This window comes from Nycticebus coucang, chromosome 11, assembly GCF_027406575.1.
Source record: "Nycticebus coucang isolate mNycCou1 chromosome 11, mNycCou1.pri, whole genome shotgun sequence".
Taxonomy (NCBI): Eukaryota; Metazoa; Chordata; class Mammalia; order Primates; family Lorisidae; genus Nycticebus; species Nycticebus coucang.
The window spans coordinates 9,078,891-9,150,979 of NC_069790.1; the positions used below are offsets into that span (position 1 = coordinate 9,078,891).

The following is a 72,089-nucleotide window of genomic DNA, read 5'->3' on the forward strand; positions in this document are numbered from 1 at the left end:
AAAGTTCTATAAAAGGCAACTCATTTATAATAGTTGGGTCCTGGGGCTGAGAGAGGGATGGATTGCAAATGGTGGCAGAGAACTTCTGGGCATGATGGAAATGGTTCGAAGCTTGATTGTGACCGGAATTTCACAGAAATACACACCTGCCCAAACTGAGGCAATTGTGTACTTTATCTAAAACTAGTGCTTATTAAAGAATCCATAAATATACACTTAAAAAGTTAGAGTCTTCTTCACAGCAGAAATCGACAAGTGGAGAGTAGCTTAAATGTGATGAAATTTAATGTCTTTCAGCTAAAAGTCAGTGACAAAGTGATCCAAAGCTGATGTGGTGGCTCCATACTCTCTTCAGGCTCTGAGTTCTTCATTTCTGTCACCACTTTGACTTATGGCAATCTCTGCAACCCTAGTCACTGTGTCCATGTTCCAGGCTGGTGGCAGAGAAGAGTGAATAGTAAAAATGCTTTCCTCACACAAAGTGCACTCTTGATAATCAGCTTTCTCAAACTGAATGCAACACTTTTGTTTATACCTTACTGGTTTTCCAATTACTACCTGCAAAATAGACTGGTGATCTGGTAGAAATCACAGCTGAAAATGGGAATTTGCTTTTAAAAGAAGGCGAAGTAAATACATGAAGTAAAATAACAGCCTCTGGCCACAGTTAAACTGTGTGGTTAAGAGTTGACTGCTCTTTCACAAATGATGCTGGGAAAGTTGGGTGTCCTCATGTGAAACAATGAAGCTGGACCCTTAGCTCACACCACATACCAAAGTCAGCTAAAAATGGATATGAGGCATAAATGAAAGACCCAAAACTATAAAACTCTTAGAAAAAAAATAAGAGAAAACCTTCACAACATTAGATTTGGCAATGATTTCTCAGATTTTTATACAATACCAAAAGCACAGGCAACAACAACAACAAAATAGATAAATTGACTTTACTAAAATTAAAATTTTATGCATCAGTGGACACTGTCAATAGGGTGAAAGGGCAACCCATACAATGACAGGTGAATCATGGAATTCACATCCAGAACATATAAAGAATTCTTGCAACTTAGCCCAAACCAAACAACCTGTACAAAAATGAGCAAAGGACTTGAATAAACATATGTCCTAAGAAGATACACAAATGTTCTATTAGCACATAAAAAGATGCTCAATGTCACTGATCATTAGGGAAATGCAAATAAAAACCATAACAAAATGCTTCTTCACACACATTAGGAAGGCTATGATCAAAAAGTTAACCAACAGAAAATACGCTTTTGCAGTGTTGCACTTCCCCAAAACATTAGCAATAGAATTGTCATGCTATCCAGAAATTCCACTTCTGGTTACATCCTAAAGAATTAAAGCAGGGTTTGGAAGAGATATTTGCATATTCATGTTCGGTGTAATTGAATAAGGTAGCAGCATTATTCACAATAGCCTAAAGGCAGGAAAAACCCAACTAAGGGTCCATGGACAGATGTGTGAGGAATATATAAACAAACGAGTACAAGGGCACAGTAAATATCCACCCTATTTGACACGTGCTTCACCATGGATGAGCCTTGAGGGCATCATGCTAAGCAGGATCAACCAGTCACAGGGGAATATGCCCTGTACAATTCAACTCACATGAGGCACCTCAGCTGGAAGTAGAGTCCATAGAGACACAATGAGTGGTGGTTTCCAGAACTAGGAGAAAATAATGAGGGTGTTAATGTTTGTTAGAGACGGAATTTTAACTTGGGAAGACAGAAAAGTTCTGGGGGAAAAAAAAAGTTCTGGAGATGGATGGAGGGAATTGGTGCCTAACTTTTCTACTTTGACCACAACTATAATTTAAAATTAATTTATTGGCCCTGAGAATAGTTACTCAAAAGCTGAGTCTGTCAGGAACCCACTACGGCAGTGTTTTTCAACCTTTTTGATCTTACGGCACACTTGAACCTATAGTTAAACTTCCACGGCACACTTAAATGAAGTTGACCAAAAAAAAAAAAAAAAGAGTAAAAAAAGGAAATAAAGAAAAGACACCTACTGTGCTTTGAGCTTCTTTTGAGATGAATGTAATTAATGTTCTTTAAAAACTTTTGTGTCACACCTAAGATCCTTTCACAGCACACCAGGGACACACTGGTTGAAAATCACTGCTCTAGAGGTAATTTCTACACTGGGTATTTAAGGGAAAGCTCTCTGGACATGTTTTTCCTCTCCCCCACAGTAATCATCAACACAATAAAAGACTTCTGTGATTAAACATGAGGACTTTTCCACACACCAAACAGCAGGTACCAGCTGGGTTTCCTAGCTCAGTTCTAGCACTGTCTACCTGGAGATAGTGTCAGCTCCCACAGGCTGTGGGCTCAGTCCCCAACTGCTCCCCTTTAAATGCCAATGGCTTGTCTGGGCCTCCAGGACTTCTGACCAGCCAGCTTCACACTAGGGTTCCCATGACCCCCTCTTGGGGTTTGATTAAATTGCTGGAGCTGCTCACAGAACTCAAGAAAACATGTTTATTAGTTTATTTTAAAGGATATTACAGAGGATCTAGATGTTGATATGTGTAGGGTGAAGTGTGGGGGAGGGGCACAGAGTTCAGACCTGGTGCTCCCGGAACACAGTCCTCTAGGACAACTGTGAGGCAGTGTGATTAGCTTCTAGGCTCTGGGGTGGCACCCTCTCTGGAATGAGAGTCTTGGTGACCAACAATCAAAAAGGAAAGAAAATGTTGTAGTCTTGCTTTGAGGCAGGTGAAGAAGGGAAGGACAAGGTCAGAGGGATTGTGTTTCTTAAGGCCTAACACAATGTTCATGGTAGAGAAAGACTATAACAAGGGGCTGGAGCTGTGGACAAAAATCATTAACTATCTATCATCTATCTATCTATCTATCATAACACATTGGTGGGGGAGTCCACTGAGAACCTAGAAAGGCTTCTGACTCTCTGTCTTGGACAAGTTGAGAAGCAGAGGTACACATACCTCAGGTTTGTGCCTAGATCACATCATCCCCATATCTCATCACCAGCCCTGCAGCAAGGAGAAAGGCAAAAAGAGGCTCTGGAATTTACAACAACTTTCATGAGGTCTGGTCCAGAAACCCATACTCCATGGTTGTGCGCTTTCACTTGTGAAAAGAGGGTCCACGTCAGTCCTCCAAGCCCCTCCTGCCCCAGTGTTCTGCATACACAAGGCAGCACCCTGAACTTGGATCCAGTGAGACTCAAGTCTGCGGCTCCCTCAGCGGGAGAGAGACCCGTACTTAGCACCCTGGGAGAACATGGTTACTCATCTATAAAGGAGCATATTTTATTGCCTGGAGATGACCACAATGATAGCTTCTCTCCCACGTGTTTGTCTGAGGCATGAATGTGATCTTCCTCCTGTTACACAATAGGGCTATGTCACCTCCCTTAATCCTGCTTGGGACTGTGACGTGTCTTTAAGCGAAGGAGTGTGGATGAAGTGAGGCAACCCCAGTTTTGAAGGCAGGGCAGCATGCTAGTGGAGCTGCTTTCTTGATCATTAGAGCACTCCTATTTGGAGCACTGAGGGCCCTGCCAGGGGTCTTAGCTACCCAGAGGCCACCAACATATGAAGACACCAAGCTCCTGGAGAGCACAGGTGTAGGTGCTGTGGTGACCATCCTGGTCTTTGACTCCTCCCAGGGCAGGTACTGCACATGATGAATGTAGGACCTTTCGGGGGACTCTAGTCCCCAGCCACTGAGTCTGTCCGAACTCTCAAGTCTCACCACCAAGCCCCCTCCCATCGTGGAGCATGACAAGCCACGTTGCCGAGCTGTGTCTGTGTTTGTAACTCACAAATCCACAAGTGACCAGATGGTGGCTGTCCACGTGCTTGTCAGGTAGCACTAGTGACTAGCACGTGCACAGCCATAGAGGACAAGGAGTACATCTTACAGCACGGACACCTGTTAAGTTGTGCTTTCCCAGACATATCCTTTGCCTACAGATCTTTTTTCATTTTTTAAAATAATGAATTAATTTTTATTTTTATTTTATTTTTTTTGAGACAGAGTCTCAGTTGTCCCTGGTACAGTGCTTGGCTTCATAGCTCCCAGCAACCTCAGACTCTTGGGCTCAAGCAATTCACTTGCCTCAGCCTCCTGAGTAGCTGGGACTACAGGTGCCTACCACAATGCCTGGCTATTTTTTAGAGCCAGGGGTCTTGCTCTGGCTCAGGCTGGTCTTGAACTCAGGAGTTCAGATGATCCACCTGCCTCGGCCTCCCAGAGTGCTAGGATTATAGGTGTGGGTCACCTTGCCCAGCCCAGATTTCCTTTTTCATACAGTACTTATTACTCCAGAAAATTGTTAATTCTTGCAACTCATTTTAGAAAATTTTCCCTCATCCTACATAATAGAAGAGATTCAGAAGTGTAGAGGAGAAATCTTAATTTTACATGTATATCTGTCTACGTGATACAAACCAAATTAATGCTTTGGGTATTTGAAACAACTCAATTCACCTGTCACTGTTGATCTATAAGTCCAGCACAGGTAAAATTAAGAATGATTACTGAAGAATGTTTGACTTGTACCTTGTATTTATATCTGTCACTTATATTTAAGTAATATATTGTTCAGTGTACTTAGGAATTATAAACAGTGTGCCTTAGTTTCCACAGCTGTGAAACAGGATTTAATACAATTTCTAATTTATAGACATCTCATGAGGATTGAATTCAAGCTATATCTAAGCTCTTGACACCAGGTCTGGTCAATAATGGTCACTGAATACTTACCATTTATTATTAGAATATAGAAATCCTTTACAGTGAATACATTGTTATTAGGATCTACTTTTTGGGAAAATAGCATTGGATGGACTACTAAAATCAATATTGCCCTGGCTGTCAGTTTTCATAAATGAGAAAACAGAGTAGAGAGTAGAAAATAAAAAAGAATAGAGAAGAAGGAATAGAAAAAACAAAGCTATGAAATTAGAATTAAAATAATCTTTGATCATCCTTTTAGCTGGAATATGGAGTATAATGAATTTAACAAGCAAAAGTGCTCCCAACTTAGGAGAGTGAAATATGTGGGGATGTTTTAAAATTCTTTTTATAATTACTGTCTATGTAAATAAAGAATGCTATCAAGAGGTTAACTATAGCTTCTAGGAAAGTCGTTTTCTCTTTAATATAAACCAAATCATCTATGTTTTTGCTTATCCCAAGTAAGACTCTGAATAAAAAGGAAGTTTATATTTTCCTTCCAAGAGGTTATAAACTTCCTTAAGATAAATACAGCAACCAACTGTGTCATCTAATTGCAGGATGTTGTAGGCATGGTAACAGACCTGAGAGACTCTGCTTGAACGCAAGTTTCCTTGTGACATGTAGCGTGGGAAACCCCACGTTTTGGCAATTGTTCACTAAACTTCAATTTGCGGCTCAATAAAGTGTCATTAAAGATCATTGTAATTACAAGTGAGGAGTGGCACATTCAGGAGCACATCTGTTCTTAATTATCTTTGACTCACTCCATAATTCAGAGGGCGCCAAATAGTCCCAGAAGAACTTTAAGCATTTACCACCTCGGACACCTTTATATTCTTGTACAACTTAAATAGACAATCAATACCCATAGTATGGGTGCCATCCATAAAAATGCCTTCTCTTCTAGGTAAAGTTATCAGATAGAGCAAATAAAAATACAGAATTCCCACTTAAATTTGAGTTCCAGGTCAGATCAAGAACAAATGATTCTTAGTATGTGTATGTCTCATGAAATATTTAGGGCATACTTTCTCTATTGTTTTTTAAATTATTGATCTGAAATTCAAATATAAATATCCTGTGTTCTATCCTGCAACCATACCTTATGAAAGGGAACAAAGACTAGGCAAAACCCAGGTCAGAGATTTAAGCCAGGTGCAAAGGTTCTACGTGCGTATCCAGGAGAAAATGGAGAATAATTGTGTAGCCTGTAGGACTACCAGACGCCACCGGGAACTGGACAGTTCATGTGTACAAACCAAGAGCTTATTTTCTGTGTGTGTGCGTGTGTGTGTGCATTTGCCTGTCCATGTGGTCTGGGGGTATATAAGGCAGTGTAAGAGGCGCAGCAGACCCAGGCAGGGAACGGAGCACCTCTTGGTCGGGCACTGTCTGGATCTCCATATCATCCTGCAAATGGAACCAGAGTAGTTCTGGAAGTGGGTCTTGTGAGGTCAACCACAGGATGTGTTGAGAGCAATGGAATCCACAATATGGCATCACAAGGGCATAAGCCAGGCGTCCTCAAACTGCGGCCCACGGGCCACATGAAGCCGTGTGAATTGTATTTGTTCCCGTTTTGTTTTTTACTCCAGGATAAGATATGTGCAGTGTGCATAGGAATTTGTTCATAGTTTTTTTGTTTAAATTATAGTCCAGCCCTCCAACGGTCTGAGGGACAGTGAATTGGCCCCCTGTTTAAAACGTTTGAGGACGCCTGCCATAAGCTGTCCACCATAGCAATTCACATAAATATACATGTTTTGAAGATATTATGGACAAGATTGGACTCAAGATTTTGCTGACCTGAGATCCAGGTAACTAAGGTCACCAAGCCTTTTGTATCAATAATCTCATGATTCAGTCTTTGCTTTGGGTACCTTGTGAAAGTGTGTAATGGCTAATTTGTGTATTCAGAGTGGTGCAGTGTCTAATGCATGGGGTCTGGGACCCTGCTGCTGAGCTGAGCTCCCGCTTTGGATGTTCAAGCTGGACAAACTTGTCTTCTCTATCGTCCATTTGGTGGCTGTGACAAGTGTTAAATATTTAACACTTAGTTCTTAGAACAAGGTCTGGTGCTTGGAAAGAGAGTTCTGTGGATGGGCTGTCCCTTTGGCAGGACCCTGGCTGCTCCCAGTCTGGGTGAAGGGGCTAGGCCAGGACATCACTGTGTTTTCCCTCTGATCTGAACTCTCCATGTCCTATAGGGTTGTGTGGGCCACTGGTTCCAGATATGTCCAACAATTTTGAATAAATAGTGTTTAATCTTCACCCACACAAAGTCTCCTTGAGTAGACATGTTCTCCACCCAGGGTTGACCCATTATTTGCCTGCCAAATTTTATTTTGGGAAATGTTCTGGGGTAAGTCTGCTGACAGCCTTTTAAGATGGCCCAGAAGAAACTGGTATAGGCAAGGCATGGATCGCAGGATCCACACAGGAATCTGGATTCATCTCTTGTAATAGACACTCTTGAAATGTGTGTGTGTGAAAGGGTTCAAAGCGACTGGTTCCATCTATCACTGCTCTGTGAGGAACATGTTGAGAGAATTGATGAAAGAATGAACTTGCAGATGTTTAAGCCTTATCCAAGTCAGACCTTTGCAAAAGAAGCTTTGCCATAGAAGTTTATCAACAGGGGCAGGGATTTCTAACCAGCTGCTCATACCTGTCCAGGTCCTGATTAGGGAAAACAGCTCTCTTTATAGAAAAGGTTAGGTGTTAATCAATACCTTATAAATCGCAACATGTTTCTCTTGGAGGAGTGACAGATGGCACCAGTCACTTTGAACCGTTTCACACACACAAATTTATAGCCCATACAAAGCATATGTTTCAAATCCTTAGACCCATCTAAGCGGTTTCAACAGAAGCTGTATTAACTAGACAAACCACAAAATCAGACTTTATTATGGCTTACCAAAAGAAAAATAAAAATACCTCTTAAAAACAAATTTGTTACACATGGCTATTTTTAGATCAATCCCACCAATCCAGTATTGAAACCATCAGTTCAAAACATTTTTTTTACAACGATAATATATGTGTTTGGGATGTTTGATCCCTGGGGAAGAGGGTAGGGTCAGAGGAAAGGGAAAAGTGTTACAGAGGTCCTTTAATCTGTACCCTTAATTGTTGTCAGAATTGCATCCGGTATGTTGATATGATGGAAGGAAAATGACACTTTAGCTCTATGATTTTCTTTCCTAAACCCATATCCCAAGTCTCAAGATGAGAAAAATGAGACAAATGCCAAAAGAGAAATATTCCAAACACCTGACTGGCTCTTCTCAAAATTTTAAATGTCATCAAAAACAAGGAAAAGTCTGAGGAATTTTCACAGTCAAGAGAAGCCCAAGGAGACATACCCACCAAGCGGAATGTGGGAACCTAGACACGATCTTGGGGCAGGAAAAGTACAATGGTTTAAAACTGAGGAAAAGTGAATAAAGCTATGGACTTCAATTAGCAGTAATGTTATGGGTTTGTTAATAGTGACCAACAGACCTTGCTAATGTAAATGTTAATAATCAAAAAACCTAGGTTTGAGTAAATAGAAACTTTCTGTACTATCTTCACAATTTTTCTGTATATCAAAAGTTATTCTAAAAATTAACACAAAAAAGGCAAGCTGGAAATAGGAAGAAAATATTTGCAATTCTTATGCTTGAAAAAAATTATCTTATCTAGGGCAGCACCTGTGGCTCAAAGGAGTAAGGCGCCGGCCCCATATACCGGAGGTGGGGGGTTCAAACCTGGCCCTGGCCAAAAACTGCAAAAAAAAAAAAATTTTCGTATCTAGAACATAATAAAGAACCAATAAGTTTCAATAGCAAAAAGCAAAAGAGTGATTTGGTAAGTAAACATGCAAATGCATGAATAAGCATTTCGTAAAAAGGATTAAGGAATGTAAAGACACTAAAAGATGTTTAAACTCAGTAGTTGTTATGGAAATGCAAATTAAGACCGCAGTGACATATCACTATATACCTATTCAAACAACTAAAAAAAATCACAAGAATGGAAAAGCAAGCATCCCATGTACTCAGTACTAACCTGAAAATAATAGACCAACAACTACAGGCCCACACCAGAGAAAAACACAATTAAATTCAAGAAGTGGAGGGGGGCAGAAGGCTCAGTTAAGTTCCCACCTGTCAGGTACAATGGAACATTTCCTGGGTAAAAGACCCAAGTACAATTCAGACTTTGAACTTCATCTTACAAATGCAAATCATGTAACCTAATCATATGTACCCTCATAATTAACCTGAAATAAAAAATATGTATATCCACAATAACAAATGTTAGCAAAGATGTCAAGAAACTAAATGGCTGATTCCTTGGTAATAATGTAAAATAGAATAGCCACTTTGTTCAGCATTTTCTTATAGGACTACACATGCACTTTATAAACAGACCCAGCAAGTATGATAATTAGCACAGACAAATAAAAACTATGTCCACGTAAAAAGCCAAAAATGATTATTGATTTTTGATTTTTATTGATTAATGATTATTGCTGCTTTATTTGTAATAGCCAAAACTAGACCAACAGAAATGGTCTTCAACAGGTGAATGGTTAAACCAACCACAGTATACACATACTATTCAAAATGACTCAGCTATAAAAAGGAATGAACTATTGATATGTGCAATCATTTTTATAGTTCTCAGCAACATTATGCTAATGGAAAAAATCCAATCTCGAAAGGCCACATAGCATGTGATTCTCTTTATATATCATTCTCAAAATGCCATGTTAATAGCAATGGGAGATGGGCGGTGCCTGTGGCTCAAAGGTGTAGGGTGCCGGCCCCATATGCCGAAGGTGGTGAGTTCAAACCCAGACCCGGGCAAAAAAAAAGAAAAAAAAATTGCAATGGGAGATGGGTGGTTGCCGGGTTTGGGAAAGTTGTGGAGAGGAAGTGACAGAACTCTAAAAGTGCATTAGGAGCCGGGCTTTGTTGCACTGGAATGGCTCTACCTCAATGGTGAAGGTGGTCACATACATGTGCACTTTTGCTACAGTGACACAGAATTACACACATGAGGTACTAATGTTCCATTCCTGGTTTCAGTATTGTACTATAATTACCCTGGAGGAAACTTAGTGAAGGGTATATGGGATCTCTCTGTACTATCTTTTCAAATTTCTGTGAATTTATTATTATTGAAAAATGAAAATTTCTTTTATAAAGAGGCAATGAAAACAACACAATTCTAAAGACTATGATTCACAAGGAACATAATGTTATTAAAATCTATTCACCTGGAAAAAGAGCAATAAATTAGAAATTACAGATTATATGATAAAATAAAAGAGATGCATACATGGTACTAATAGATTTTAACATACTTCTCTCGGGCCTAAAAACATAGCATGAATAAACATGATTTCATAAAATGAGTATATAGAAGCTCTAAATCATAGGTATTTATCAGAATGAAATAATATAATCTATTATCAGATAACAGATGATTTTTTTTTTTTAGTTCAAATGGAACATTATTTTAAATTTGACACTCAACTTTTTTTTTTTTTTTTGGTAAAGGAAAAGAAGAAATAATATAGTCAGTACACAGGAAACAAAATATGTATGGCAGATACTGTGGGCTCCCTCACCCATACTCCTGGCCTACCCTGGAGGTCACCAGGGGGCAGATGTTCTCAGGCTGGTGTGTCTCTGAGTATTGACATCCCTCTGCATGAAGCAGAGGATAAGGGAGCTCCTTATGGCAGGGCTCAGGGCAGGATCAAATGCCTCAGGCGGAAACTTCAACCAGTGAAGAATGAAAAGTGGCGAATGACAGTCCCAGCTTCTTCAACCCTACGGCATGTGGAGATAAGGGGGCCCTTCTTAGATGTGTTTTCTGGAGTCTCTCAGAGGGTGCCCAATGAAGTTGAGCCCCTCTTGCTTGGAGTATAACACAGTCATTATCCCTGTACCACCTTCCCAGCCCCGCACTGTCCCTCCTGGGATCACCTCACAAACGTATGTCTTGCACTCATATTCCTTGGCTCAGTGTTTGCTTCTGGGGAAACCCAAACTAAGACAACTAGCAATGTACAACTACAGACACACATATACACACACACAAACATGTACCAACAAGGTACACAGAGGTCCCTTCACCTGTATATTAAAAATTTTCTCTGTAAAAGCTCTTGGGTTGAAGAGAAAACAAAATGAATAGGATGAAACTGCAACATTTCTAGAAAATAAGTGTATTAAAAATAAGACAAATCTTATTCTGTATGATATAGATAAAGCAGTACTTGGATAAAAATTCACTGCAATAAATTCATGTGTTAAAAAATTAAAATATGTGGGTTAAACTTTCAATTTAAAAATATAAGAAAAAATAATAAAATAAAATTTGAAAAGCAAAAGAAAGTAACCACAAAACAATAAAAATAATAAATGTGGAGGTTTGAACCTAGATGAACTTTCTTTCTTTTTTTCTTTTGAGATAGAGTCTCACTATGGCCCCCTCAGTAGAGTACCGCGGCATCACAGTTCACAGCAACCTCAAGTTGTGGGACTTAAGCGATTCTCTGCCTCAGCCTCCCAAGTAGCTGGGACTAAAGGTGCCCACCACAATGCCCGGCTATTTTTTGTTGCAGTTGTCGTTGTTGTTTACCTGGCCTGGGCGAGTTAAAACCCTCCAACCTCAATGTATGTGACTGGTGTCGTAACTATTGTGCTACAGGAGCTGAGTCCTAGATGAATTTTTGTAAAACAAAGAAAAGAAATTCATAAGCTTTGAAATGATGAGGGGATTAAATTTTGAGTCTATATTATGTAAGTTTATGAAAACAGAAGTGATGACTTCAAGGATATAGGGAGGAAAGGTAGAAAATGATCCTGAGACTCTGTGTGTGTGCGTGCGTGTGTGTGTGTGTGTGTGTGTGTGTGTGTGTGTGTGTGTAGAGAGAGAGAGACAGAGCTATTCAAGCCACAGGAAACAAAGAATAAAATAACCCACTTGAAAGGACTCCCATATGCTCAAAATTGCATAATTTGAGCAATAAAAAGAATAATGACGGCTATGTTAACCAGTGTGATGAAAATGTGTCAAACAGTCTATAAAACCAGTGTATGGTGCCCCATGATCGCATGTACACAGCTATGATTTAATAATAAAAAAAGAGAATAATGACTACAAATTACTAAAACATATTGAAGATATAAAAATACATGAGTGCTTGTTAAAAGTTGGAATCACTTGATGTTTAAGTATTAGATGCTTTCTATTTTTTCTCATTATTATTATGTTTTATAAAGAAGGAAACTGAGGCCCACACCACTAACAAATGGAGGAACAGGGATTCAAAAGCACTCTGACTGCAAGGCCTCCGATCTTAGTGTCCTTTTCCTTCCTTTCTTTTTTATTTTTATTTCTTTGCTTTGTTGTTGTTGTTGTTGAGACAGAGTCACACCCTATGCCCTGAGCAGAGTTCAACAGCTTCACAGCTCACTGCAACCTCAGACTCAGGCTGTGGGCCTCCTGCTACCTCAGTCTCCGGAAGCTGCTGGGATCAGGTGCTTGCTGAGGTGCTGGGCCGGGGTTTTTATTTTTTTAGGAGTCAGGGTCTTACTCTTGCTCAGGCAAGTCTTGAACTCCTGAGCTCAAGCAATTCTCCCTCTTCAACCTCCCACAGTGCTGGGATTACAGGCATGAGCCACTGTGCCCAGCGTTCCTTTTTTAAATTCACTAAAATCTATGGTTCAACGAGCTTACAGAAAGCACAATACAAAAATCAGAAAAGGGGTACTGACCACATCGCCACTGCGCTGACACTGTGATGACCATAGGTTACATAGGAAACACATTATTTTATTGAAATCAAATTTCATGAATACAGTAATTATAAAAATTACATAAACAGTTAGAGAAAGTCATAAATACATTTACATACCTTAGTATTTTTTTTTTAAGGACGGTGAGCTTTATTTAATTTACTAAGAATTCATTCCCTGGATTTTTGACCATCTCAGTCCAGTATTTGCTGGATTATGCGCCTTCTTCTCCTACAAAGCTGGAGTCAATCTTACCAGTCTAGAGTGTCGAATTGGGGAAGCAATAACTGGCCCACACAGACGCAGCCGGAGCTCCAGCAGCCCTGGAGTAAAGATTTGTTGTCATGGAATTTGTTAAGATGGAGTTCTGCAAATCACAGAGAATTAGTGACTATGTTTTTAAAATATATTATTTAATGCGTATGGGGGAGGGAAGTAATTGGAAAAAAGTTAGACTTTTTAAAATAGTTAAAATTCTTTAAACAGTAATCTATTCCCAGAAAGTGTAAAGTCCAGTGTCCTTCTAGTCAATAAAATTGAATGACTTCCTCATTAACTATAATTTAAGTTTATATGTCTAATTAGTCTTGAATTTTGCGAGATCCACATGTATTCAGATCTGAGCAGAGCACTGAGTACCTTATAAGACAAAGCCATAGTTACAACACACAGTATTTAAATAAGGCGGTTTTCTTGCTGTGGAATATAAAAGGAAGATTTCCTGCTTTTATAACTATGGCTTTGGGAGTTTTTTCCAGTGGACAAAAATCCAAGAAATTAATAGGAAAAGTGAAGAGTTTTTAATTTTCTGTTTTAGTAAGAAACATCTCTCATTTGCCTCCTCATTAGTCATATTTTTTCTATAAAAAAGTTTCAGCTTTTTTTCCCTCCTTTCCAAACCTCTTGTTTTCAGGCCTAGAATTCTTCCTTGTCACCAAACCATATAGCTGCTGCTTAGCTAACCTGTGTCAATCTACTTCCCAAAAGAAAAGGCAACTGAGGAGGTAGAAAGTCAGTTTGTTCATAGATTATACAATTCATTCACAGATTATATTTTATTTACAAGGAATAAGTAAATAATAAAAAAAAAAAAGGAAAAGACTAGGAACTTCTGAGATTCAAAAGTAACCAAAGCAATCAAAGTTTTGAAACATATTCTCCCCCCAAAATTAATATGGGCTAATTGCTGTGACGGTTATACTTGTAATGAATCATTTTGTAAAACGACACGGCATGAAATGGACAGGAAAATAGAGGTTTGGTAAGTCATCTAAGACCATTTGGAGATTAGTAAATCATACGATAAATTACTTGTTTGTAAATCAAATTGATAAATTTATTTATCAACTTATCCATAAAGTAGTGATGTATAACAATGATACCCAGGTGCTTCTGAATAAACCACATGGCAATATTGAGGCATTTCAGGAAGAAGGAGATGGCACAGTCACATAAAAAGCAGGAGGCATGAATCCAGCAATTCACTGTGACTGATAATTAATTTTGGCTGTAGTATTCACAGCCCAGGGCCTCCCATCTGACAACAACTCAGTGAGGCAGCTCAGGGTACAAGGTTGGATGGGCATCTTCTTCGAGTGCTAAACTAACTCCACAGTGCTGGGGTTGGAAAGGCACTTGACGAGGCTGTGTCCTTAGTTGTCTTCTGCAAGCGTCACCCATCAGCTGGGCCTTTGGCAGGCTGGTGAGCAGAGCAGCAGGAACCAGACTGTATGAGACTTAAAATCCCAGGGCCCACACCACCTGTATTCTCACCTGCGTGAGTGTGCTAGGCAGCTGCTTTGAACATGAGGAACTTACTGTCTCACCGTTCTGCAGGCTGGAAGTCTGGGGTGAAGGTGCTTTCAGAGCCATACTCCCTCTGAAGGGGTTGGAAAAGGTCTCTTTTCCAGCTGTGAGTGGCCTGCCAGCCCTGCCTAAGATTCTGAATGATTTGGTCTTAGGTGGACCTGAGTATTTCTCCAGATGATTCTATTCTCAGTTAGGCTTGAAGACCACTGGCTTAGTCCACTCAGGATATAACTGGTGTTGGTTGCCAGAAACTGGAGAGGAAAAAACAAAATCTCTTTTTACCCTTCTGAGTTCTAAGCTGGAACGTGTGTGACAAAAGACAGATTGACAAGAGGAAAGCAGAATTTTATTAATGTGTATATGGCATGTATGCATGGGAGGAAACTTGGGGAAAGAAACTCTATGGGAGGTAGCTTAGAAGTCTACCTTAGATAACATCTTCAATATTTTTTGACAAGTGAAGAAAAAGTCCCTTGAATCTCTAGGGGTGGCAAATTAAGGGAAGACAAATACCATATATGAGAAACTCACGGTACATAAAGACTAGTTACCCTGTTTCCCCGAAAATAAGACATCTTCCAAAAATAAGACCTACTTACAGGAAAGACAAGACATCCCCTGAAAATAAGATCTAGTGCATCTTTGGGAGCACACCTTAAAATAAGACACTGTCTTATTTTTGGGGAAACAGGGTAGTAAGTTTGTGATGTGGCTTACTCTGGTGTCTCCAGTCTGACAAGGGTCTAACAGGGGTGTCCAACCTGCAGCCAACAGCTGCATGATGATTTTGTAAGGATTTTTTGCTAGTCTGTGGTGTCAGATATCACAGAAAGAATGCACAAACCTTTTTTTATTTGTTTTGTTTTGTTGCTAATCAGCTTTTGTTAGTGTTTGTGTATTTAAGGTACAGCCTCAGATAACTCTTATTCTTCCCATGTGTGGCAGAGGAAAAAAAGGTTGGTTACCCCTGGTCTAGAGTCATCTCAAGTCATCAATCTTTGTCCTTCCTAGTACAGAAGGGAGAAGGGACTTCTTTGTAAATTTATTTCCTACTTTTTGGCAAATACCTTTTTATACCTGCTTCTTCTCAACAACCTTCAGCTCAAAATGATCCTTACACCAAAATGGTGTATTTGGGGGCTGACATATTCTACCTTTCATTGGTTTACCTTGCCCTGAGGTAAGACGAGAAAGGGAATATCTGAATGAAACTGAGCTACCAAGGCTTGAAAAATGGGCTCCTTGCTGCATGTCATATTCTTAGCTTTGAAATAGAAAAAAGGATAAAAGATCCTAATTTTCCTAAAAAGCACATGGAGTTTTCGCATGGCAAGTGTGTTTACATTTTAAGGTACAAAAAAACATTTATCTCTACTTTGGCGGAATCTGCAGTGGATCTTGTCCCCGGGGTTAATACTGAACCTTTCTCCTGGGCTGTAGATTCCTTCTCTCTCAAATTCCATTCACTTCAAGTATCATCCTAAAGCTTGGGAGTCCCCAAACCACTCTCAGTTCTGATCATCTGGATACAAATTTGGGGTTCTCATGAAGCGCTTAAGGTCAATAATTCACTAGAATAACTCATGCAACTCAAGAAAATACTATACTTCCTATTACTATTTTATTATAAAGGCATACAATCTAGACCAGTAAGAAGAAGATGCTCGTAGCATGACATCTGGGATGGTCCCCAATGAGAATCTTCCACATCCTTAGGATGCGTCACCCTCCAAGGACACTAATGTGTATAACCTGCCAGGAAAGCTCGCCCTACCTTTGGTGTCCAGAGTCTTTACTGAGTTTTATTCCTGGGCATGATTGATTGATTGAATCATTGGCCATGTGCTTGAACTTGATCTCCAGCTTCCATTACTTCCTCAGAGTTGGGGCTGGTATCATGGGGCTCTAAGCCCCAACTCTCCAATCACATTGTTGGACTTTGTGTCACAACCAGGCCCCCCTATTAAACATACCTAGGGGCCCCCACTATGAGTCATTTGATTAGTATAAATTCAGGTTTGGCCCAGGAATACAGTGTGAATAACAAAGATATTCAGGAAATTCCAAGGGCTTGAAGGATTCCCCCCAGGAATCATATATAAAGATCAGCCAAATTCATTATTGAACAACAGATATACGCTAATAACATGACTTATTACTGTTGATGTTGACCTGTGTCACCTGAGGTAGTGTTTTTCAGGACCCTGCTTTAGCTTTCCTCCTCCCTCCCTCCATTCTTGTGATACTTTCTTTAGCTGTTCCTCCCTCCCTCCCTTCCTTCCTTTCTTTCAGAAACAACAGAGTTTATTCACTTGGGAGTTCACAAAGAAAGTGGTTTTAAAATTACCCTTTTTCTCCTCCATTCCATACTGTACTCTTTGGAAATGTCACTCTGAGCATCTCACACTTGTGGAGTGGTGAGTAATCTTTTAACAGTTTGCAGAGTATCTACATAAATTATTTGTTTCTTCTTCATGAGAGATTTTTCTTTTCTCCTACGTTTATTTATTCCATCATCTATTTATATTAGTATGAATTAATGGATATTTACTTTATACTTTCAGTTCTAATCCAATACTAATTTATTTATTTTGTGGTCAAATTCCTTCAGTTTTGGCCATTGGGGGCTCTTTTAGTTGAGTTGTGTCCCTGCTAACATGGTGTGCGTTTTGGTGGGAGGAGGAGTGAGAACTCCCTTATCTAGAAATACAAGATGGTTCAGGCTGACCTTGCGTGTTTCTTGCGAATGGAGAAATCAGCTGTTTTTCCAAGGAGACTTGGTGCCTGCCATTAGATAAGAGTATTAGAAAATAAGATGTGGATACTGAATATGCATGTTGGTACTGGAGTGTTCCTGTTTCTGGTTCTATTAGCTGGTGGAGTAAGGGAACATATGTGTATATACTAATCCTTGTATATAAATATATATGTCTAAATATTTGTATATGTGACCATCTGTATTTATATTAAGCTAAACATAAATTTACACTGATGTCTCTAACTCTAATCCTTTAACCCATTCCAATCACCTCCCCTTGCTAGTTTGCACACGCCCACTCCAACAGAGAGAAGCCTGGCTCTCTCATCATGTGTCATTTATTTACTTAATTGTTCAATTCCAATATACAAGTACAGAAGTATCAAAATTACTAAGCAGTTCCCCCATGGGATAAAAGCTGATAGCTAAAGTGCAGTTCTTAGGTGCCATTTCCTTTGCTGCTAGCCTTATAGACACCACTCATTTCCAAAGTTACTTAGGTCAGCACCTTTTCCTCACCTCCTTCAGGGAGGTAGTTTCATACATTTGTAGTGAAGTGAGATTGCTTTTTCACAATATGTATTCCGTTACGAAATCCACTGATCTTCAAATAATTTTTTTTTTTTAATTTTTTCACAGTCAGTTGAATAGGCTAGGAGCTAAAATACAATGTGACAAGCAGCGTTCTCTTTGTTTGGCATGGCTGCTCTTAGGTGAGCTTGTCTGAATAAGATGTCCTGGTCCATAAGAGCCTTTGTCATCTCTTCCTCTGATTACTTGGTCAGTGTTGGGAAACACTAGTCCCAGTAGTGCCTAGGTAGTGTCACAGGTTAGTGGGTCAGTGACTGGAGGCACCCCACATGTCTATGAGAAAAGAAAAACACCTTTCTCACAAATGCAATCACTACCACCTGTGGCAACAAAGGTCTTTGCTTCCTTAGTCTATCTCGGGAGTAAACTTTTTGGATCATGAGGGCTCCATCTTCTGCACGCACTTTGGGAATACCATGTATATCCATGTATTCTAACCTGAAAAGTTACCTATGAACTTTTGAAAAGGCTTATTGGTTCAAGTAGCCTCTGAAATAAACAAATTTGCCACATTAAAAAAATAATTTTAGAGAGCTCTCATCCTAACTGATGTTCTTACTGGTACCTATGATAAAATCATATTGAAAACAGAACATAGGGAGTATAAGGCGCCAGGATTAGAGGCTCCTCTATCACTAATATTTCCTTATTATTTCCTAATAAGTAGAAATTAGATTTAGGAGAGTTAAAATCCAAATCCACCATAAATTCTCCTTCTTTTTCCTCTTATATATTCATTTTACTTCAAATTTCCTGAATGTGACCCTCCAGAAGATCTTTTGAATCTCTGGTCCCCTAATTTAACATATCCCACCTCCAAATGTAGACCTATTTCTTTAGTAAGTTTCTTTAGGTTAGTAGAGGAAGTTTTGTAAAAATTAGCCTGAATTATGACTCCTGTTTTGGGGATGCCCATTCATTCTTGAGCCATTTTCTCCTGTGAACCACCCTTGCTTTCCTGTTGGTCTCATTTGGTTTCTATTTTTCAGGGGCACATGGCTTATTAGGCTTGTGTGTGCAGGTGGACACATCAGCAGGCCTAAGATTGACAGCCCCACAAAATATGGCTGGACAGAAATGTGATTTGCATTCCATTTGCAATTAGCCTCCCTGCCATTGCCAGCTCTCAGGGTAGCTAAGTCTTTCTTCCTGCCTGCTTCTCTCTCTCTCTCTCTCTGAAGTTATATATCTTTTCAGATGCCTATTTGCCTCTGGTGTATCTTTTATATCAAGATTTTTATTAAGCTCTTTGCCCATAGTTTGCATTGCTTGTTCTCTTTTTTGTAAGTTTTAAGGATTCTTTGTACACTAGTTCTCCCTTATCCAGATGAGATAATATTCTAAGACCCCTGATAGATGCCTGAAACTACAGATAGTAACAAACCCTATACATGCTATTTTTTCCCTATGCATATGTACCTATGATAAAATTTAATTTATCAATTAGGCACAGCAAAACATTAACAAGTATAAAAAATAATCAAATAGAGCAATTATAACAATATACTATAATAAATCTTATGTGAATGTGGTATCTCTCTCTCCATTAAAATAGTTTATTGTACTGTATTCATTCTTCTTCTTGTGATGACATGAGATGACACAATGCCTAAAAGATGAGATGAGGTAAGGTGAATAGTAAGCACTGTGATGTAGCATTGGGCTACTATTTACCTTCTGGAGGATTGTCTGCTTTGGGTGATTCTGGATCATTGAGCCATGACAACATGAAGGGTTCATATCAACCATTGCTGTCATTGGAGCTGAAGATGTCAATGACTAACAGGTGGGTAATATAGGTGGTATGGATACAGTGGATAAAGAAAGGATTCATGTCTCAAGCAGGATGGGGCAGGGTGGCATGCAATTTCAGCATGTTGCTCAGACTTATGTGCAATTAAAAACTTATAAATTATTTATTTAATATTTATTTATATAATATTTACTTATAAATTATTTATTTAATACTTTTGGACTATAGTTGATCATGGGTAACTGAAACCATGGAAAGCAAAACTACAAGAGGGAATGACTACTGTATATTTTTGATAAAGTCTTTTATCAGACACATTTTACAAAATTTTCTTTTAGTATATCTTCACTCTTTTAACAAGGATGTTTGCAGAAAAAAAGCTTTTAATTTTAATAGGTCCAACTTACTATTTATTTCATGGATTATGCTTTTCATGGTTTATTCTAAAAACCACCTCCAAACCTAAAGTCATTTGGATTGTGTTATCTTCTATAGGTTTTAGAATTTTTGTATTTTATATTGAGGTCAATTATAAATTTTGAGGGGTTTGGAGGGTTAAAAATGTAAGATCTGTGCATAGGTTTGTTTTTTCATAATTTAGGATGTAGATATTCAATTTATCTATCATTTTCTGATAGAAAGATGTTGAAACCTCCAATTATAATAATGATTTCTCTGTTTTTATAATTTTATCAGTTTTTGTCTCATATGTTTTGTCAGGTTTATGTGTATACACATTAAATATTGTTATGTCTTCCTGGAGAACTGTGGAGAGCTGACACCACAGCATCCATTTTGTAGGTCAAGCGCCATTTCCTATACTAACAGACTTAAGTTTCTATTTCCCTGCAAATGCTAGGCCTCTTCTTGTAAATCATGTGAGCGAAACTTGGAAACTTGCCATTGGGAATTTTCCACTGCAGCCGGGTTGCTTGGATACCTGATGACGCAAACTTCCTCTTTCACCTACCCTTATATACCCTGAGAGAACATTGTAATAAATGAGACTTGATCAGACTCCTGTCTTGTCTCCATTCTTCATGCCTCTTGCCCCTGCCCATTCTCACCCCCTCCTCCAGGTATCCCTGTTGACTGACCCGTGGGCAAGGTCACGTGGTGCCCGCATAGGGACCTGGATATGAGGGAAAATGGTGAAGAAGCTACTGGAGCTGGAAACACGGGGACCTGACCGCGTAGTAGCCTGCTGTGTTGGAACGAGGATCTCGGTGAGTAGTAGTAATCGTGGGACAAGAAGTCAGTCAGCATGAGTTATTTGTGGAACAGTTAAGAGATGCACTCAAGACACGAGGAGTAAAGGTCAAAATTAAACAGCTATTTCAATTTTTTGACTTCTTAAAAGAAGTCTGTCCTTGGTTTCCTCAAGAAGGAACCATAGACGAGAAAAGATGGAAAAGAGTAGGTGATGCTTTAAATGATTTTTATCAGACATTTGGACCTGAAAAAATACCAGTCACTGCTTTCTCCTATTGGAATCTCATTAATGATATTATTAGTTGTCACAGTGTTTGTCCCACGGTTGCGGATGTCATAAAAAAGGGAGAAGAACTGTGACATCACCACAAAGAAAAGGATATTAAATCCCAAGATCTGTCCCAGGATCTCGGGGCTGCTGGGAGCACTCCTCCTAGCTGTCAGCTTAATGAGCAAGAAGATCTTATCTCACTAGAGAGTGATAAGGAACCAAACGGAGAGGAACAAAAGGCTCCTGCTGTCCAGCCGAAAGTTAAGCCCGAGAACAAACCGAAAGTAACACAGCCTAAGGTCAAAGTCCCAGAGCCAAAATGAAGGCTCTACCCAGACTTGAAAGTGTTCAAAATAGACCCTGATGATAAGCTTTCAGATGAGGAATGGAATGAGTTAAGGGAGGAGATGGCCAAGTATCATAATCCAGATTGGCCCCCACTTGGAAAACGGCCTCCCCCATATAGCGCAGTGCCCTCTGCGCCGCCTGTGGCAATGGCCGCTATAGACCCAAAAAGGGATCTAGAGAACAAAATTGCACATTTACAAGAACAAATAAAACTCGAGAGGGAACATCAGGAGCTAATCAGTGAATTAGAAAAGCTTGAAACAGGCAAATTGGACTACAAGGAGCAGAGGCCTCGAGAACACGAATCCGCTGGCCCCATATCCCAATCTCCCATTAGGGGTATAGTCATGAGGAGGCCCCCTGTTAACCAGGAGAGAACAGAGACATTCCCGGTCATGGAGACCATGGACAATCAGGGTCAAGCATGGAGACATCACAGTGGATTTGATTTTCAGGTGGTTAAGGAATTAAAAACGGCAGTGGCCCAATATGGACCCACCGCTCCCTATACACTAGCTATACTAGAATCAGAAGCAGAGAAATGGCTCACCCCTGGTGACTGGTATACCCTAGCCAGGGCTGCCTTATCTGGGGGAAATTACCTATTATGAACATCTGAATATGCTGAATTTTGCAAAGACACTGCTAAAAGAAATGCTCAGGTGGGAAATGGCTGGACTTATGATATGCTTCTTGGCGAGGAGCATTTTGCTAGTACAGATGCTCAAATGCAATATGATCTGGGTCTGTATGCGCAAATCCAAGCCACGGGAACCAGGGCTTGGAGAAAACTCCCAGTGAAAGGGGATTTTAGCTCTTCCCTCACCACAGTAAAGCAGGGCCCTGATGAGCTGTTTTCAGAGTTTGTCCACAGACTTTTGACAGGTGCAGGCAGGATTTTTGGTAACGCAGAAGCTGGTATGGACTTTGTCAAACAATTGGCTTATGAAAATGCCAATGCGGCATGCCAGGCAGCTATCCGACCTTACAAAAAAAAAAAAAAAAAAAACAGATCTATCGGGATATATTCGCCTTTGCTCTGACATTGGCACTGCATACCAGCAAGGCTTGGCGATGGCCGCGGCTTTACAGGGCTATACTGTTAAAGATTTCCTAGCTCAAAAAGCTAAGGGTCGGTGTTTTAATTGTGGAGAACCAGGGCATTTTGCCAAAGACTGTAAAAAAGAGAGGTCCCTTAATCCAAAGAGGCCCCAGCCTCCAGGCCTATGCTCCAAATGTAATAGGGGCCGTCTTTGGGCCAATGAGTGTAAATCTAAAACAGACAATCAAAGAAATCCCCTCCCCTCTCGGCAGGGAAATGGAGAGAGGGGCCAGCCCCAGGCCCCAAAACCCAAACAAGTTTATGGGGCAGTCAGCTTTGTTCCAGCCAGCAGCAATCCGTTTCAGACCTCTGCAGAGCCACCCCAGGAAGTGCAGGATTGGACCTCTGTTTCACCTCCCACACAGTACTAACCCCTGAAATGGGAGTGCAAATTTTACCCACAGGTGTGTTTGGTCCTCTACCCCCAAACACCTTTGGGCTAATTATTGGATGCAGCAGTAGTGCCACCCAAGGACTCCAAATTTTCCCAGGTGTAATTGACAATGATTATGAGGGGGAAATTAAATTAATGACTGCTTCCCCCCGAAATATCTCCACCATACCACATGGCCAAAGAATAGCCCAGTTATTACTATTACCCTTCTTGTCAACTAATAATAAGATTAAAATAAAGCACCGAGGCGTGGGAGGCTTTGGTTCCTCCAATGTTTACTGGGCTCAGCCTATCTCACCCCCAAAACCAATGCTCACTCTAAGCCTGGATGGCAAGGAATTTCATGGCCTCATGGACATTGGGGCTGATGTCACTATAATTAACAAAGAACTATGCCCCAGCCAGTGGCCCCTTTCCCCAACCTTAAATCATTTAACAGGAATCAGTCAAAGCCAAAACCCTGAGAAAAGCACCAAGATACTTACTTGGAAAGATAAAGATGGCAGTCAGGGAACCATACAGCCTTTTGTCATACCTGGCCTCCCTGTCAACCTTTGGGGACGAGATCTCTTGTCCAATATGGGACTCATAATGTGTAGCCCTAATGATGCAGTGACAGCGCAAATGCTTGCCCAGGGTTTTCGACCAGGAAAAGGATTAGGAAAAGATGAATCAGGCATTCCAAGCCCTTTACAAATTACCGGAAAAACAGACAAAAAAGGACTAGGAAATTTATCTTAAGGGCTATTGACATTCCTGCATGCCATGTAGATGGGATCACTTGGAAAAGTGACGAGCCTGTATGGGTTGATCAATGGCCCCTCTCAAAAGAAAAATTAGAGGACGCTCAGCAGTTAGTGCAGGAACAACTAGAAGCTGGGCATATAGAGGAAAGCAACTCCCCATGGAACACTCCAATCTTTGTCATAAAAAAGAAATCAGGGCGATGGAGACTATTACAAGATTTGAGAGCTATAAACTCCACCATGGTCCTCATGGGGGCATTGAAACCAGGATTGCCCACTCCTGTGGCCATCCCTCTTGGTTACTATAAAATTATCATTGATCTTAAAAACTGTTTTTTCACTATACCACTCCATCCATTAGATCAAAAAATATTTGCATTCAGTCTCCCCTCTATCAACCTCAAGGAACCTATGAAAAGATTCTAATGGAAAGTTTTACCACAGGGCATGGCCAACAGCCCCACCTTATGCCAAAAATTTGTTGCCGCAGCTATTCAGGAAACTAGGCTTCACTGGAACTCCATGTACATCATTCATTATATGGATGATATTCTTGTCACTGGACAGAATGCTCAGCAGGTTTTACTATGTTACAGTGACTTATCATCCTCCCTCACAAACCAGGGACTTCAAATAGCCCCGGAAAAAATTCAGCTAAAAGATCCCTACCTTTACCTTGGTTTCCACCTAACTGGACCCAGACATTACTAATACTCAAGCTGCCATCAGATTGGACAAATTAAAAACACTAAATGATTTTCAAAAGCTCTTAGGGGTTATAAACTGGCTTAGACCTTACTTGAAACTAACCACGGGGAATTTAAAACCTTTATTTGCTATTTTACAGGGCAATAGCAACCCCAATTCCCCTAGAACATTAATAGAAGAAGGCCGTCAGGCTTTAGCATTAGTGCAACAAGCTATTCTTCACAATTTGTTACAGCCATAGATTACACTCAGCCCCTGAGCTACATCATTTGTAAAACTTCTCTTACACCCACAGCAGTATTCTGGAAAACTTCCCCTGTAATGTGGATCCACTTACCTGCTTCTCCCACGAAGGTTATTCACCCCTATTATCAAGCTGTCGCGGATATCATCATTATAGGAAGGGAAAATAGTAAAAATTACTTTGATAAAGAACCAGATATCATTATACAGCTTTATTCTCAGACACAAATTAATTGGTTATTTCAAACTACAGAACATTGACCTGTTGCTTATGCTTCTTATTCAGGTAAACTTGACAATCATTATCCACCCAATAAATTATTACAATTCATTAGTACACATGACTTTGTATTTCCCACAAGAACCTCCCCATTGCCCAATGCCTTATTAGTTTTCACAGATGGATCCTCTTCTGGTCATGCAGCTTACACCTTTAATACAGAGATTGTACAATTTCAGGTAAAATCAAATTCTGCACAAATTGTAGAACTTCAAGTAGTTATCGCAGTTTTCTCCACATTCCCCAATTGAGCTTTAAATATTTATACTGATAGTGCTTATTTAGCTCATTCAGTTCCCTTATAGAGACAGCAGTGCAAATCAGGCATGTATCAGAAACCGCTACCTTTTTCTTACATCTCCAAAATCTTATACACCAAAGGACCCTCCCCTTTTTCATTGGACACCTTAGTGCTCACTCCAATTTACCTGGCCCCCTAATTGATGGTAACCACAGAGCGGACAGAGCCACTCAGTCTATACTGCCCAAACCACCACAGAGCCTGATTGGATCGCATTAGCCTCCGCTGCTCACCAATTATATCATCTAAACGCTCACAACCTTAGACTCATGTTTCAAATTACCCGAGAACAAGCCCGCCACATCGTAAAGCAATGCCCTTCTTGTGTAATTCTACTCCCTACTCCCCATCTAGGAGTAAATCCTTGAGGTCTCATACCCAATGCCATCTGGCAAATGGATATTACTCACCTACCTGAATTTGGAAAACTCAAGTATGTTCATGTAACCATAGATACCTTCAGTGGATTTATTCATGCCACTGGCCAGTCAGGGGAAGCTGGCAAACATGTCATTGCCCATGTACTAGCCACCATGGCTGTACTAGGCACCCCTAAACAAATTAAAACTAATAATGCTCCAGGATACACAGGACATGCATTTAACACCTTCTGTAAACATCTCAATATCAAACACATCACTGGAGCACCATATAACCCACAAGGATAAGGCATAGTAGAACATGCCCACCTGTCCCTTAAAAAACACTCTAGAAAAAATAAAGAAGGGGGAATGGTACCCTGTTAAGGGGTCCCCAAGAAATATCTTATCCCATTAATTACTCATTTTTAATTTTTTCACACTGGACCAAGGTGGCCGGTCTGCAGCAGACCACTTCTGGCACCCAGATACTAAATGGGATTTTGCTACTGCCCTGTGGAAAGACCCATTAGATAATAAATGGCATGGCCCCGATCCAGTTCTAATTTGGGGTAGAGGTGCTGTATGCATATGTTCACAGGAGATGGAAGCAGCACGATGGTTACCTGAACGACTGGTCAAACAAGTAGATAACATTATCACCTCTAAATCCAGGGAGTAAGAGACCCCCTGAGAAGGCTTTCTTTCCTTTTCTTTGCAGGTAACTATGAGCACCTGGATGTGGCTACTGCTGGGGATCTCTCTCCTGATACAAAAAAATGAAGGTGGTTTCGGTAATCCCCATGAGGCTCGAGCACTCTTACAAAAATTAACTGGTACTCCTTGTGAGAGTAATACTTAGTATTAGTAATGAGACAAGGTGTTTATGGAACACAGGCATGGGTCTGTAGCAAAAAGGCTAAAACTATCCCCATCTCTAATAACAAGCCTGGACCATGCCCTTGTGTAGAATTCCATCCATCTGTACATAATACCTGTTATGAGCAGGTTCAACTATGCACTGGTACAGATAATAATACCTATTTTACAGCAATCTTGACCAGACATTTTTCGGGGACATTTGGAGGCGAGTGGGACACAGTCCCTCAGGTCTGGGGGACCTCAAATAAATATTCCCAATATGGCTGTCCCAATACAATAGGAAAAACAGTTTGCTGGAATAAAACTCCACCTGTGCATGTCTCTGTTGGAGGTGGACCCCAAGATCAGGTAAGATAGAGAATAGTCCAGAAGCAACTGGAAAACATTGTAAACCACATGTCTCCTAAACCTAATTACCATCCAATAGCTTTACCCAAAAATAGGGATGCGAGTCTGAACCCCCAAACCCTGAAAATGCTAGACATCACACATAGGTTACTTAATCAATCCAACACTTCCTTGGCTCAAAATTGCTGGTTATGCCTTCATTTAGGACAACCTATGCCTATTGCTATCCAATGTTAATTCCATTGAATTATTATCTAATAACTGCATGCCCATTATGCTTTCACCAGTACAACCTGTTTTTTCCGAAGCACCCTGTATTTTCTCCCCTTATAGAAATGACAGTTATGCTATTGATATTGGCATACTCTCTTTGACCAATTGCACTGACATCATCAATATTACTTATTCCCCATGTGCTCCCAATGACACGGTATTTGTTTGTGGCAATAACTTGGCATATACCGTTCTGCCCACTAATTGGACAGGATTATGTACTATCGCCCTTTTACTACCCGATATAGATATAGTCAATGGAAATGAATCTTTACCTATACCATCCTTTGATTATATATCTGGCCGTTCTAGAAGGGCTGTCCAATTTCTCCCTCTCTTGGCCACTCTGGGAATCACTGCTGGCATGGCCACTGGTACCGCTGGTATGGGCATTGCTGTACATAAATATACTGAACTATCTCAACTTATGGCAGAAGATATACAAGCCCTATCAGGCACAGTTAGAGATCTTAAAGATCAATTAGATTCCTTAGCTGAAGTAGTACTACAGAATAGAAGAGGTTTAGATTTTCTAATGGCTAACCAAGGAGGCATCTACTTAGCATTACAGGAAAAATGCTGCTTTTATGCAAATAAGTCAGGAATTGTTCGAGACAAAATAAAAAAAAAATTACAAGATAATCTAGAAGAAAGAAGAAGAAAAATTATGGACAACCCGTTTTGGAACGGGCTAAATGGCTTTCTACCTTATCTCCTTCCATTTTTAGGGCCCCTCCTTGGCTTACTAATATTACTGTTGTTAGGACCTTTTCTTTGTAACAAAGTCATGGCCTTTATAAAACAACAAATTGATGCTATTAAAATGCAGCCCCTCCAGGTTCATTATCACAGACTGGCTATAGAAGATGAACATATAACCATGACCACTTAGGGGACTGGCTAGTCAATGACGGTTAATGAGGACCCTCATCTCAGACTTTCCTTATCCTACCAAGCTAAGATAGGAACCCGGTCAGATAGCTACCGTGTGGATAAGGAGGATCAGCTGAGATGGTAAGGCCATCCCAACCTAAGACAGACACAGTCACCCCGCCCTCTCGGTCAAAACTTTAAGAGTAAAATGTACATTCAAAAATATTATAAAAAAGGGGGACCTGTGGAGGGCTGACACCACAGCATCCATTTTGTAGGTCAAGCGCCATTTCCTATACTAACAGACTTAAGTTTCTATTTCCCTGCAAACGCTAGGCCTCTTCTTATAAATCATGTGAGTGAAACTTGAAAACTTGCCGTTGGGAATTTTCCGCTGCGGCCGGGTTGCTTGGATACCCGGTAACGCAAACTTCCTCTTTCACCTACCCTTATATACCCTGAAAGAACATTGTAATAAATGAGACTTGATCAGACTCCTGTCTTGTCTCCATTCTTCGTGCCTCTTGCCCCTTCCCATTCTCACTCCCTCCTCCAGGTATCCCTGTCGACTGACTCATGGGCCAGGTCAGAGAACAGACCCATTTGCCCTTTTAATGTCTGATAATTTTATTTGTTCTACAGTATTTGAAGTTAATGTAACTCTAGGGTTTTAAAAATTAATATTAAAATGCTAGTGTTAAAATTAGTGTTAATATCACTTTATTTTATTTAATTTTTGTTTTTGAGACAGAGTTTTACTCTGTTGCCATAGTGTTAGCCTAGCTCACAGCAACCTCAAACTCCTGGGTTCAAGTGATCCTCTTGCTTCAGCCTCTGGAGTTGGGACTACAGGTGCCTGCCACAACACTCAGATAATTTTTCTATTTTCAGAAGAGATGGATGCAGTCTGGTTCTTGCTGAGGCTGGTCTCAAATTCCTGAGCTCAAGAGATGTGGTAGAATTGCAGGCATGAGCCATAATGCCTGGCCAACTTTTATTTTATTTTTTTTTAATTAGATGTCTCTCTTTATCCCTTTACCATTAATCTGAGTCCTTATATTTAAAATAAATTTCTTGCAGGCAACATAGTTAGGTCTTGTTTTATATATTTTTTTATCCTTGTTGACAATTTCCATGTTTTAATTTATGTATATAGATCATTCATATTCAAAGTAGCTGTTGACAGTAGTGGATTAGTATCTACCTTAGAGTTTTTATCTCTCTATTATATTACCCATCTGTTTTTGCATGTTATCTACCCTTTCCATGACAGCCTTTAAAATATAACCACAAATGTTTTTAATTCTGTCTGGTAATTCAAAAATCTGTATTATATTTTAATCTTGTCTTGTCCTGACACTTCCTTAGTTTCTTTAGGTTGTGTTTCCTTTTTTACCCTTATCTTTTAATTTGTCTTGTAATTTTGTTGTTGATGAAAGCCACACTTGAAACTTGGGTTATAGGAACTGAGGTAAGTAGGTTATTGTGAGGTTTTATGTAAATCTACTAGAAATTGAATATGTTTAATGTTTGCTGTTTCTGTGTTTGCCAGCAGATTCTATGACTGTCCAAGTTGTTTTTTCTTTTTTTTTTTTTAATTTCCCTTGATTTCTTTGGACTTTTCTAAGTACTTCTTATGGAGAATCTGTGTCTCTCAGCTGTGATGTTCTGTTATTACTCTGGAACTCTGTTGATGGTATTGTAACATTGGAGGGAAAGAAAAATTTCTGTAATATGATGATGAAGTCTCCATGTTGTAGTGAGTCTGTTTCCTTGGGCTGTTAGTACCACAAGTGTTGCTCCCCCACCAGTTAGGTAAGACAGGAAAGCTAGAACAGGCTGAAATCAGGCAAATATCCTTTTCTCTCATGAGGAAAAGCTCCAGCAATTTTATGGAGCTTTCATAATAGTTGTTTCTTTTCCAATCTCCCTGCCAAAGTCATGTTGGGATTTTCTTTGACACTTCACCGTGAAAATTTGTTGGAGCTCCTGGATTTAAAATGAACGAATGTGTGTAGGTATATTCTAAGATGCAGAATCTAAGTTTCCCACTAGCATGCTGAGTTCATAATTAGCCTTCAGAAACTGGTCAAATTACTCTATTGGTGTTCCTACCAGCTTAGGGCTCCAATGGCTTCTGTTCTGGATAAGCAGACCTTAGCTGTTATTCTCTAGATTAGTGTACTCAGATTTTTTTCCTTGGTGACAATATACCTGCATTTTTTTCCCTTTTTTTTTTCTTCCTGATGTTCCAAAATTGTTTTCATTTCCTTTCACTTTTAGAGAGAATTTTCTTCAACCATTAAGATAGGTACACTGGTGACTAATTCTCTCTCTCTCTCTCTTTTTTTTTTTTTTCATCTGAGAGTTTCTTGTTTTTGTCTTCATTTCTGAAGGATATTTTTGTGGATACATAATTGTGGGTTGACAGTTCTTTTCTTTAAGCACTTGAAAACTGTTGTGCCATTTCCTTCTAGCTTTCTTAGTTTCTGATGAGAAATTTGCTCCTATTCACTGCTATTCAAACAGTGAATATTGAAGCCCATTTCTCTCTGACATCTTTCAAGATCTTTTCTTTGCCGTTAGTTTTTAGAAGATTATAATTCATCTTGCAGTGGATTTTATGAATTTATCATATTTTGGGATCACTTTTCTTCTTGCATATGCCAATTTAAGTCTTTTGTCAAATATAGGACATTTTTAGCCATAGTTTTTCAAAAACTTTGTTAGTTATATTCTCTTCTTTGGGGATTTTGGTGACACAATCTGATGTCAGATATTTTGTTAAAGCCACATAGGTACAGGAGTTCATTTTTTTTAAAGTCTGTTTTGTCTCTGATGTAAACATTTAGTAACTTTAAGCTCACTATTTCTTTGCCCTCTCAATTCTAACACCATCTTTTGAGCTATTTTGATTTTTTTTTTTTTTTTTTTTGTAGAGACAAAGTCTCACCATACCACCCTTGGGTAGAGTGCCATGGCGTCACACGGCTCACAGCAACCTCTAACTCTTGGGCTTACGCGATTCTCTTGCCTCAGCCTCCCAAGCAGCTGGGACTACAGGCGCCCGCCACAACACCCGGCTATTTTTTTGTTGCAGTTTGGCCGGGGCTGGGTTTGAACCCGCCACCCTCGGCATATGGGGCTGGTGCCCGACTCACTGAGCCATAGGCGCCGCCCTTGAGCTATTTTGATTATTAAACTTTTCTGTTTGCAGATATTTATTTTTCTTTGTTTCAGGACAATTTATAATTGCTCATCGAGGCATTTTTTTTATTACAGACATGTTTAAATCTTTGTCAGATAATTATAACACCTGTGTCATCTTGGTTTCAGTATTTGTTGATGATGGCTCTTATTCAAGTTGTAATTTTCTTGGGTCTTGTTATGATTAGTAATTATCAATTTATACCTACTTAGTTTGGATATTAGCTTTTGAATCTCTGGATCTTAAACCTTTGGTCACAGAAGGTCTCCTCTTATACCACTCTAGTGAAAAAAAGGGGAATATTGCCTTGATACTTTTAGGTTGAGGTAGCAGTCCAGGTTTTCCACTTGAGCCCTGTTTCCCGCAATAGGGGTGAAGTTGCCCGTGGATGAAGTTCTCTTTGTTACTCTTAGTTGTAGGTAGGAGTTCTGTTTTCCTCAGGTCTGTGATGATACTGTGTAGGCTGGAAGAGGCAGGGATGCCATTATTGTTCCCCAGATAGCTTCAACAGACACTATGGATGGTGGTGAATAAAGTCTTCTGACATCATCCTTGCAGGCAAGGGTCATTACTTTCTTTACCACTAGTGGAGGTGGAAGTCCAGTCTCTATGGTATTTTCACTGACTTTATGGGGGAGAAGGTACATCATCACTACTAGTCAGGTATGAAAGACCTGCTTTCACTCTGCTTTCTCTGACACCAGGCCAGATTGTATCTAGCATTTCTACTCAACATTTTCTGGTGGGGATGAGGGTAGAATGCAGTTTGTCCTACGGTGTTTGGACACAATAGAGTGGTTCTTGCCTAAAAGTTTTCTGTCTCTCTAGGATGACCTTTTCTTCGCCCTTCAGTGGAAGAAGCAGACTGGCTACTCTTCAGGTCCTTTTGCTGCCTCTGTTGGGATTTCTCAGTTGCCAGCTTCTCTAGCACCCAATCCAGGATACATGGGTACAAAGGAAACCCAGAAAACTCCTTTCTGTGTTGTTCCTTGGGAGATCCCAGGCTGGTCTTCTTCCCTGCTTCAGGGTCTTCTCATGTTTCTTTTTATGTATCGTGTCCAGGTCTTTTTAGCTGTCATTAGCAGGAGGAATAGGTAAAAGTATGTCTACTCTGTCTTTTCAGAGGTAGAAGTATATCCCCAATAATATAATTCTCTAGTAATATTTACCACATGTATATTTTTGGTATTTCTTTTTATATTTAGAAAGTATTGTGTATGGGATTTTGTCAGTTTTTGTACAAATAGATGGATACTTCTTGTAGACTCCTATTACTCTTAATAAGGCCTTTCTCTGACTAGAGGGACAGTCACAGAGAAGGCCAGAAGAACTATTATGTTGATATGCCCTGGGAAAGCCCTCAGTAAAGAAAGGATAGAAATAGATGGATAAGTACTCTAACTTGCTTACTAGTTTTATAGGTCAACTTTTAGGTATATTTTATATAATCTATAAAAGACGCCAGTTGGGAATGAGCCAAAATTGTTTGCAGGATTAGCATATTAATGAAAATGCCCAGCATGGGTGTCTTTCTGTTCCCTGTATTACTTTCCCACTCCCATACCAGGTCATATTGGAATCACCTTCTCCAAAACTTCCTACTCTCCAACCTTATCTGGTATAACCCAAGACATGACAGTTTATTCCTTTAAATCAATGCATTCATAACATTCTAATGCTTTTCCTTTGTTACAGACTCCCAACTGTTTTTCTACTGTGGGCAACAGCAGACTTAATAAGTTATTCAACCTTTTCCTCTGCTTCTAATTCTTCTTAACTTTAGTAATACTGTTGAGTTAATCAATAAGCCTATTCTTATTAGTCTACTCTTCCCATATCCTTTTATTTTCCTTAATTGTATTACTTTTTGCATTGTCAATTTATCCAATATTACCAGTACATATATTTTCTTTTCTTTTTTTTTTGTAGAGACAGAGTCTCACTGTACCGCCCTCGGGTAGAGTGCCGTGGCATCACACGACTCACAGCAACCTCTAACTCTTGGGCCTACGCGATTCTCTTGCCTCAGCCTCCTGAGCAGCTGAAGTACATATATTTTCTAACCCATTTCTTGAAAGGTTAGTCTTAATTTTACAATTAAATATACTCAATCTTTACTTCAGATGTTATCTCAAAATTTCTTCAGTTATTTCTTTATTCTGAAGCTTAATCTCTAATAGGTTTAATAGAAAGGGCTAATGGGAAAGGTAGTCTTTAAGTTCATTTCATTCCTGGACCCTTTAGTTTATAGCCTTTAAGAATGAAAGACTTTGGCCATACGCTAAAACTCATGGTTATATTTTATTTCCTTTAACATACTTAGCATAATTCTGCTGTAAAATACTGCTGTTGAGCTGTTAGAAGTTTGATGCTACCTTTTTGCTTATGCTTTTTGGTAGCATGAACTTACTAGGACACTTGAGAAGGTAAAACAGTGCCGTTATTAAGTTTCTTTCCCATTAAATAAACACACACACACACACATACTCACACACATTCAAAATGTTTGAGGTATTAAAAATTCCAAAATATTTCATGTGCCTACATATCTATAATGTATACACACACATCTAAAATGTTTACTAGTCTCTTTCTCTCTGTGACCATACTGCACCAAATTTTGTAGGTACACAATGTACTCTTCATCATATATCAACTTGTAGATACAAGTATGTAGATACATAAAAATTTTCTTCAATTATATCTTTAAAGACTTTTTATGCTCTATTGCTTTCATTTTCATCATCGGGGTGACCAATTATAGGCTTGTTGGATGTCTCTTGTGTCTATTTCAGGGTAGGCAGATATTTTCTGTAAGTATTTTAAGCTTTTAAGGCTATATACTACATATTCTCTCCCCCGTTTTTCTTCTTTCTCTCTTCCTTTCTTCCTCTTCCTTCCTTCTCCTCATTCTTCTTCTTCCTCTTTTTTTTTTTTTACAATTACTTAAAAAATATAGAAAATTATTCTATGATTAGTAATTATATAAAAACAGGCCACAAACTAGAATTGATCTGTAATTTGATGTGTGATCTGTAGTTTCCTTACCTCTGTTATATACCTATTAGTTCTCTTTTATTCTGTACTTTTTGTACTATGTTTCTCATAGTGTCTTAATTAGTGCAGGCTGCCATAATAAATGCCCATAGAACATGTAGCTTAAACAACAAAAATTTATTTCTCACAGTTCTGGAGGCTGGGAAGTGTAAGATCAAGGTGTCAGAAAAGTATGCTTCCTTCAGGACCTCTTCCTTGTGTTATCATTCAGAGAAAGAGAAAAAGAGAGAGATCGAGTGAGATTGGTGTTTCTTTTTATAAGGGCACTAATCCTACTTCAGAGGTTCCACCCTCATAACCTAATTTATCTCTAATTTCCTCTCAAAAGTCTATTTCTGAATACCATCACATTGGGAATTGGGACTTCAATATATGTATTTTGGAGAGATGTAAATATTTGCTCCACGATGGTGCAGTCAGCAGGATTCCTGGGACACGGACTGAAGGGGAAAAAAGGACACTCAGAAGTAAGTGAAGCCTTCAGTAGACAGTGGGAGGAAGTCCCAAAGGGAAACTCCACTCAGAGCAAGTGGGCCAATCCAGAATCAAACCTCGCAGAATAAGTGAGGCCTTTGGTAAATAATAAGCAAAGATATTTAGGGAAAACAATGGGTAACTTCCTCTTAGGGGAGACTCAAGAATTAGAAACTGAGGAAGAAGGTGATGTTCAAGCAGAATTTGAAATTGAGGAGAATAGTGAAGTTCAGTGGGAACCTGAACCTGAGGAGAATTGGGAACCAGGAGCATAGGAAGGTTTTTCTGGCCCTTTCTCAGGGGAGGAAGTATGTGATACAGACATGAATAAGCAAGAAAATACCCCAATGACCATTATGGCAGCTCAGATCAAACAGTTGGACAACCCGTTGAACAGTCTCACAGTTAGAAATGCTAACATAGATCACCCAACATTGCCCTCAGGGCCTCCCTATGTAGATGATCCACCTGTGAATTCTGTTATGAAGGCTTTAGTAGAGGGGTGTAAGACTGGTGACTTTAATTGTGAAGATACTTTGGGGCTTTCTCCAGTCACAGTTACTGATATTCCTCCTGAACTGCAGTACCCTCAAGGGGGCCAATGTTTTGATCACCATATGATCACTTTTATGGTTCTGAAAGATTTAAAACAAGCTGTAACACAGTATTTCATGCAGTCCCTGTTTTCTAGAGGTCTGTTACAAGGACTTGCACAAGAGTAGTGACTTATTCCTTATGACTGGGACATGATAACCATAACTGTTTCTGAATCTGGACAGTATTTACAGTTTAAAACTTGGTGGAAGGAGGAGGCTGACTGGATGAGTCACCAAAACCAGCAGAGTGGAATTCCTATAACATCGATACAGCTCACAGTGGCTGGGGGTTCCAAGTCAACTTCAGTATGATGATACAGCTATAGTGCAGACAAGGCTGTGCAGGCTTCAAGCCTGTGAAAAGGTTCAGGCTCCTGGAGATATCTCTAAATCTTTCATTAAGATAATGCAATTGGGAAATGAACCTTATATCAACTTTTTAGCTTGATTAAAAACTGCAGTCAATAAAGCTGTTGCCCAGCCAGAGCTCCAAGACATGCTTTTCCAAACTTTAGCATTTGAGAATGCTGACTCTCTGAGTGTTGAAAGGCTTTACAACTTCTGAGAGCACAAAATGCTCCCTTAGAAGAATAAATATGGGCATGTGCTGATATAGGAATGGAATCTTACAAGGCTAATCTGCTTGTTGTTGCTTTAAAAGAAGGGTTCAATCCAAACCATGTTAAATGCCATAGTGTGGAAAGTTGGGCCATATGTGTCCAAATGGAAACCTGGTTATGTGCTACATTGGGGTCGAGGTTTTGTTCATGTCATTACAGAACAACAAGAGAAACAGTGGCTACCGTCCCTCTGGATTCAGCCTCGACGCGAGCAAGAAACCTTGCCAGCACTTTAAGGTGTCTGCCTTCACTAACTTTTTCTATTGATGTACCAAGGACCCTAATTTCTTAGGCCTGGGTAATTTCATAATAAATAAACCCTGGATCAACCTCCCCTAACTGCCTCCCCCATATCACCGTCCATCATCAGCAGGAAGTGGTTAGGAGCAGTCAGCGTCCTTTTTCCCTAATTAGCAGTCAGAGCTCCTATTAGGAGAGGGAGGATTGATACAGGGTTCCATCATTCTGGGCTGTATAGGAAGCCCCAGGTAAGCTCAGAACCCGTCCTCTGGACTCTATTGAAGTCATGAACAACAAAGACCTCAAATAACAGACTTTTTGTTCCTGGTTACAGTTATACTGGTATTGGCAAAGGTGAGAGAATTTTACTTGTTGGGCTTATATCTGTTTCAGTTGGGCACCTGATCTTTACCTTCCACCCATTCCCATTTTAAAATCACACTGCTCCCCCAGACTTCAGCTTAGAAAGGGTCTGAGTTCATCGGTACAGCCCTTTCCCCCCTAACATTCTATGCTTGTTGTTGTTGTTAACTTCAGGTGTTGGTTAATACTTCCTATGGAAGCATCACTGACCCTACAGGTCGGCCCCAAGTGCGTAGTTGGGTGGTGATTAGCACAAAGAGGGCGTTTCTCCCCTTATGCCTAGTCTGGCTAGAGTAACACAATCACAAAAACTGGAATTCTTTCACAACCTGGGTTAGTTCTGCTGGTGTGATTTTGTTAACTCATGTGCCCTTTTGTTTCTTTGCTTAGCAGGAAGAAAAGCTCCTTAGCGAGGAGAATGGCTGAAATAATCAACAACAAATTTTATCCCTTGCCTATCCAGAAATGTCTTTGAATACACCAGAGGCGGGGAAATGTAGAGGATGTCAAGAGCTGGAGGGCCTCTGAGCCAGATGATTTGCAGCTTGGAAGCGGACCTTTGGGCAACTCATCCATAGGTGTTAAAGCTTAATCATCCTGTGGAGTCGGGGAGAGAGAGCCTGAGCCCATGGCAATCCTTAAGCATACAGTCACCTGTCATGTACCATCTCAATAAATAGCTATTGCGGAGATTGCTTAGGGCTACCCTGCACTTAAGGTTAGCCCGTCTCTTGCAAGCTTGTACTTCGAATCCATGTCATGCCTACTTCCTTCATCTGGCAAGGGGGACAGGACGTTAGGGGCCACAACACCATGACAATTGATATTTATTTTCTTTTGAGTATTTTTAAATTTAATCTTCATTTTTGAATTTTTTTTTCTAATTCTTTCCTGTGGTTCTTTATCTCTCTATTCACATACTCTTATTATCTTGACCAGATTTTGGTAATGTTTTCTATAAAGAACCATCAGGTCTCTGTTACAAAGACTAATTCTGCTTTTGGGACAACAAAAGCAACCACAGACAATATTTAAAAATATAGCTGTGTCCCATTAAAACTAAATTTTAGGGCAGCGCCTGTGGCTCAAAGGAGTAGGGCGCTGGCCCCATATGCTGGAGGTGGCGGGTTCAAACCCAGCCCCAGCCAAAACTGCAAAAACAAACAAACAAAAAAACCCTTTATTTTCAAAAGCAGGTATCAGGCCATAGTTGTTATAGTATGCCAGTTCTTCCTACAAACCCTTCTCAAAATGGAATTCACAAACCAACAGCATTCACATCACCTGGGAGCTTATTAGCAATACAGAATCTCAGACCTACCCTTGAGACTTACAGTATCAGAACCTGGATTTTAAAAATACTGCATAATTATTCCTATGCACATTAATGTTTGTGAATCACAGGTCTAGGCATATTTCTGAACTTGTTTATTTTGACTATAATGTTCACTCATAGTTTTTTTTCACTTAATTCACTTTTATTCATTTCATAATATTAGTTTAAAATTTACAGTGTATCTAAGTCATTTGTTGCTAGTGTGCATTTACTATCTATTAGATGTTATTTGAAATGTTTATATCTTTTTAAATATTGTTTGAGTTTTTATTTTTTCCCTTTTATTAAGTCATATACACATAGATCATGAATTCATTTATGCATTTGTGGGGTACGATGTGTTGATATTTTTATACAATTTGTATCCAACGTACTCAGTACTTTTACAAAACCAATTTATAATTACTCACACTTTCTTATGAAAGATAGATCACAACTATAGCCCAGGATGAAGGAGTGAAGTGGAAGGGGATGGGGGCAGGTTTGATAGAGGGAAGGTAAACGATGGGACCACACCTATGGAGCATATTGCAAGGGTATGACTAAAATCTTCAAAATAGAAAATAAATGTCTTAACACAATAATTAAGTAAATGAGGTTTGTCTTATGATAAACTTGAGTGTGTTTTGACTGTAATCTTATCTTTTTACCCATGCTTAAATGAGATGGGTTTTCTTGAACTACTAGAAAATGTGGAGGAACTGGGGGTCCGAGCAGGGAGGGAACAGAGTTCTTTTCCAGCCTTACAATTTCAGTGCTGCCTAATCCATTATTTCTGTGATGTACTCAGATCCATGGGCTGTTTGGTAGCAACATCTCTATCTCCTAGAGATAAGCCAGCCTATTGGAGATCTCCTGCCTGTGTACCTTTGTGGTGTCCAGAGCTCTGTGGACTTTGCTTTGTAAGCTGGTGCAATTGACTATAAGTGCTCTATTTTGCAAAATTGTTATTTTCTGCCTTTGCTGAACCCAGAATCTGAATATCTCTCCTCTGTATCCGCCATATCTCCAGCTTCATTTCCTAACAGTTTATATCCAGAGTGTGTGAAAGACTATTTGTGGGCTCCCTGCCCCCAGAGATTTTAGGTTCCAGCACTATTTTATCTTCCCATAGCCCTTTCATGTTTTCTGTGTTCTTCGGCACAGTTGGGAGCCTCTGGCAATTTCTCTTAGCTCAGCATGCTATTCTCACAGATGCCTGTCAATGTTCCTAATTGGAGAGGGGTTGTCACATCCTGGGGTGTACAGCTTTTAGGGTTAGTTAGCATTTGCTTTCCCCCTTCCCACGGCTTCTCCTGCACAGCTGCCGTCCTGTATAAGATTTCTTGCTTTAGCATGTTTGAACTACCCTACGCAGGGAACCATAATATTCCTTGGTAACTAAGTTTTGTATAGTTATTACCTGTGGGATTTTTTTGTTGACTACCCTACTTGGGTATATATTTTCTAAAAGAGGAGGACTACGAGAAAGGGAAGGAGGGAGAGGTGGGGGGGGGTGTCAAGGGATGTCGTACACCTTGGCGGGGCAGGACACAACATAAGAGGTTCTTATCTAACCTGCTTCTGTGCACCATCTACAAATCCCCAACAATAAAAACAAAAATAAAGAGGACTAAGGAAAACATTAGAGCTCTAACAAATATCATTTAATTCTTAAGATATCTCCATTTTCAAGTTGTAATAGGATTTCTTAGAGCCAGGATGGTGGAAAGAGGAAGAGAAGAAAACAGTGCACAAGGAAGGCCTGATCTTTTTGTACTTAGTATCAGGATGACACTCAAGATCCCAGCAACTTCTCCACCCCTGCAGAATGCTGTTTTACTTCTCCCCTTCTTTGATGTGGGATTTATTCTGAGATTCTCATCTCTCAATTTCAAAACTAATTTCAATTATGCGCTAGGTTTTGTTTAACGACTGTGTGGTCTTTTTCTTGTTTCAATATGTTGCTTTTCTATCAGTTTGTTGGTTTCTTGAACAATAATTATCTCCAGATGCCTCCTTGTATGTCTCCCAGGAACTCTGCACCAGCTCAGAGCAGGCATCAGGTGCAGTGTGAATAGGGAAAAACTGCCTCAGGGGTTTTGGTGGTGCTTTCTTTCCATGCTTGGTCTGCAAGGAGACCATAAAACCAGGGACTCTGAGACCACTGGAATCACCTGCCTCACAGCCCCAGAATCTAAAGACAGATTCTACACCACGCTGTTCCATGGAGCGCGCTTTCATTAGAAATGCATTTCTTTGAACATATTGTGGCTATTGAACCTGAATGATCCTGAGTAACTCATTCCTTCCCCCTTTTATATCTTGTCTTTTTTTTATAGATAAGGTCAGGCTGGACTGCAACTCCTAGGCTCAAGTGATCCTCCTGCCTCAATCTCCTGAATACCTGGAGCTTCAGGAATGTGCAGCCAGGTCTTACTATCCCTTATCCTTTATAAAATGACGAGAATAGGCTGCTAGAAAGAATGCAAATGCTTCCTCTTCTCTCTCTGTCTCTCTTTTTTTGAGGGGCATGTCCCATCACTCTGCCTAAGGAAAGGTTGTCTTTTACTTTTTAAAGTTCTTGTTAAACAACCTCTTTTCTGAAAATAAAATAAAATAACACCAGTATTGTCCATTTCCCTGCTCAGAGGAGTATTAATAGTCGTAGTAATAATAACAACAATAAAATCAACTAGCATTTGCCCCCGGCCAATGTGTCATACTCACTCTGAGTAGGGGCCCTGATACATAAGACAGCTAATTTTGCTTGTGAATCCAAAGCAAAATGAATCCCTTAAAACTCAAAACAATATGAATTATTTTACCCTAAGCTTGATCACAGCTGAAAGTGGGAGGCAGTCTCATTATTGTCCATGCTATAAAAGTGAAGTTGCTTTCTGTCAGGGGGTGGAGTGTGGCAGAGCTCTCTCTTACTTGGTCTACGCAGAAACTTTTTATATATGTATATGTATATTCAGTTTAGAGAGAGATTCTTCTTTCAAACATAATGTAGTGTCAACACTCCCACATCTCCCTGATTACGCGCAGTCTTGTGTTACCTGGTGGACTGAGAGAGGCTCCTCAGAAAACATTTCTGCCTTACCTAGTGCTTACTAGGGCGCAGGCGCTCTCTGTCCGTGCAAGGACAAGGCTATGAAGAGATGCTCTCTGCTAGTTACCAAGAACCGATTTCTGCAACCGGAAATTTCTGCAACCCTGACAACTCTTGGGGGCCCTGAGAAGGCCCCTACTCCGCAGCAGGTGCAGAAGCGCCTGCCTCGGTGCCCGGATGTGAAGCCCCCCGCACGGAAGCTTGGCGGATCTCTGAGGACAGCGCAGGAAACTGTTCTGCGGACCTTTTGCTGTGAGTAAGCCCTAGTCAACAGTTTCCTCATGACTTTAATTAGGACGAAATTGGATGCAGCCTCTATCCCAGACCTTCCCAGCACATCCCTCCCCCTCCATAGCAGGGGAAGACCTGAGTGGGGCCCGTAGGCCCCACGTACACCTGGATCTTCTCCAGCTCCTGCCGGAGTCCTTGGTCTTGGGAGCCGGCAGTTTGCCTGTCCCGCCTGCTTCCGTCTGGGTGATGTCATCCTGTGGTCCCCAGCAGCTCTGAGCCAGGCTGAATGCTATTATTAGCACGTCAGAGCTCAGGCCAAGGCGGCTTATTACTTGCGGTACACTGTCATGAACAGGCTTAATTGCTCACGCCCTTTCCGTGGGCTTTCTGGGTGAGCATTCATATTATTAAAATCGCCTCCAGCAACAGTTGTCTTGAGGCAGGAACTGAGGGTGATGTTGGTGGGAGGAGCACGGAGGACCTTTTCTCTTCTCAGACACGGGTAGAAGAGCAAGAGGGTTGTGGAATGCCTCTTACCAGCTATCCTAGTAAGGTGTTAGCCCATGTCTGGGCCGACAGAGCCCTGCCCAGCCCAGTGAGTCTGACTCATCTGCTCAGTGTGTAGGACATTGTGCCTGAGGTCACCCTATGGGTCAGCACCGTGAGCAGAACCACAGGGCAGCTTCATTCCACGAAACCTTTACTTTAGGGACCTCATGGAGTTTCACCCCATCTCTGTCTGGGTGCCTGTCTCTCTTTCCCAGCCTATGGCTGAGATTACACGTTCAGTGGAAACTTAACGGATGCTCTCCGTTTTCTGTGGTTACATGTATACGTGAACAGATATCTTTCTTTTTGATCTGTGCATAATGAACAGATATCTCTTAATCTGATCTGTGCATAACTTTCCCCCAAACCAGTTATAATCTCCTGGGCCACTGTTGGGCATCGGGTCTGCAGGAGACTATGTTTAATAGCCATTATCTAGTAACCCTTCCAAAAAAAAGTGTGTTGTGTCTGAAATCGAGAAAGTTGGAAAGTTCACGGGTTTTTAGAATTTAAACTCTTTGGTGACATAGGTCCATGGTGAGCTTCTGCTTATGCTGGGCTGCCTTTGCCTTCAAGTAGGCTGCTGAGGTGCGGGACATATTGGGGGGAACTTACTCCTTTCAATTGAGAACAGAAGTGGGCGCAACTTCAAAAAGTGGCCTAGAGGGATGCATTTTTAATTGAATGAGGATTTCTCCTTCAAAGAACCTTGAGAAATCTACTTTCCTTAAGCACATAAAAAAAAAATAACATTTTGTCAGGACAGGAGAGGTCTGCAGCTGGCTGAGGCACCCAGCCACTCAGCCAGCCTGTGCCAGCGAATCTGGGAGCAAGTGGCAAGAGAGTGGATAAGTGCAGCCACTGAGGTATCAGAGGTAGTTACTTCTGTTCATGCATAAACTAGTGCATATGCTGTGTAGCATGTCTGGGCCAAGCCCTTGAAAGGCAGCCTTTCTGTGCATCTGGAGCAGTGATTTTCAACAGGTGTGCCATCAAAATTTTAAAAGATCATTAATTTATTTTTGGAAGAAGTTCAAAGTACAGTAAGTAATTCTTTTTTTATTTGGTCAACATAATTTAAGTATTCCATGGAAGTTTAACTATAGGTAAGTGTGCTATGAGATAAAAAAAGAAGAAAAACGAAAAAAAGGTCAAAACCCCCACTGATTTGGAGAGATAAAGAGAAAAGAGAAACACAGGTAGACAAAAGAGTGGAGATGGGAAGAAAAAGGAGAGAAAAGAGAAATACAGAGATGAAGCCCCGGAGGAGAAGGAGAAACCAGGAGAGTTGTGGTCATTTCACCAAGTTCTGGGGAGGACGGAAAGTACTGGCTTCATCCCACTGGGATAAAGAATGTCGTCTTACCTTCTTCATCCCATGAGGCTCTTTCTTTAGGTGCTACCCTCAGGGTCCTTGGAGTGGCTTCCTCCCAGCCTGCTCACCTTTTCACCTCCCAGGAAATGCTGGTGACATGCTCAGGACATGCATCATTGCTTTCATCTGTCAAGTTTTCTGTTCTGCCCTGTCAGTCTAGGGGAACAAGTTACCTTAAAAAAAAAATTCATTTTACCAGCAAAAGTTTGTCATGGTGCTCAAAAATCTTTAAAAGATACTGAACCACGTCTTTGCAGGACACATTTTATTTTGCTTATCTCTTACTGACTTCCTTGTGTCCTCCACTTCTCTGAGAACAGAATCTAGGTTGTGTTAGTAACCTGAGTGCGCCTAATTGCCAGTGCAGTTCTGGGCAGTCAGGAAATAATCCACAAGTGCTGTGGAAAAGATTAAGCATATTGTTGGAAGGCCTTCATTCTACACATTGGCTTACATTTTAACATATTTGAAGTAAGGGTGTGCTTTACAGTTGTTGTGTATCTTTAAAGATGTTATTTTCTTTTTGAAAGCTATTAATACACTGGTGACATCTAAGACCAAATTACTACGATAATACTTGTATAGAGATTGAGTAATCAGGGAAAATTAGATTGTGTTATATATCAGGAAAATGTTCCAGATAATTTGTATACCTTTGAGTACATAATAAAGTTATGTTTGTATTCATGATTATGGAATTATTATATATATAAACTTTTTTGAAAAAATACAACTCACCTTCACTGAGGGCAAAATTCTTTAATTTTAATAAATTAGCCCTTACCTGACCAAGATAATTATTTTTTAATATGAATAATGGAATAAATAACATGACTAATGATCTCCTCACTCCTTTGTTATTACTTAACTGAATAAGGGTTACTGATTATTTTCAAAACGGGTATGAACACTGAATAGCCACACACTTTGGGATTTATAAGGGTAGGGGCCTTGAGGTACAAATACAGACCTGCTGGTGGATTTGGCATCTGAAAAAAATAATGATGAGGAAATTGGGAGTAACGGGCAGCTATGACTCAGGAGGCATTGTTATGCATTTGTAAACAGAGAGAAACTAGACCCAAGGAGCTTTCTGCAGAATGGGGAGGAATACTCCTGGGAGAAAAAGGATAAAAGTGGTGGGTTGTTTGTCAGGAGTCAGATGGAGATCAACCACAGGAAAGTATGCAATGTAATAAAAAAAATTCAAAACTGGAAGGAGAAGGGAAACAACTATAACCGCATGAGTAGAACTTATAATTTTTTCCCATTACCATTCAAAAGTCTTTCTGGGGAAAAATAAGGACAGCAAAATAGAACAATGACTTATTGTTTACCACATCACCCGAGGATATGAAGTAGGACAGGAATGCATAGAAATTCACAATTGGAAAAAAAAAAAAAAAAAAGCATAACCTAGGCCCATTGAGAAAAACTTTGCTCATAGTGCTGAGGGGTGTTACTTACAAAGGAAAGAAGGCATGGCATTAATAAGTGACAGAGGCACAAACCAGGAGAGAGAAGTCTATGAGAAGTCACATGGGGCACTCCAAGGACCAAGCACACTGACACTGTTGATAGACCTAAGACCAGGGAAGAGGGGATGACAGGGAGTGAGAATGGAGATGGGGAAGTGCAGCCCCTCGGGACAGTGCTGGTAACTCTCCGCTTTTTGGTCTTGAACAAGTTATTCAACCTTACTTGTTGTAACCTCTAAATTTATAAAATGAAACAATACCAGCTCCCAGAAGGATTTTTGTGAGAATCCAGAGTGGCCTGCAGTAGTTTCTGACCTAAGTGTAGTGTTTGGTGGCTATGAACATAATTGATATATCTACAAGAACAAATATGTAGTAACTCCACTAAAACTCAGAAGTACCAAATGATTTATGCCTTTACCCTAGAATTCTTTTGGAATTTCTTTGGAGTCCCTGTTACCAGTTACTAGGACAGTAAAATTAAACCAACTAATTTGACTCAATCCTAGCAATGGTTCATGTGGAATATATAAGATGTCTACTACTCCAATTCTCCATTGCGTACTAATCTCTCTGTAAAGAAGAAAATGTTGTTTATATATCTTCAAGGCAGCTAGAAAGATGTGTGACACTGAAATGAGAAATCTGCTTGCTCTGGTATTGGGGCAAGGCTCTGCTTGCACTTTGGGCCTTTGTTACTCATTCATATTCAGAGAGAAGGCTTTAATGGCCAAACATAAGAACTTCATTGTTTGTCACTGTCTTTGTCTGGTCTGCAAGTTTGACTTGGCCTCACATATGCTTTGTGGGCTGCAGAAGATTAAGACCTCTGTTCAGCCTACTGCCCTAGTTAGGCATCTTCAGCCACTTTACTTGTCAAGGAAGGTCCCAGGCCCGCTATCATTCATTTGTTCCTTGATAACCATGCTTTCAGTTAACAAATACTCATGAGGGTTCGTCTGTGTGCCCAGCATTATCAATGGAAACAGAGAGCAGCCAGGGAAGACTAAATTCCGGACCCTGTTGATGAATTGTCCTTGTTGTTCTCATGTCTGCCTTTTCTCAGACTTAACCTCTTCCTTTGATAATCAAAACTAGAAAAGTAGCGGGATTTCCAAGGGTTTTTTTTTTTGTTTAATGTTATATCCTCTCTCATACAAGCGTCAGGTTTATGGGGGAATCTTCTCCACATTTTGGCAATTTGGAAAAAGTCACATTTAATATGCTGAAATAAAGAATAAAGAAATGAGTTTTCAAAACTTCTCTCAGAAAGTAACAGTTGATTGACAAGGTTATTATCCTGTAGCATAATCCTATTTTGACCCTTACCAGAAAGGGCAACTGTTCAGGGTTCCAACCAAAAGAAGACAAGCTTGCCACTCTGGTGAGGGCCAAGAATGGATTCCAGTATCTACATTCTGACCCAGTCATGCTCTCAGAAGCCCACTCAGGCTCTCAGGAATTGACATATGTTCCTAGGAGAAAAGAGAACCTGGATACCTCTGTAAGCCTTTGATTTTTATCTGTACCTTATCTGATGGTTCTTATCTTTTTAGTTTTTTGATGTCTTTAAACAAATTTTACTATTTTCCAACTGTTCTCAATAGGAGAATTTTTAGGAAATCATCCCTTACTAGAGAAGGAATTCTTATTTTTTATTTAATATTTACTGAATGTCTACTGTGGTACCGTTACTTTTTTAATAGTGAAAATGAACCTATATAGCCGGGCGATGTGGCGGGCGCCTGTAGTCCCAGCTACTTGGGAGGCTGAGGCAAGAGAATTACTTAAGCCCAGGAGTTGGAGGTTGCTGTGAGCTGTGTGAGGCCACGGCACTCTACCGAGGGCCATAAAGTAAGACTCTGTCTCTACAAAAAAAAAAAAAAAGAAAGAAAATGAACCTATAAAACAGGTAAAATTCAGTCTTCATGAAACTTACATTCAAGAGTATAACCACACACAAAAAGGAGTAAAATGTGAGGTTGATGATGGGACTTCTAGCTGGTAGGGTGAGGAACTTAGAAAAACTTCTCCCCTAAAGAGATATTTATGAAGCCTGTCAAAATTATCAAGGACGGTTATTCAAGATCTTTGGAGATTGGTCAAAAAACTTACATCAAATTGAGAAGCATTTATTGAACAAAATCTATGGAAACTTGGTATGAACATTGAAGGTAGTGGCACTCAGGGCAGGGGCTGCCTTATCCTCCGTAGCTCTGTCTTGTGGAAGAACTGTTCCAGCAAGCTCAGCAGTCCCTGCCTCCTTGGCTACCCAGCAGATAAGACATGCTCCATCTGGATTCAGTATCCCTACTCTTTAATGGGTCTCATTTTCCAATTCCTTGCTAAAGAAAGCTTATATTGTGAGGGGGACAAGCAGTTACCATTTCTGAGCTCCTATTTATGAGAAGGATATCAGTGGATGGCTGGTGAAGAGTGGGACCCTCCTGTGCTCAATGAAAGCTGCTCCAGTGGGCTTAGCAGCTCCCATTTCTCCACATTTCTGGATTTGGAGAACCATTCTGAGTGGATTCAACAGCCAATAAACATTGACAGATCTCATCCTCTCCAGCTTTAGGCTGTGAAAGATCTACATTGTGTGGTGGTAGCAGTATACCATCACCCCTAAAATAGTACCTGCTCCATAGGGATGAAGGAAGTAAGGCAGCCAGTGAACAATGAGTTACCCATCTCCCTAAGCTCCTGTTTAATAGTGCAGAAATTCTGCCCAGGTATAAGTTTTATAAAGAAATCAGGGAGAGGGCGGCGCCTGTGGCTCAGTCGGTAAGGCGCCAGCCCCATATACCGAGGGTGACGGGTTCAAACCCGGCCCCGGCCAAACTGCAACCAAAAAATAGCCGGACGTTGTGGCGGGTGCCTGTAGTCCCAGCTACTCGGGAGGCTGAGGCAAGAGAATCGCTTAAGCCCAGGAGTTGGAGGTTGCTGTGAGCTGTGTGAGGCCACGGCACTCTACCGAGGGCCATAAAAGTGAGACCCTGTCTCTACAAAAAAAAAAAAAAAAAAAAAGAAATCAGGGAGAGACAATCAAACAGAATCCTGCCAGAATCACAGTCCTTGTCTGTTGTGTCAGGTCTGTGTGTTATATACTGTCTTGACGGGCCACTAGAGAGGGACCTTCTGGAACACATCCCTGGATGAACATAAGTCAAATTCATAAAATCCATGGACAGTAAAAGCAGTCTCCAAATAACACATAGCTCCAAAAGGCAAAAGTTAAAGCTTTTCTGATTTAGGGTATTTAAGCAAAACTCTGACCAATAAATGACCACTAAAAAATTTTATCCAGGGCAGTCTCTAAGAAGCTAGGTTTAAGGATAAAAGGGTGAAAAAAAAAATGCTGGTATGAACATTAGATGCTGCATATTGCAGGGGAAATATGCTTTATTGAATTAATATATTCAACTCAACAAATAAAGAAGCAAACAAATGAGAAAAATCCCCAAAATGTGGAGAAACTCAGTACTTATAACGTGATTTAAGCTGTCCAGTTTTTTTTTTTTTTTCTAATTGTTAAATCATAGCTGTGTACATTAGTGAAATCAAGGGGTACAATGTGCTGGTTTCATATACAATCTGAAATACTCTCATCAAACTGTTCAGCGTAGCCTAGCCTTCATGGCATTTTCTTAGTTACTGTATGTAAACATTTCATTCTGCATTTAGTAGGTTTTGCCTGTACCCATTCTAAGATGCACCGTAGGTGTGGCCCCATCCATTACCCTCCCTCCACCCTAACCTCCCCCCTCCCTTCCCAACTTTGGCCCCTTCTCCATATTCTTGTGCTATAGTTGGGTTATAGCTTTAATATGAAAGCTATAAATTAGCTTCATAGTAGGGCTGAGTACATTAGATACTTTTTCTTCCATTCTTGAGATACTTTGCTAAGAAGAATATGTTCCAGCTCCATCCATGTAAACATGAAAGAGGTAAAGTCTCCATCTTTCTTTAAGGCTGCATAATATTCCATGGGATACATGTACCACAACTTGCTAGTCCATTCATGGGTCGATGGGCACTTGGGCTTCTTCCATGACTTAGCAATTATGAATTGGGCTGCAATAAACATTCTGTTACAGATGTCTTTGTTATATTGTGATTTTTGGTCTTCTGGGTATATACCTAGTAAAGGAATTATAGGATCAAATGGCAGGTCTATTTTTAGATCTCTAAGTATTCTCCAAAAGTCTTTCCAAAAGGAACATATTAGTGTGCATTCCCACCAGCAGTGTATAAGTACCTTTTTCTCCACATCCATGCCAACATCTCTGGTTTGGGGATTTTGTTATGTGGGCTACTCTTACTGGGGTTAGGTGATATCTCAAAGTAGTTTTGATTTGCATTTCTCTGAAGATTAAGGATGATGAGCTTTTTTTCATGTGTTTGTAGATTGTGCACCTGTCTTCTTTAGAGAAGTTTCTCTGCAAGTCCTTTGCCCACCCTGAGATGGGATCACTTGTTCTTTTCTTGCTAATACATTTGAGTTCTCTGTCGATTCTGGTGATTAAACCTTTATCGGAGGTATAACCTGCAAATATTTTCTCCCATTCTGAGGGCTGTCTGCTTGCTTTGCTTACTATGTTCTTGGCTGTGCAGAAGCTTTTTAGTTTGATCAGGTCTCAGTAATGTATTTTTGATACTGCTTCAATTGCCTAGGGAGTCCTCCTCATAAAATATTCACCCAGGCCGATTCCTTCAAGAGTTTTCCCTACACTTTCTTCTAGAATTTTTATAGTTTCATGTCTTCAGTTTAAATCTTTAATCCAGTGAGAGTCTATCTTAGTTAATGGTGAAAGGTGTGGGCCCAGTTTTGGTCTTCTATAGGTTGCAAACCAGTTCACCCAGCACCATTTGTTAAGTAGGGAATCTTTTCCCCATTGAATGTTTGTAATTGTCTTGTCAAAGATCAAATGACAGTAAGTAGCTGGATTCATCTCTTGGTTCTCTATTCTGTTCCAGACATCTACTTCTCTGTTTTTGTGCCAGTACCATGCTGTTTTGATCACTATCGATTTATAGTACAGTCTCAGGTCTGGTAGTGTGATTCCTCCCGCTTTTTTTTATTGCTGAGTAATGTTTTGGCTATTTGAGGTTTTTTTCTGATTCCATATAAAACAAAGTATTATTTTTCAAGATCTTTAAAATATTGCAATGGCGCTTTAATAGGAATTGCATTAAAATTATATATTGCTTTGAGTAGTATAGACATTTTAACAATGTTGATTCTTCCCAGCCGTGAGCATGGCATATTTTTCCATTTGTTAACATCTTCAGCTATTTCTTTTCTTAGAGTTTCATAGTTCTCTTTATAGAGATCTTTCACGTCTTTTGTTAGATAAACTCCCAAATATTTCATCGTCTTTGGCACTACTATGAAAGGAATAGAGTCCTTGACTGTTTTTTTTTTTTTTTTTGGGCTTGGCTATTGTTGGTATATATAAAGGCTACATATTTATGGGTGTTGGTTTTGTAGCCTGAGACATTGCTGTATTCCTTGATCACTTCTAAAAGTTTTGTAGTAGAATCCCTAGTGTTTTCCAGATATATGATCATATCATCTGCGAAGAGTGAAAGTTTGATCTCTTCTGACCCGATGTGAATACCCTTGATCGCCTTTTCTTCCCTAATTGCAATGGCTAAAACTTCCATTACAATGTTAAAGAGCAATGGAGACAATGGGCAACCTTGCCTGGTTCCTGATCTAAGTGGAAATGATTTCAATTTAACTTCATTCAATATGATATTGGCTGTGGGTTTGCTGTAGATGGCCTCTATCAGTTTAAGAAATGTCCCTTCTATACCAATTTTCTTAAGTGTTCTGATCATGAAGCAATGCTGGATATTATCAAAAGCTTTTTCTGCATCAATTGAGAGACTCGTGTGTTCTTTATTTTTTAGTTTGTTTATGTGCTGAATTATATTTATAGGTTTATGTATATTGAACCAGCCTTGAGACCCTGGGATAAATCTCACTTGGTCATGGTGTATAATTTTTTTGATGTGTTGTTGGATTCTGTTTGTTAGGATCTTATTGAGTATTTTTGCATCAATATTCATTAGTGATATTGGTCTATAATTTTCTTTTCTTGGTGCGTCTTTCCCTGGTTTGGGGATCAAGGTAATGTTTGCTTCGTAGAATGTGTTGGGTAATATTCCTTCTTTTTGTATATTTTGGAAGAGGTTTAGTAATATAGGTACTAGTTCTTCTTTAAAGGTTTGGTAGAATTCTGACGTAAAGTCATCTGGTCCTGGGCTTTTCTTTTTAGGGAGATTTTGTATAATTGATCTATTTCAGAACTTGATATAGGCCTGTTCAACATTTCCACTTCGTTCTGGTTAAGTCTTGGTAGGTGGCGTACTTGCAAGTATTGGTTGATTTCTTTTAGATTTTCATGTTTCTGAGAGTAAAGTTTCGTGTAATATTTGTTAAGGATTTTTTGAATTTCTGAGGGGTCTGTTATTATTTCATCTTTACCATTTCTGATTGATGAAATTAGAGATTTTACTCTTTTTTACCTGGTTAGGTTGGGCAAAGGTTTATCTATTTTATTGATCTTTTCAAAAAACCAGCTTTTGGATTTATTGATCTGTTGTATAATTCTTTTGTTTTCAATTTCATTTAATTCTGCTCTGATTTTGGTTATTTCTTTTCTTCTGCTGGGTTTGGGGTTGGAACGTTCTTCCTTCTCCAGTTGCTTGAGATGTCCCATTAAGTTATTGACTTCTTCTTTTTACGTTTTCTTGAGGAAGGCTTGCAATGCTATAAATTTCCTCTTAGGACTGCCTTTGCAATATCCCAGAGGGTCTTATGATTGGTGTCTTCATTGTTGTTTTGTTTCAAAAATTTGGTGATTTCCTTCTTAATCTCATCTAAAACCCATCTATTCTTCAGCATATGGTTATTTAACTTCCATGTTTTGTATGGGTATGCAGATTCCTGTTGTTTTTGAGTTCAACTTTTATTCCATGATGGTCTGAGAAGATGCAAGGAATAATTTCTATTTTTTAAAAATTTGCTGAGGGTATTATATTTGTGGCCTAGGATGTGGTTGATTTTGGAGTATGTTCCATGGGCTAAGCTGTCCATTTTTAAAATATAAATTATGAGACACGTAAAGGAAAAGGAAAGTGTTAACCACACTCAAGAAAAAAATGCAGGCAATATAAAAGAGCTTTGAGGAGTGTCCAATAGTAGACTTAGCAGAGAAAGACTTCAAAGCAGTTATTAAAAATACATTTAAAAATTACAGGAAATTATTTTTGGACCATTAAAGGTATGATAATGTCCAATCAAGCAGAGTGCAGTAACAAAGGACAGAAATTATAAGAAAGCAACTGGAAATTCTGAAGTTGAAAAATACTCAAAGTGAAAAATGTATTAGAGTAGCTTAACTCAGTTAAACTGAAAAAACAAAGAATCAGTTAACTCAAAGATAGCTAAATAGAACTTATGCAATCTGAAGAACAGAGGAAAATGATAATGAAAAACAGTGAATGGAATTGAAGAGAAATATGTGACACCATGTATGCACAAATATATACCTAATGACAGTGCCAGAGGAGAAGAGATAGAGAAAGGAGTGGGAGAAAATATTTGAATAAATAATCACCACACATTACTTATATTTGGTGAAAAAAGGTAATCTGCACATCCAAGAAGCTCATCAAACTCCAAAGAGATCAGTATAGACATATTATAGTCCAAATGTTGCAAGTGAAAATGGGAGAGAATATTGAAATCACAAAGAGAAAATCATACATAAGAAAACTCCCATATGATTAGGAACAGACTTCTAATAAGAAATAATGGGGGGCTGAAGAATTAAAGGATGGCATATTTAAAAGGCTGATGGAAGATGAAAAAAACTGTCAATATAGAACTTCATATCAAGCAAAACTACATTTCAGAAAGAAAAGAGATTGCTAGCTTAGCTATAACTGGAGGAAGTTGGAAAGCCCTCATTCTATTATTATAACAAGTAAGTGGAGAACAAAATGAAAAGAAGTGATTTGTTTTGGATTCATCACAGAATCTACACAGGAAAAGTCATCATCCAGAATCTGAGAGAGACACAAAGAGAAGCACAGCTGTTTACCCCTAGCAGAAGTCCATGAATCCATAAACACATAATTTTGTAGAATAGCTAGAGGCTGAAAATGAACTAATTCGAGAGTAAGAAACTACTGGAGGCCACAGACAGGGGCCCTCCATCTCTTTTGGGTTTTAAATTCAGAAGCTATCAGGTTTTCATGGAGAAAATCCAAGGAAAATCACCTTTTGTCTTTGGCAGGGTATAGGGGAAAGTAACTATTTGAGACTATCCCCAGATCCTTTTCCATAATGAAAGGTCTGCTCCATAATGAAAAAAAAAAAATATATATATATATAGACACACACACACAAAACTTACCATAACCTTATCTGACATAGGAGGAGAGAAAATTACTCAGCTCTAATCCCCTTCAGTCTTCTTGTCACACCTAAAAGGTAGGGCTGGTGGTGGCAGTGAATATAGGAAGAATTTATGAGGGTCTCCTTCCAGGAACACAGGCACACAGGCCCACTAAGAGACTTAAGATTTATTCACAGGATTATAAAATGCACCCTTCCTCTATATCTTATCACCATATACCATAAAGGTTCTAGTATAATAGCAGTGAATTAAAGCTAAAAAAGCTTCCAGTACTCACAGTTCATGTAAGAAAGAGTAGTTAAGGCAGTCAAAAACAAGGACAGTGAAGAAAACTACAGCACTGTCACTCAGAGTGACAGCAAACATTAAACACAGCCCAGCTGCAACCAGATTAACGTTAGACCTCATACTAAAGGCCAATTCCTATGACCTAATATATCATTTTTAGGTTTGAACAAATAATCAAAACCTGAAAAAAGCAGGAAAAAAAAAAAAAACCACAAAGTAAGCATAAGAACCAGATATAGGTATGTCATAGGTTTAGAAATTATCAGATGGGGATATTTGGAATAATTATAAAAAATACAGCAAAGGGTCAAGTGGAAAAATTAGATAACATGACAGTGGATGAATAGATACTAAAAGCAAAGTGGTGGAAACTCAAAGCAAGAGTAAAAATGAAGTGATAGAAATTTTTAAAAAGTAGCTTAAATGAAAAAAATGTCTTTGCTGTGCTCAATAGCCTAAGCACAGCTAAGAAAAGAATCATTGATCTTGAAGAAATGTGAATAGAAACTTAACAAATTGAAGTATAAAGAGAAAAAAGAATGAAAAGAAAATAAAGAACATCTGGAATAATTTTAAAGGTGAAACACATGAATTATAATAAAGAGAATAAGGAGAAAATAGAGTAGAAGAAATATTTAATTTAATAGTGCCTAAGGATTTTCTAAATCTAATGAAAAATACTCAACCACAGATTTAAAAAGGTCAGTCAATGCCAACCAAAATAAATAACCAAAATATCAATACCTATGCATGTTGCATTCAAACAAACAAACAAAAAAGATAGTGTGAACATCTTAAAGAAGGTGGAGGGAGATAGGAAAAAAACCTTACCTGTAGCACATAAAGAATATAATTTACAGCAGACTTCTCATTATTATACAAGCCAGGAGAGAATACAGAGAAAAAACCCAACATTGTAGATTTCTATCTGAGGCAATATTGTCCTTTGAAGTGCAAGAAAAAGAAAAACTTTTTTAGTCAAACTGAGGGAATTCATCACCAGCACAGCAGCTGTGCAAGGAAAAAAATTAAAAAGAAAAAAAGAAAATTAAAAGTTCAAAAGAGGGGGAGTAGGCAACAACAGTTAGAAACTCAAGTATTCAAAAAGTAAAGATAAGCATCAGATATGGAATGAGTATCTATTTCTTAATCTGAATTGATCTAATAGATTAAGTATTATTCAAGGATAATAGTTAAAATATGTATTATAATGTTTGGATAAGTGACATAATTGACAGCAGTTTTATCAGGAGCAGACAAAGGAGACTCCAAAATAAGGAAAATCAGGTATGAAGAGGAGCATTACACAGTGATCAGAGGCCAGGGTTCTAAGAATACATAACAATCCTTAGGTGTAAGCACCTAATAACAAATCAGAATACAGGAGGAAAGATCTGACGGGACTGCATAGAGAAATAGACAAATACGCTTTCTTTTTTTCTTTGAGAGAGGGTCTGTTACCCAGGCTAAAATGCAGTGGCACTATTATTACAGCTCACTCTAGCCTCCTTCTGGGCTTAAGCAATCCTCCTGGCTTAGGAGCTAGGCCACCATGCCTGGTAAATTAAAAAGAAGTAGAGTGCAGGCCTTGCTGTGGTGCCCAGGCTCGTCTCAAACTCTGGCTTCAAGTTATCCTTCTGCCTTGGCCTCCCAAAGTGCAGGGATTACGGGAGTTAACCACCATGCCTGGCAGACACATCTATCATTTATATCTAAAGACATACGAGTCTTTATAGATCGTATAGATAGAGAATTAGTAAAGATAAATTCAACCTGAAAAGCACAAGCAAACAACTTGACCTAATTTGCATTTATATGATTCTTCATTAAATAACAGCAGAATATACATTCTTCTCAGGCTCACATGGAATATTTCACATAGACATAGACCACATCCTCATTCAATAGAAATAATGCAGTGTATACTCTTGGACCACAATGAAATTAAACTAGACATCAGTCAACACAAAGATTGTGGGAGTTTCTACACATATTTGAAGATTAAACACTACATTTCCGAGTAACACATGAGCCATAGAAGAATTCTGAAGAGATATTACAAATTATTTTCAATTGAGTAAAACAAAAGTATTACCTATCAGAATTTTGAGATGCAGGAAAAGCAAAGATTAGAAAGACATTTATAGGGCAGCACCTGTAGCTCAAGGAGTAGGGTGCCAGCCTCATATACTGGAGGTGGCGGGTTCAAAACGGCCCCCGCCAAAAACTGCAACAACAATAAAAAATAAATAAATAAATAAAAAGGAAGATTAAAAAAGAAAGACATTTATAGCATTGAATGTATATATTTAAAAAGAAAAATCTAAAATCAGTAATTAGGTCCTTCTTAAAAACTAGAGAAAGAGAAATTTAAAACTCAAAACAATTAGAAAAAAAGAAATACTCAGAGCAAAAATCAATGAAGTTAAATATAAGAAAGCGATAGTGAAAATCAACAAAACCAAAAGTGGATTTAAAAAAAAATTGATAAAAATAGATAAACTGTTAGCCAGACTAACCAACATCAAAAGAGAGAAGATAGAAATTGTCAATGTCTAAAACCCCCCTCCTTACTGCTGATCACTCGGACATTAAAAGGAAGATAAAGGAAGGATGAGTACAATCCTATGCTCACAAATTTGATAACTTTGAACCAGATTTTTAACTGATTTTATAACTTTGAACCAGAATTCTACCAAGTGTTTAAGAGTGAAAAAAAAACTCCTAATATTACCCAATATTTTTCATAAAATTGAAGCAGAAGAATCATTTCCTAACTCTTTCTATGAGGTTAGCATTATTCTATCCTAGTTCAAAAAGTACTAAGACAAAGTAAAATCACAGGACAATATATTTTTGAAGATAAATTCAAAAATCCCTGGTAAAATACAAATTGATTCGAGCAATGTTTAGAAGAATTACAGTAGAACCTCCATAATTGACTATTTCCCTATAATAACCATCTCTTTAAATTGACCTAATTTATTTTTTTACTTAATTTGTATTAAATCATAACCATATACATTTATGGGGTGCAGTATGATGGTTTGGTATACAAACTGGAATGCTTAAAGTAACATAACCATCAGCTCACTTATTTTTGTGGTATGACATTTATAATATACTCCTAGTTGTTTTGAAATGTTTCCTTGCATTATGTACATTAGGTGATATGACTGTTTTTTTTTTTATTAAATCATAGCTGTTTACATTAATGCAATCATGGGGTACAAATAGTTCAAATTTATATACAATTTGAACTATTTTCATCAAACTGGTTAAAATAGCCTTCCTGGCATTTTCTTAGTTATTGTGTTAAGACATTGATATTCTACACCTAGTAAATTTCACATGTACCCTTGTAAGATGTACCAATTACCCTCCCTCCACCCTTCCTCCCATATTCTTAGGCTATAATTGGGTTATAACTTTCATATGAAAGCTATAAATTAGTGTCATAGTAGGGTTGAGTACATTGGATACTTTTCTTCCATTCTTGAGATACGTTGCTAAGAATACTATGTTCCAGCTCCATCCATGTAAACATGAAAAAGGTAAGGTCTCCATCTTTCTTTAAGGCTGCATAATATTCCATAGTGTACATACACCACAGTTTATTAATCCATTCATGGGTCGATGGGCACTTGGGCTTCTTCCATGATTTAGCAATTATGAATTGGGCTGCAATAAACATTTTGGTACAAATATCTTTGTTATAATGTGATTTTTGGTCTTCTGGATATATACCTAGTAGAGGAATTGTAGGATCAAATGGCAGGTCTATTTTTAGATCCCTAAGTGTTTTCCAAACATCTTTCCAAAAGGAAGGTTTTAGTTTGCATTCCTACCAGCAGTGTAGAAGTGTTCCCTTTCCTCCACATCCATGCCAACATCTCTGGTTTGGGGATTTTGTGATATGGGCTGATCTTCCTGGAGTTAGATGATATCTCAAAGTAGTTTTGATTTGTATTTCTCTGATGATTAAGGATGAAGCAGCATCAAAAATACAATACTGGGACCTGATCAAACTAAAAAGCTTCTGCACAGCCAAGAACACAGTACGTAAAGCAAGCAGACAGCCCTCAGAATAGGAGAAGATATTTGCTGGTTATGTCTCCGACAAAGGTTTAGTAACAAGAATCCACAGAGAACTCAAATGTATTAGCAAGAAAAGAACAAGTGATCCCATCTCAGGCTGGGCAAGGGACTTGAAGAGAAACTTCTCTGAAGAAAATAGGCGCACGGCCTACAGACATATGAAAAAATGCTCATCATCCTTAATCATCAGAGAAATGCATTTAACCTGATTTTGATAGATCGGACATGCACCAGATGTACGTATCAATAAAATAGGCCTAGTTCCTTAACATACAGACTACCTCTGTATGTTAACCAGTTTGTTATAGTCCCTGGGTGGTCAACTTACCATATAATTCTACCATATGTACCATAACCATCTGAGATTTATCCCATGGATGCAAAGCTTTCGTAAATATCAAACATGAATTAATTTAATCTACCACATGAAAAAACTAGGAATCTTATCAATGGACATAAATAAAGTATTTCACTAAATTCAACACTCATTCATGATAAAAATGGCATCAACAAGCAAAGAGTAGTGAACTACCTTAAATTAATCCAAACATCTTCAAGAAGCCCACAGCTAACTTTCTATGTGATGGTGATAAAACTGGATGCTTTTCTATTTAAGGTCTGGGACAAGTCAATAAGGTTCTTTTCTACTTAAGGTCTGGGACAAGTCAATAAGGTTCGTTTCTACTCAATATCATACAGAAAGCTACAGCTAGTGAAATAAGACAAGAAAAGGAAAATATAAAATGTGTACAGATAGGGCTTGATTGTATGTGCAGAAAATCTCAAAGAAACAATAAAAATACTCATGGAATTAAAACCATTATAGCTAATATAAAAGGTCAATGCAGAAAAGCCTTTCATTTTTCTATATATCAGCAATAAATAATTCAAATTACAGAATAAAAGCACAGCATTTGCATTAGCACCAAATATTTGCACTGTCTTAAAGAAAACCCCAAAACTCTGTTGAAAGAAAAATTTGCATAAAGGGAAGCATATTCTGTGTTCATGGATTAGAAGAGTCAACATTGTTAAGATATCCATTTTCTTCCACTTGATTTTTAGATTCTAAGCAATCCCAATTCTAACCAGTAGTTACTAGAATAGGAATTAGTAGTAATTAGCAAATTCATTTTATAGGTTATAGGAAAAGGAAAACAGAGTCAGAATAGCTAACACAATATTGAAGGAGAAAAAGGTAAAGGACTGACAATGCTACCCAACTTCAAGACTTCCTGTGAAGCCACAGTGATCAAGATAGCATGGTACTGGAAAAGGATAAACACAGATCTACAAACGTAAATGGAAAGAAGATTTAAGAAAGGAAACAATAGATCACTGCAACAAATAGAGAACACAGAAATATGCCAACAAATATATTCACCTGGTCTGGACAAAGGAGCAAAGGCATTCATTGGAAAGTGGGCTTCTCCCACAGATTGTACTGAAACATTGGACCTGTATATACCAAAAAAAAAAAAATAATAATAAATAAAAGAAATTTAAAAACAGGCCTTCCAGCTTTCACATAAACTATTTAAAATGGATCATAGACTTAATTTAAAATTCAAGGTAAAAATCTAAAGGAAAACACAGGAGAAAATACCCCTTGAATTTGGGGATGAATTTTTAGATAACGCAAAAAGTGAAATGCATAAAAAGGAAAGAAAGAAAGGTAAATGGGACTTTGTTAAAATTAAAAACTTCTGACAAACTTTTTTTTTTTTCCCTTTGGTTGTAGTTGTCATTGTTGTAGGCCTGGGCTGGGTTTGAACCTGCCAGCTCTGGTGTTTGTGGCTGGCGCCCTCGTCGCTGAGCTACAGGTGCCGGGCCCTGACGAACTCCTATAAACATACAGGACAGATTAGGAGAAAATTTTTGCAAAATATATACCTGGTAAAGGACTAGTATCTGAAATATACAAAGCACTTTTAAAACTAAAAAAGTAAAACAAAAGACAACCCAGTTATCAGGGCAAAATATCACAGTAGACACTGTACCAGGGAAGATAAGCAGATGGCAAACCTGTGCATGAAAAGATGTCCCATGCTATTTGTCATTAGAAAATTGCAAATTAAAACTAGATTAAGGTACTAGTACATAACTATTAGAAGGGCAGAAACAATAATAATAACAAAAATTAGACATATCTATTGTTGGTGAGGCTGTTGATCTGCAAAACTTGTCATCATACTGGTTGGTGAGAATGCAAAATAGTACAGCCACTTTGGAAGACAATTGGCCAATTTCTTACACAGCTCACCATTATTATATTATATGATTCATCTGTTGTGTTTTCTAGGTATTTACTCAATTGATTTGAAAATTTGTGTTCCTACAAATGCCTTCATGTGACTACCTATTTCAGGTTTATTCATAATTGACAAAAAGTGAATGTAACCAAAATATCTTTCAGCAAGAAAGTGGATAAAAAAATGTAGTACATCCATACAATGGACTTATATTAAACATGCTAAAAAGAAATGAACTATCAAGCCACAGAATATTATGTATTAAACCTAAATGCAAATTTCTACATGGAAAAAAATCAATTGAAAAAGGTTAAATGATGTATGATTGCAATTATATGACACACTGGCACAAATAAAATATAGCAACAGTAAAAACTCAGTTTTACTAGGGGTTCAGAATTGAATAAGTGAAACAGAGGGCATTTTGGGGGATGATGAATCTATTCTGCATGAAACTACATTGGTGGACACATGACACTGCATTTGTCAATACTCAGAGAGTTTTACTGTCTAAAGAGTGAAATTTATCATATACACATTTTAAGAAAACATTTTGAGGTCACTAGATCTCAGAATTGAATGTAGACTATTACAAATGTAGACATTTTAAATGTGTGAAATAATAGTGAAGGGGAAAAGATTCTGACCCAAGTAACTTGAAAAATTAGTGAAGTTTGTAAGACTAAAGTGAAAACTGAAGCCAAACAAAAAACCTGTACATGAGCACTACACTCAAGTTGATAAATGTATCCCCTGGAGGGGAGTATGGGCTCGTAGTTCTGAGATTACTAAACTTATTCCTGACTGCAATTGACAAAACAACTGAACAATTAAATTAAGTACACACATGGCAGATGGTGGGGGCAGGCGTCTCACAGTTGGAGTGGACCTTTACAAACTCACCAGGGTAAGAGGCAAGAATGATCCATGTGGTAATGGGATAGAGTTGTCCATATCAGCAAAAACTCATGTTTAACTTAATATAGGTAGACATTTTTACAGGGAGAAATATTTATAGAAATGTGTTTTTATCGGGTTTAAGATACTTACATCCATTTTCTTATTCTCTCAGCTTGGAAAGTGTAAAAGCTACAATCTTCTTGCCCTTGCTTCCATCAAAATACTTATAGCTCTTAGTAAAGCATCACAAGAATGGAGAAGCATGAATCCTATGTACTCAATTTTGATATGAGGACAATTAATGACAATTATGGTTATGGGGGGGAAACAGAAAGAGGGACGGAGGGAGGGGGATGGGGCCCTGGTGTGTGTCACACTTTATGGGGGCAAGACATGATTGCAAGAGGGACTTTACCTAACAATTGCAATCAGTGTAACCTGGCTTATTGTACCCTCAATGAATCCCCAACAATAAAAAAAAAAAAAAAGAAAATTGGGGGATGAAATCTGTAAGATGAGCCTGGGATATCTTGTGGTGTAAGGAAGTATGAGAGTACTCCAATTGCAAAAACCCTACCATAATTGGGGTATGTCAAATGGACATGACAGCCAATTGGTCAAAGCTGGAACAATTTGACCAAGAAAATAAAGTATGTTCATTTAGAACTCAAAGTATGAACTAAATATTCATGAGTACATACTAATATAAACAAATAGGGGAAAGGAGACAAATCTAGGCAGAAAAATTCCAAAAATAAGTTATATAAATACTCCAGTGTCAGGGAGAAATACACTCTCTACTCCCTAAGTATGGGTTATATTTAGTGATTTCCTTCCAAAGTTTGTAAAAGGTGAAAAAGTTACTTGAGGGTGGAGAAACCTGACAGGCACCCCCTCAACCAGGTGATCAAGGTCAACATCAACAGTGTATGTTGTGTTGATAGCATGTGGCCTTTCCATGATGTGAGGAAAAGGGCCCTTGTCTTTGTTTTTCCCTATAAACCCATAACTTAAGGAATCATGAGGAACATCTCAGACAAATATCAACTGAGAGACATTGCCCCAAATCCCTGACCAGTCCTACGCAGAACCGCAAATGTCATCAAACAAGGACAATTTAAGCGACTCCTATAGCCAAGTGCAGTCTGAGGATCAATTGTTAGGTCACAGTTGTAGGTAATGTGGCATTTTGGGTGGAAATTCTAGAACAGAAAAAGTTATCAGGCAATAACCAAGAAAATCTGTAATATGGACATCAGGTTATGGTAAAATATCCACATTAGCTCATCTGTTTAAACAAATGTATCATACTAGCACAAGGTATTATGCTTCCCCTTTGCCTTAAGATAAAAAAAGCCTAAAGTTCCTACTAACTCAAGATGGTTCATTGGGCTGTTAGTCCAACATCTAGTTTTGCTCGTTCTGTGAGTAAAAGTCACTTTCTTTGCCATAATATCTTGCCTCTTGACTTATTGGCTGTCCTGCAGAGACTGGTACAGGCTTGAACTCAGTTACAATTTCAAGATGTCGGGGTGCCTGTAGCTCAGTGGTTGGGGCACCAGCCACATACGCCCGGGTTGGCAGGTTCAAACCCAGCCTAGGCCAGCTAAACAGCAATGACAACTGCAACAACCAAAAATAGCCACGTGTTGTGGTGGGTGCCTTGGGAGGCTAAGGCAAGAGAATCACTTAAGCCCAAGAGTTTGAGTGCTGAGCCCAAGTGGTGCTAATATGAAGATACGTGTTGAGGTTGCTGTGAACTTTGACGCTACGGCACTCTACTGAGGGTGATAAAGTAACACTTTGTCTCTAAAAAAAAAAAAGAAAGAAAGAAAAAAGATGTCCAACAGGTTCATTCATGTTGTTGTATATACATGTAGTAGGACTCCCTTTCTTAAGGCTGACTAGTATTCCATTGTCTATGTATATCACACTTTCTTATCAATTCATCAGTCAGCTGACTCTTAGCTATTATGAATAATGCTGCTATGAGTGAGGGGGTGCAGATACCTCTTCAACATACTATTAATATTTTATTTCCTTTGCTGATCATAGCAGGAAAAGGAGATTGCTGGATCATAAGGTAGTTCTATATTTTTAATTTTTTGAGGAACCGTCATACTGATTTCATTATGCTCTTAACCAATTTATATTCTCACCAACACAGTATAAGGGACACCCTGTCTGCAGACCTTCACAAAGACTTGTTATTTTTGTCTTTTTGATAATAACCATCTCTGATGATTAGTGATTTGGAGCAATTTTTTCATATGCCTCCTGACCATTTGTATATTTTCTTTGGAGAAATGTTTATTCAAGTGCTTTACTCAATTTTGAATTGTTTGGTGATGACTTTAGTTCTTCTTATAACTTATTTCTTAGAATTACGGAGTGCCCAGGGTCAAGGGGCTGCACCTGGTGAGGGTGTTCTCGCTGGTCCTGAAGTGGCACAGAGAAACACCTGGCAAAGAGGCTGGACACTACCTCTTCCTCGTCTAACGAAGGAACTAGTCCTACTCCCATAATAACCCATAACAACCCATTAACCCACTTATTCATTAATCCATGAATGGATTAATATATTCACGAGGGCAGAGCCTTATGACCCACATGCCTCTTGCAGGTCCTACCTCTCGATATTGCTGTATTGCGGATTAAGTTTGAACGTGAGTTTCTGAGGGGACAAACATTCAAACCATGGCAGTGATATTTATTTACTAATATGTATTTGAATTATTGGTGTTACTTTTAAATAAACATTTTTTTTTTGAAGTTTTTGGTCGGGACCAGGTTTGAACCCACCACCTCCAGTATATGGGGCCAGCACCCTACTCCTTTGAGCCACAGGTGCCACCCCCTTAAATAAACATTTATCTTTTGATATTTAATTTCAGGTCAGTTTTAGATTTATGGAAATATAGTACAGAAAGTTTCCAATCACTCTGTGCCTCGGATGCACTATTATCAGTGCATCTCAGTATCAGTGGAGGTTTGAGGAAGTTGTAAAACTTCTTTCTTCTTGGTCAATTAACTGGAAGGCAAAAGTCAGAATGTTCCTACAAATCTTTAACATAGTATTGTTACTTGTATGTACACTTTTCTTATATCCCTGGAAGTTAGTTTATGAAAAGGCTTCTAGCCTATGTACAGAGCTAAGCAGAAGCTTTAAACCAGAAGGATATTACCTCAGGGGGTCAGAAGAAAAATGGAACTAATTATGTTAAGTCTCCCTTCCACCATTACAGAATAAGCCAGGCATGGAATGACAAATACTGCACGATCTCACTTGTATGTAGAATCTAAAAAAGTCAAACTCATGAAAGTTCTACTCATAAGAAGCCTAGGGCTGAGGGTTGGGGAAAATGGAGGGATATTGGTCAAAGGGTTCAATGGTGCAGTCACATAGGATGAGTTAAGTTCTATTATAATGCATGGTGACCATAGAGAAATAAAAATCACCAGAAAAGGTAATTATATATTGTAGTAGTCTTACATATTTTTTTCTACTTTTGCCTTAACTGATTTAAAAGTCTTTGGATAAAATAAATATATAATTGTATTATTGGATCCAAAACATATATAAATATAACATACTCAAAATATCAGCACACAGAAAGTGGGTAGGAATGAAGTTATATTAGAGCAAAGAAATGATGCCCAAGAGTAAGTCTGTTTCACAAGAAGAGTTAAAAGGAAGTGGAAATGATAGGTGAGAAGGGTAATCTAACAATCTCCTTAAATTTCCTTTCTTGTCATCTCTGAACTTCTTTAAATGATACAGAATTACATAAAGTGAAAATTATAATGTAGCATTTGTTTTATGACAATTATAAATGTCATAGAAACAACAATTATAATGTTAAATGTTTGTTGAATGAGAGCAGTCAGAACTGTGTACAGTGAGGTTTCTGTATCACACTGGAGTAAGTAACTAGAAATATACATTAATATGTACTGTATATTGTAGACCCTATAGGCATAGGGAAACCATTACAGATTTTTGTTTTGTTTTTACTATATAATTCCATTTAGATAAAATTCCAGGAAAGGTAAAACTGCTCAACTGTAACAGGAAGCAGTGTGTGGTTTCCTGGGGCAGAGAAGGACCACAGAGAACTTAAGAAGAGGTTTAGGGATGATGGGAATGTCCTATGCCTTGACTGAAGTGGTGCTAATATGAAAATACACACATTGAGCTGTGCATTTTGTTTATTTTTTTAAGCTGCGCATTTTAAATGAGTATATTTTATTATATGTAAATTATACCTAATGAAGTTGATTTAAAAATTTGGGGGGCAGAGTTGCCTGAGGAAAGAGATGAGGTGAGTCTTACAGCCCAGGTCTATTTGTTTATAACCATCATGAGCCCACCACACTGGGCGGCATAATTGGCATCAGGGTTTGAGGGTCCCTAAGCAGGTGATATTTAAATCCCTTAGAGATAGCAGTAGCATCAGCAGAGGGGACCTAAAGGGATGCCAACGTGGGAAAATGTTCCAGGGGAGTTTACACTACGTGAAAAGCTGTAAAGCTACAGACCCATTTCCATATGGGGCAAACACCAGGGTTGTCCTGGCTAAGGACCTCCTGGCCCAGATCAGGCACGGACAGAAAGTGGGGTCCTGTCTCCTCTCTTCCTGTCTCTCCTTCCCTCCCTCCACTTCCTTCCGCATTCCCTTCTCTTCTCCCTTTTCCTCTCATACTTCCTTTGAACTCTCATTCCGCCTTTTTTTCTCCTGCTCCTCCTTCTCTCCCCCTCCCGCTACTCCCATTCATTCTTCTTCATTAGACTCACACTCAGGAACCTCAAATTGCAGACTCATTTTTTGTTTTCCGTATGTGCTGTGTGACATTCCTTGTGGAGGCCGTGACATCTGCTCTCAGCATCCCAGGTACTCTCCTCTGCAGCAGAGCAGGCTCACCTGAAACCCACGGCTTTTGTGTGCAGACTTTTGCATTGCTTGTGTCTGGTTTCAGTGGCAGGTGCCTGTTTCTCCTCTGCTTTCCTGTGCATTTCAGTCAGCATTCGGGAACACACTCTGGGAAATGCAGACAGTGGGGTTCATTGTTGGATCGGTCAGTTCACCAGATTCTGACAGAGCCTCTGCGAATTCTGAATTGATGTACAGCTACACGAGGGCTGTGGCAGACCCTAGAAAACCCCACACGTTTTCTTTTGCCTTGACCGCTTGTAAGCTGCTTGATTTTGATTGCAACATGTACATTTGCTTGGCCGCGCGTTTTCCAGAGTGGCTGTAGTATCACATGCAATGTATTGGTGCTTCAAGTATCACCAGCAATCGATACTTCCAGAGCTTTAAAAGCCGTTCTTACAGGTTAAGTGTTATCTAAATGTGGTATTGCGGTAAGGATATTCAACATCCTTAGCCATAAGAAAAATATAAATCAGTGTAGCCTTGAATTCCTGGGCCAAGTGATCCTCCTGCCTCAGCCTCCCACAGTGCTGAGATTATAGGTGTGAGCCACCACTCCTGGCCTTTTCTTCTTAACAGTATGTTTAACAGAGCAAATTTTTAAATTTTGTTGAAGTACAATTCAATGATTTTTTTTATGTCTCATGCTCTATGTATTATATCTATTGTATTACATATTATACCTATCATATCTATATATTATATCTTGTTACTCTTTGCCTACCCTAATGTAAAAAACTAGAATCAACACCTAAATGTTCCTAATTTGTCTTTAATTTTTGTAATAATATGGGTCTCAAAATATATCCATTTGTATATATATACTTCCATACTCTAAAAGATACTTAAAGGTGATATTTATACAACATAAAATTAACCATTTAAAAGTGAATAAATTCAATCATAGTTAATCTATCCACAACGTAATGTAATTACTGCCTTTGTTTCTGTAACTCCAAAGTAAAACGTATTACACATGAAGCGGATTCTTCTCATTTCCCTTTCCCCCCAGTCCCTGGCAACCACCCATCTGGGTTCTGTCTCTATAGACTTTTCTATTTGATACCCATCGTGTTAATATAACTGGAATCATTCAATGTGTGGTCATTCGTGTCTGGCCACTTTTCACGGCTGAGCAAAGTGCTGTGAGGCTACCTTGTAGCAGGTAACAGTGCTTTCACCGGCTGAATAAGGTCCCATTGTTTATGCCGTCAATGTATGACGGACATTGGGCCTGTTTCCACTGTGTGACTACTGTGAAAAGTGTTGTTATATACATTTGTATACATGTCTCATTTTCAGTTCTTTTGATTATGTCCATAAGAGTAGGTTCATGGAGTTGTATGGTAATTCTATGTTTATCTTTATTTATCTTAGTGAAGAAATACTAAGCTATTTTCCATAGTGGCTGAACATTTTATATTCCCACAAGTAATACACAAGGGTTCTAATTTCGCTTTCTCACCTACATTTGTTTATCTCTAATTCTTTTTCTTCATACCCATCAAAATTATATTAGAAATTTTAGCCAGAGCAGGGAGGATTGGTTGAGGCTGTGAGTTCAAGATCAGTCTGGGCAACATAGTGAAACTCTTATTTCTACAAAAATAAGAAAAATTAGCCTTTGGGGCATGTGCCTAAAGTCCTGGCTCCTTAGGAGGCTTAGGTGGAAAGACTGTCTGAGCCCAGGAATTTTAGGCTGCAGTGAGCTATGATAGTGAAACTGTATTCCAGTGGTGACAGAACAAAACCCTGTGTCAACAACAGCAGCAACAAAAATTTCACATACTATTATAGATTAATTGACCAGCTCATCTAAATTGATATGGAATTGCAAGAGATCTGGTCTAGCCAAAAGAATCCTAAAAAAGATCAAAACTGGAGGACTCATTTCTCAATTTCAAAACTTACTACAAAGCTACAGTGATCAAAATATTGTGATATTGGGATGAAGATAGATGTATAGATCAATGAACAGACTCGAAACTCCAGAAGTGAACTCTTGCAGAGAGGTCAAACAATTTTAAACCAGAGTGTCAGGACAATTCGACAGGGGCAGGAATCATTAACAAAGGTGCTGGGACAAATGGCTATCCACATATGCAAGAATGAAGTTGAACCCTGCCTCACAGCATCCATAAAAATTAATTCTAAGTGTATCATAGATGAAAATATCATAATCAGGCTAAAAGCATAAAATTCTTGGAAGGATAGGAATAAGTCTTTGTAAACTTAGGTTAGGGAACGATTTCTTAGATAAAACACTAAACGCACAGGTAAAAATAAATACATAAATAAATTAGGCTTCCTCAAAATTTAAAATTTTGTGCTTCAAAGGATACCATCAATAAACCAAAAAGATACAACAGGAGAAGATATTTTTAAATTATATATTTGATATGTGTAACAGATTTGTATATGTAATACTCTTGTAAGTTCATAATAAAAAGGTAAATAACCCAACTTTTCTATTTTTCAAATTAAAAAAATATGAAATGTTTAGATGTATATTATTTTTCTAGTATTTGTTAGAATATAGCGAAGAATTTATTTAAAGACTTTTTTATCACGGGAGATAGTCTGCTCTTTTATCTATGATGCATGATATATTATTCTATTCCCTTTGTTCTGCCTTCTTTCTTAGAGATTCTTATTATCTTCAGCTTGCACAGTTCCATGCCTTTGACTTCTCCATTGTAAATGAGACCTAGTCTGTGTTGATAATAGCGGCTAAGATCTATTGTGAATTTATGAGGTACCAGACTCTGGGCTAAGTACTTGAGTATGTATTTATTTTTTGGAAATATTTGTTATTTCTCACCATAAACCTATGAGACAAGTAATATTAATACTTTATCTCCTTTTGCAAATGAGAAAGCTGAAGCAAAGTATGAGTAAATATCCTTTGCCAAGTCACCAGGTCAGGGACAGAAGTGACCTGTGAACCTACAGCTTTCTTTTAGGATCTGCCCTATTCCCCTGGGACCACGAAGACACTGGTGTGCTTTACGATAGTATGGGCTGTTCTCTCTCTGTGTAGTAGTTCCATTTTAGTTTTCTTGCATTCCTGTCTTAGTTTTACCAATCTGTTTTATAGTTCATTCTTCTTAGATAACTCATCTTTCACTTTTTTGTATTTGTTGAGAAGTAGATAAATTGAATACTTTTCTTCTGTTTCTACAATAAAACTTGTTTTTCTGTATACTTTTATGGTGCTGATATTTTTGCATTAATTGTATCTTCAGTCTCCATATTAATATTAAATGTACTTATCCAAAATCAAGGCCAAAAGGCTTCGTCTAAATCTGCACTCAGTGGGATATTATGCAGCAGTCCCTCGCTGTGTGGCCGTCCACAGGCTGAGGTCTTGAAGATTGGCACACTTGGTGAGAATAATCGAATAAATTTGAAAGGTATCCTATCTGCAGTGAGTTTTCCATTTGTTTATATATATATATTTTTTTTTCTGTCTCTCATTTTTATAAATAATCACTTAATGCAACCGTGTAAGGTGAGGGCAGAGCAAACACAAAAATGGGTGCTCATGATACTGTAGCTCTATGGCGTAAAGCTTTCTTTTTGTTTTTTTTTGGCCAGGGCTGGGTTTGAACCCGCCACCTCTGGCATATGGGACTGGTGCCCTGCTCCTTGAGCCACAGGCGCCGCCCAACGTAAAGCTTTCTTTAATGACCAGCCTGCTGTGTAATTTGAACCAATTTGAACATACATTGACTACAAAGGTTGATTTTCCCTCCTCTATTTATCTTCATCTTTCCAGTGAAGAAATTCATTGCTGAGACCTGTGAACATGGGAATTTTTAATACTTGCCTTAAGATGTTATAAAGTGGGATATTGAATTACAGGTCTTAGAGAAGTGTAATGTAATATAACTGCTTATTTCACAACCTTGGGTTGTGCAATGTCTCCTGTTAACCTCAGAGCTAAGTCAAACATGCTCTTTCCTGGTACTATCTCCTCCTAAAACCTGATTCCAACTAGCTAAGGAGATAATTTTTAAGGTAAAACATAACTAATCAAATGAACATTTTTTTCCCTTAAGGTAGGTAAGAAAATGACCATATCTATTTTCCATACTGCCTTCAAGACTCAGCTACCCTTTCAGAGACTTACTTTCTTCATCTGTAGTTTTGAAACAATAACTATATTGCAGTTGGTTGTGGAATAATAATGAGGGAAATTTTTTTAAGTGCTCAGCATAGTGTCTAGCTTGTGAAAATAAGCAAGCATACACTATTATTTTTATTGTTATTGTGTTCATTATCAAGATCAGTAAATGTACTTGATAATTTTTTTTTTTGTGAACTCCAATGAACAATGGAAACAGAAACCAAGTGAACCTATTATGTTGGGACCTTGACTTATTAGTACATATTACTGTGGGGCCTTGGGATGCTTATTCAATGAATAAAGCATAAGCTGATTAAAACAAAATAGCTAACAAAAGTAATTGTAGATCATTTAACATAGATGTATAACAGTGAGACAAATGTTTAGAGTGAAATCCTGGACATTTGTCATCTTATCTTTTCCAATTTACAGGCATATGCATTGGATGAAATGGCCTTAAGAGAAACTGACTTCTCTTTTAACAAGTCTTCAAAATCAAGGCTGGCCTGTTTTGAGGCTCCCTGGGGTAACTGTGAAATTCCAGGTATAACAAAGTTATTTTTTTAATCATGTAATTCTTTTAATTTAGCTACTCCTGACTAGTGACCAATATTTCCACACAGCGCTTTATAATTTACCAAGTAGTTCTTTGTTTAGTTCCTACCAACATCCCAATGAGATGTTATCTCTCTCTCTCTGTCTCTCTCTTTCTCTCTCTCTCTCTCTCTCTGTCTCTCTCACACACACACACACACACATCTTTCACATGAGAAAACTGAGGCTTATAGAAATTATGAGCTTTGTGTAGGTTGTCTCTTTGCTTTGGTTGTTGTCTCCTTAGCTGTACAGAAGCTTTTCAGTTTAATGGAGTCCCATTTGTTTATTTTTGTTGTTGTTGCAATTGCCATGGCAGTCGTCTTCATGAAGTCTTTCCCCAGGCCAACATCTTCCAGTGTTTTTGCTATGCTTTCTTTGAGGACTTTTATTGTTTCATGCCTTAAATTTAAGTCCTTTATCCATCTTGAATCAATTTTTGTGAGTGGGGAAAGGTGTGGGTCCAGTTTCAGTCTTTTACATGTGGATATCCAGTTCTCCCAACACCATTTATTGAATAGGGAGTCTTTCCCCCAAGGTATGTTCTTGTTTGGTTTATCGAAGATTAGGTGGTTGTAAGATGTTAGTTTCATTTCTTGGTTTTCTATTTGATTCCAAGTGTCTATATCTCTATTTTTGTGCCAGTACCATACTGTCTTGACCACTATGGCTTTGTAGTACAGACTAAAATCTGGTATGCTGATGCCCCCAGCTTTATTTTTATTACTAAGAACTGCCTTAGCTATACGGGTTTTTTTCCGGTTCTATACAAAATGCAGAATCATTTTCTCCAAAATGATTTCTCCAATGTTGGTATTTTGATAGGAATGGCATTGAATAGGTAGATTGCTTTGGGAAGTATAGACTTTTTAACAATGTTGATTCTTCCCATCCATGAGCAGGGTGTGTTCTTCCATTTGTTGAAATCCTCTGCTATTTCCTTTCTGAGGATTTCATCATTTTCTTCTTCTTCTTCTTTTTTTTTTTTTTTTTTTTTTTGTAGAGACAGAGTTTCACTTTATTGCCCTCGGTAGAGTGCCGTGGCATCACACAGCTCACAGCAACCTCCAACTCCTGGGTTTTTTAGGCGATTCTCCTGCCTCAGCCTCCCGAGCAGCTGGGACTACAAGTGCCCCAATTTTCTTTATAGAGGTCCTTCACCTCCTTCGTTACATTTATTCCTAGGTATTTCATTTTCTTTGAAACTATGGTGAAGGGAGTTGTGTCCTTAATTAGCTTCTCATCGTCACTGTTATTGGTGTATACAAAGGCTACTGACTTGTGGACATTGATTTTATATCCTGAAACATTACTGTATTTTTTGATGACTTCTAGGAGTCTTGTGGTTGAGTCTTTGGGATTCTCTAAGTATAAGATCATGTCATCAGCAAAGACAGAGAGTTTGACCTCCTCTGCTCCCATTTGGATTCCCTTTATTTTCTTGTCTTGCCTAATTGTATTGGCTAGAACTTCCAGCACTATGTTGAATAGTAAAGTTGATAGAGGACAACCTTGTCTGGTTCCAGTTCTAAGAGGAAAAGCTTTCAGTTTTACTCCATTCAGTAAAATATTAGCTGTGGGTTTGTCATAGATAGCTTCAATCAGTTTTAGAAATGTGCAACCTATGCCTATACTCTTCAGGATATTTGCATATTTTGAATCAGACAAAAGCTTGATAACTAGGATCTATAGAGAACTCAAATTAATCCACATGAAAAAAGCCAACAAACCCATATATCAATGGGCAAGCGACATGAATAGAACCTTCTCTAAAGAAGACAGACGAATGGCTAACAAACATGAAAAAATGTTCGTCATCCCTATGTATTAGAGAAATGCAAATCAATACCACCCTGAGATACCATCTAACCCCAGTGAGAATGGCCCACATCACAAAATCTCAAAACTGCAGATGCTGGTGTGGATGTAGAGAGAAGGGAACACTTTTACACTGCTGGTGGGACTGCAAACTAGGACAACCTTTCTGGAAGAAGTATGGAGAAACCTCAAAGTATTCAAGCTAGACCTCCCATTTGATCCTGC

General features: G+C 38.8%; 1 protein-coding gene across 14 annotated transcripts; it reads left to right on the top strand.

The window, feature by feature from the left end:
* Positions 1-20,477: 20,477 nt before the first annotated feature.
* LOC128560062 (syncytin-2-like) lies at positions 20,478-43,563 on the top strand. Of its 14 annotated transcripts, none has more exons than XR_008372870.1 (6): positions 20,478-20,684; positions 26,144-26,216; positions 32,936-33,084; positions 34,392-37,074; positions 40,014-40,104; positions 40,782-43,563. XR_008372870.1 is itself a non-coding variant. In XM_053553542.1 (3 exons), exon 3 carries the CDS (start codon positions 26,918-26,920, stop codon positions 27,815-27,817), a length of 900 nt encoding a protein of 299 aa, XP_053409517.1. In that variant the 5' UTR covers positions 20,478-20,684; positions 26,144-26,216; positions 26,474-26,917; the 3' UTR covers positions 27,818-28,403. The 14 variants fall into 13 exon arrangements, 3 of the variants coding, with proteins under 3 accessions (XP_053409517.1, XP_053409518.1, XP_053409516.1); XR_008372876.1 differs by having other exon boundaries at positions 34,392-35,990; positions 36,747-37,074; positions 40,014-43,563; XR_008372877.1 differs by having other exon boundaries at positions 34,392-35,990; positions 36,750-37,074; positions 40,014-43,563.
* Positions 43,564-72,089: the final 28,526 nt, after the last annotated feature.

Bases quoted from the DNA above. Each gene is read 5' to 3' on its own strand.
- LOC128560062 (XM_053553541.1), top strand. From the start codon at position 26,918: ATGCCCATTATGCTTTCACCAGTACAACCTGTTTTTTCCGAAGCACCC.